Below are 63,919 nucleotides of genomic sequence, written 5' to 3' on the forward strand. Positions count from 1 at the left end.
AAAGGAAGGAAGGAAGGAAGGAAGGAAGGAAGGAAGGAAGGAAGGAAGGAAGGGAAGGAGGGAGGGAGGGAGAGAGGGAGGGAGGGAAGGAAAGAGAGAGGAAGGAAACAAGCATTTATTAAGTACCTACTATGTGCCAGGCACTGTCCTAAGTGCTTTACAAATATTACTTCATTTGATCTTCACAACCACCTTGGGAGATAGGTGCTATTATTATCCCCTTTTTACAGATGAGGAAACTGAAACAAACAGAGGTCCAGGGCCACATGGCTAAGTATCTGAAGCTGGATTTTATCTCTGGTCTTCCCGATTCCAGGCCCTGTGCTCTATCTACCTCATGACCTAGCTCCCTAGGGCATGTATCTGGAATGTGTAAAGACTCCTCAGACATGTCAAAGCCAATGACCCCAACGTACTCCTATTGATTCATGTGGCGACAAACAATACTAACAAAAAGAACCTACGTCTTATGAATCCTATGGAAGAAATTGAAGACTCTAGTCTAGAAAAACAAATGGTGTTTCCATTAGAGCTGCTTATTGAAGTAAGGCCTTCAGAAGAGAGGCTAATTAGAGAAGTGAACAACTAATTAAGAAGATGGTTCCCAAGAATAGGATTTGGATTTCTGGGCTCTGGCTTAAAATATAGCAATGATGATTCTTGTCCAGGAAGAACATACTTAATGAGGTTAAGAAATATATTTTCCTATCATCTTGTGATGCTGATTATGAGCCACAGGGCATTCATTGACTAAGATTTTTTTAAGTCATTTATAAAATATGGGGAAAAGGGCAGAAATGGAGGATAAATACAAAAGAGTAGCAAAGTCTTATTAAAAAATCAGAAATGCTAAGGTCTAGAATAAGTTAAGGCTAACAATGAATGCTAAGCACAACAAAAAGGGGCTTTTTTTAAGCTTCTCTGGAGACAAAAGGTCAAATAAGGGATAGTTCTACTATGAAGAATGGATGGGAAAATAATAATGAATGAGTTAGAGAAGGAAGAACCTCAAAAGTCTTATTTTGACTCAGTTTTCCTACTAAGGGAAATGGTCTTGGGACTGGAGAGAATAATAAATATGCTGAACAGAGAGCTGAACCCCAAGTTAAGTGAGGAGATGGAAAGAAAATACTTATCTACCCTCACCAGATAAATTCATATCACTAGGCCCAGATTTGCCTTACCGTATATACCAAAAGAACAGGAAAGATTACAGAGAATTAGTGAAGTATCACAGAACAGGGGATCAACAAATGTCCCAATTTCCAAAGGAAAAAAGTGTCGTATTAAAACTAGTGAGTATGATTCAATTCCTGGCAAAATTCTAAGATGTTTTATTAAAAGGGAGAGTTTATAAGTATTTAGAAAAGTTTATCACTAATAGCTTACATGTTTCCACCAAGAAAAGGTCAAATCAGACTAGCTTTTTCTGATGGGGTTTTTAGACAAGATCTTTATATGCTCGTGATATTCTCTCACTTACTATCAGAGAGTAAGGATACTGAGTTATTAAAACTATGTAATAGTAGTGGCTAACATTTATATAGTGCTTACTATGTGCCAGGCACTGTGCTAAGCACTTTAAAATTATTATTTCATTTTATGCTCATAGAAGTCCTAGGAGGTAGGTGATATTATTAGCCCCATTTTACAGATGAAGAAACTGAGGTAAATAGCTGTTAAGTGACTTGCCTAAGGTCACATAGCTAGTAAGTGTGTGAAGCAGGATTTGAACTCAGGCTTTCATAACTCCATGCCCAGGGCTCTATCCATTGTTCCACCTAGGTAAAAAACTGGTAGCTCCCATGAAAATGGAAAGTCTTCCATTATGGGCCAAGTACCATCCCAGACATTTCAAAGAGGATTATCACCAGATTGCCTGCAAAAGGATGACATTTTTAGCCACTAGAATCTTTGAAGACCATTTTCTGAACCATAGAGTAGTTGCAATATGAATTTACGAAAGCATCACTCACTACAAAGAAATGATGGATCCCTAAAGTATTAAAATACTATTGGGGTATATCTGTATGGGAACCACCAATATAAAAAACTTCCTCCACTAATTTAGATCCATGAATTAATGGTATTTACAGCCTTAGAGAAGTCTGACCTTGGAGTCAGGAAAGTCTAGATTTAAAATAGTCTGACACATACTAAAGGTCTGATGCTGAGCAAGCCATTTAATGCTTCAATGCCCCAGGTAACTCTCTAAGACTAAAAGTACATAAGTGTGTTAAAATGTGCCTATGTAATCTCTCATTTATGTAGCATTCAGAGGTTTATAAAGTGTTTTCCATACAAACCTGTAAAGAGAAGTAGTGTAAATATTATTATACACATTTTATAAACGAGGAAATGCAGGCTTATACAGGTAGAGTGATTCACTCAAAGTCATACCACTAATAAGGGGTTAAGTCAGAACCTAAGTTCTAGGTCCCTTGTTCAGTCATTTCAGTTGTCAGACTCTTTGTGACCCCATTTGGGTTTTTCTTAGCAAAGATACTAGAGCAGTTTGCTATTTCCTTCTCCAGCATAAATAACTAGGTCCTAGGTCCACTGACTCCAAATCCATTAATCAATCCACTTCGTTTAGTAGACTCTCCTCCCCTTTCAATACCTAGGAAAATCCAATCCATCCTTCAAGGCAGAGATCAAATTTCACTGACTCTATGAAAGTATTCCTAATCACCCCAGAGGAAAGTTATCTTTCTTTCCTCTGAACTCTTTTAACATCCACTGCCTAAATCATTCAAACATCAAGGATTTTTTTTTATTTCAGTGCTATGAGAATTCCCTTAAATAGACACTCTTTATAATTTAGTCATGAAGAGTTGCCAAATCATAGAACTAAGAGACTTAAGAGTTGGAAAGGACCTTTGAGACAGACCATCAAATGATACTCTAATGATACTCCTTCATGTTGTCAATAAGGATTAGAAAGGTGAACTGGATTGACTTACCCACACCACTAGTAAGTACCAGAGGTTAGATTTCAACCTAAGTAAGTCTTCCTTCCTCCAAATCCAGCAGTTATCCTAATAGCTTAATAACAGCTTTGTTATAAGTTTTCATTCTTTCCAATAATGTCCCTTTTAAAAAAAAACAGATACTTTATGCAACACTGTATGATACAAAGTATATTAATCTTAAAGAATTTGATGGTATAATCATTCATTCAAACAAACGTTTAATTTCCTGGGGTGAGGGGAGAGTGAGCAGTACACCCCAGAAACAGAGCTAGACAGAAAAGGAGGTAAACCCTTCATCCAGGGAGTTTTATAGCCTAGTAAGCAAGAACCTTTGAAGGTAAAAATCATGTCCTTCTTGCATTCTCAGCACCCAGCAGTGCCTTGCAGAAGTCTTCCAGAAATATACGTGCAGAACTGCTGGCACATTTGGACTGAGATATTAGCACAGAAAACATCTCAATAGCCACAGCACAGCCAAACAGACCAGCATGGGCCTCTCCACCACTTTACAACACGCGGCTTCAACTTCAAGAGTGATTTGGGGGCTTTTCTGTTTTTAACCTCTCCTTGGTATGTGCCTAGCTGTGTCGGGGAAGTTTTAAGAAACGGACCGAAGTCTGCCTTTTGTAACTGCTGCATTGGGGGAGGGAGGGATTACGGAGGAAGGAACCCTTGAGCTCGGGGCCAGAGCCCCTTCTTTAGAATTACTGCCCTTCTCCCCGGGCCTCAATTTCACCTCGGTCAGTTTCCTTATCGGTAAATGAGAAAAGAGGCGTCAATGAGATCAAAGGGCCCTGCCAGCTCTAGGGGTAGGAAGCCCAAGAAGAAGACAGGCAGAGGAGCGGGGCCGCGCACGTTAAACGCGGGGGGAGGGGGACTGGAGTCGCGTCCCGAAGGCCTAACTACGTGCGCGCCCCCGCGCCTGAGTCCAGAGGCGAGTTAGCCCAGGTCCTCATGCACGCTTCCCTTCCTGGCCCGCGCACCTTCTCTGTCAGCAGACGGGACTGGCGACGCCGTTCCTCGGCGCTCAGCGCGCGTAGCCGCTGCTTCATCTCGGCCCGTAAGGTGCGCTTGGCTCCGCTTATAGCCGCCGCAGCCGCCATGTTCAAGTGCGGAGCAGGCCCGCCCGGATGACCCCTCCAACCCAACTGGGGAGAGGGAGACCTGAGCCTGACCGCGGAAGCGACCTCCTCCTGAGCAGGCCCCGCCCTTCCCTCTGCGCCTCCGGAAGCCGAGGGGCAACTTGGTGGAAGGTGTCATTCACCAGAGTCCCTGGTTTAGACCAGCTCAGGTGGAAGGATGAACGGGGTCCACTAGGGCTGTAGGATTTGGAGCTGGCAGGGACTTTAGCAGCCCGCTAGTCCAAGAGGTTAAGGGACTTGCCCAAGGTCTCGCAGGCCTGGGATTCTGGTATAGTGGCCTTATTACAGCACTAGTTTCTTTAAACTGTAGAAGTCATGGATCCAGTATGAATTGGATCCCAATACAGGGTAGGGTGTGCGCCTCGAGTACCGAATGAATAGCCCAGGTTAAGTGTTATTTGGAAACTAACCAGCCCAGCCTTCCGAATGTCCGCCTTGCCTTCCTTCCCCCTCATTTTAGAGATGAGGAGAATAATAGCTAATTTGGGCAAGATCAGAATATTTCTAGGTGGTTCCATACAGTGCAATGCCTGGTAATTGGGAAAGCCTTGTACTGAGTGTTCCTGAATGTCGAAATAAGCACTACCTCTGTGTGATCTTAGACTAGTCATTTTATTTCTTTTTCTCCTGTAAAATAGAGGAACCAGCTACCTTCCACTGCCTCACAGGGTTTGCTTGTCATTAGGAACAACTATAATAGCATCTGTTTATGTTGAATTGTAAAAGCACCTACCTCATTATATTTGGCCTTTTAGCTTCTACAAAGTGCTTTTCCCATAACAATCCTATGACATAGTATAACCTATGAGGTGGGTAGTGTAACCTTATTTTATAGGCGAGAAGACTAAATCAACAAGCCTTTTTTAAATGCCTTCTTTGTGCCAGACTCCACTCTGCATGCTAGACATAGACAAAAGTAAAATAGCCAATGAGGACAAACACCCTGTACCCAGTTAGGTATATGTAAAATACATATAACTGGGGAGGGGGGAAAGGAGTCTGTAACAACTGAGACAATTAAGAAATGCCTTTTAGTAAGTGGTACTTGAGCTGAGCCTTGGAAAGAGCTAGGGTTGGAAAAGCCTATGCAAAAATCACCAAGATAGGAGAGATGGCATGTCAAGTACTGAAAAAGAGTAGGCCAGTGTGACTTGAATGTAGACTCTGTAAGAGGAAGTAATTGGAAAATATGTTGGAACCAAACTTTGATGAGATTTAAATGCCAAAGGAGTTTCTATTTTGTCCTAAAGGCAATAGAAAATCACTGAAGCTTCTTGGGTCATATGACAAGATCTATGCTGTAGGAATTTCAGTTTGACAGGTGGGTAGACTTGAGGGAGGACCAATCAGAAAGTTATTTCATTAATCGAGATGAAAAGCATCTTCTACTACAGTAGAAGTGGCATGAGGAGAAATGTCAGAAAGGAAAAATTGATTGGCAGCTGGGGAGAGGAAAGAGTTAAGGATTATTCCAAGGTTGCACATCTGTTTGGAAGTATGGTAATACCCTTGACGGAAAGAAGAAATTTGGAAATATTGGCTGTTTGGGGGGGCGGAAAGGGAGGATGTATTCCATTTTGCCCATGTTGAAGTTGAAATGGCTGAGATATCCAGATGGACTTATCTGGCAGACTTTTTATGCTATGGGACTTGATATGGTGACAATAAGAGAGATGAGGTCTGGATAGGTAAATTTGATGAACATCTACATAGAGATAATAATTGAACCCAAAGAAATGAGGGGCCAAGACAGCCCTGGCGTCCACCACACAAAAACGCAAAAGAAGTTAGGAAACACATGGTGGAACAATCAGTAACAGAACTGGGACTAAACTCTAGCTTCTTCTGACCTCAGGAATGAACTTGAATAATTCAATGGGCTTTTATAAGTGTGAGGCCTTGTAGCTATAAAGACTTAGGCTTTTGTTCCCTTGTAACAAAGATTTTTTTTAAAATATTTAGCAAAATGAAACAATACATCAGCCATATATGACAGATTATGAAATATTTCACATCCCTAGAGACACACACACCCCTACCTCTTCAAAGAAATGAGATACATTTTCTCATCTTTTCTTTGGGGCCCAACTTGAACATTATAATTATACATATTTCACATCCCAAGACACACACACACCCCTACCTCTTCAAAGAAATGAGGTATGTTTTCTCATCTTTTCTCTGGGGCCCAACTTGAACATTATAATTATACAACATTCAGTTTTGTTTTATTGTTCTTTCCATGTACTTTGTTACAATGATTGTGCATGCTGATTTCCTGGTTCTACTTATTTCACTCCCCATAATTTTGTTTAATTTTTCCTGGTCCTTATGTATGGATTAGTGACCTGAATTTGACACCACTGCTTTAGACAAACTCTTTTAAGACTATTAGTTGCAGTTAAGGTAACAATCTGCATTGGCAGAAAGATCTTTCCTCATATGAGAATTCCATATGTCCATGAAATCATAGGTTCATCCCTACCCCCATACTCATGTAACAAAATGTGTTTAGCAATTCCCACATTGGTGCCAATAACTCTATTTGTACCCTTGAACTTATCTCCTTTGAAAGGTTGCCCTTTCATTCATTTCCCCTCATCTTTGATCTCTGTATCTGCTGACTCTTTTTCCAAAGCCTACAAAATATTTGTAGGTCTTCCCCATTCTTGCATATAATGTAGTCTCTTAATCCATAAAAAAAATCTTCACTTGACTCTGCTGGCCTGTATTTGTAGGTACTTCTTTTATAATCAACCTCTTAGAAAGAACCTTTACCTCCCACTCCTCAGCCCTGGCAAACTGGCTTCAGACCCCTTATTGAAACTGCTCTTTCACTGGTTACCAACCTCTTAACTTCTAGACTTTTCTCAGTTCCCATTGTACTTCTCTGTAGTGTTTGATGCGGTTGACCACCCCTTCCTCTTGGATATTCTGTGCTTCTTCAGCTTCCATGTCCCTGATCTCTCCTAGTTGGATTGCTATTTTGCCTCTCACTTTCTCAGTCTCCTTAGGTTGCCTGCAGGGCAAGGCACTGACCACTAACTCTCTTTAAAGATTGTCCTGCTGGGCTAAGACTGGCTTACTTCAATTCCACTATGCTATCAGGCATGATGGTTATCTAGGGTGACCATATTGCTATAACTTATTTTCAGGGGCCTAAAGACAACTTGCTATGGGGGGATACACACGTATACTATTCACAATTGTAGATCCTGAATCCCTACCAGTGTGCTTACTATTTAAACAAATTAGCCAAGATGATGGCACCATTAACTGCTAATAATAATCACAAAACATTTACTAATAGAAGACGAAACAGTAATTATAACATGATAATCTACCTGTAAACTTGGGTCACATCCCACCATTTAAAAGTGTCTTTGGGAGATAGTGGGCACAAACTTAGAGAAAGCAGAAAACCATGGCACCTAGCCACTCTGGATGATAACCTGCTTTCATGTCTTTAGTCTTGAGAACACCCTGAACTTTGTTAGGTAACCTGTTAGGTAATGGAAACATTTCACTACTGGCCCTATTTACTCTCCTCTTAGATAAAGTTGTTTCACTACTTTCTGACCACTGAAGCAGTAGTAAGCTTTTTTAGGTAGTACCAGAGAACGAGAGTATTTTCCTATTTAACTCTTCAAACATCAGAGGATTTTGCTTTCTCCAGCTCCAAGTATCAGCTCTTTCCTTCATTCAGTTCAGCTCCCAGCTTCAACTGCAGGACCTTTACCTTTCTAGTTAGCTTGACTCAGAGCAACAGCTTCTGGTGTCTTAGCTTTTATTTTAAAATTTCTGGCATGTTTGTCTTTCCTTTCTCAAATTGGTGCCTACTCATGTGTTATGACCCCCTTCTGTATTAGGTTGAAAAATTGAAAATCTAAATTTCCATCATATATATATGTACTACAGTCCAATATGCAATTAACTCCTGGTCCCCAAATTTGACTCAGAATTTCCCAGCAATAAATTTCCAAGTCCTAAAAACAGTTATATGTAAATTAGCTGCTGGGGAAATAGTGACTGTGGGGATCTGCTTTCATGAACTATGTCTCCAAGCACTGAGGGGCTATTTTCCCAGGTGCTCTCCAAAGTTTTTATTTCTCCACAAGCTGCTTCTCTCTCTTTCTCACGCAAATGTCCTTTATCTGCTCCCTTCAGTAAATAAAATGTCTACATAAGAAAGGGGCAGTGCCTCTTAGATTATCCCTCTCCCACCCTCCAAGTGTGGTTGTCTGTCAAAACTCTGTACTGGGGTTTCTTCTCTTTCCACATCATTCCTGTAGTATTTTCATTAGCTCTGTAGATTCAAATATCATTTCTATGTACACAGCTCCAAAATTCACACGTATATATACACACATCTGCATATATGTATGTGTACACATGTCTGTGGATGTATGTGTGTATGTGTATATATGTACTCTAGAATGGAATACATTCCATTCTTAGCTCTGCCTCTTGAAATTTTTGCCACTCTATAAGATTCAGCTTAGGTGCCCACTTCCTATGTGAAACTTTCTTCGAGCCCTCCAAGTGATAATATTTCCTCCCTTCCCAAATTACTTTTATTATCTTATCTGTGTTTGTACATGTTTTATATCTCCCAGTCTAACATAAGTTCTTGACAGTAGCAACATTGATTCTTGTCTTTGTATTCCTAGCAACCACCACAGTGCCATTCCTACATAGTAGGAATGTAGTAAATGTTGGTCAAATTGAATTGGTATGGAGGGTAAGACCAGAAGCAGAGAAATTAGAAGACTATTTCAGTAGTTCAGCCCTGATATAATTAAGCAAAGGGGAAGTGGTAGGATAGATTCAGATGCTTTATGATGGAAAAATTAGGCCTTGGTAGCCTGCTGATGAGAGGGAAAGGGGGAAATGGGATTGTTGAGGATCATCAAAAGGTTTCAAGAGGTCATAGTTCTCAGGGCGGCTAGGTAGTACAGTGAGTAAAGCTCCGGCCTCAGTGTCTTGGAGGACCAGAGTTTGGTTCCGGCCTCAGACACTTAACACCCACACCCACACACACACACACACACACACACACACACACACACAAAAACTAGCTGTGTAACCTTGGGCAAGTTACTTAACCCCAATTGCCCTACAAAAGGCAAAAAAAAAAAGATGTCAGTTCTAGCGGCACAATGGAGAATGATTTGGAATCTGTTGTATGAGAAACAGTTAAAATAATTAGTTATATTTAGCCTAAAGAAGAAGACAAAGGAGACGTGATCTAACATCTTGTTTCATTTTTGCATGTATCTCCAGTACCTAGCAATGTCTTAGTCATTGTAGACATTTAGTAAGAATTTTTACAATTTAATTCAAATGTAATATCTGTATGCAGATAATCATAACAAAATACAGACATTTTAAGATTTGCAAAGCACTTTGCACATATCTTATTTGATTTCTATAAAAAACTCTGTGAGGTACCTACTGTAGGTATAATTATGCCCATTTTACAAATGGGAAAACAAAAGTTCAGAGGTTGAGACCAGTTCATGGTAATACAGCTAATGAGTGCTGGAGGCAGACTTGGTTGGACCTAACTCTTCTCAACTCCTTAGTTTAGCACTCAGTATACTTCACAATTTGAAAATAATCTCTGTTGTTCCAGATGGCAAAAGTTGGAGTGAAAGTTGAAGTTTCAAAGAAGAATCAGTATAAGGAAAAACTTTTCTAACACTTAAAACTATCCAACAGTGAACAAGCTGCTTCACAAAATAATGAATTCCTAGCACAGGACATGCACAAACAGAGGCTAAGTGATTATGTAAGAAATGTTGTAGAAGGGACTGTTTCATTGGCTGGATATTGTAGACAACTTCTAACTCCGCTACTCTAGGATTCTCTTCAAAAAAGAGTGAGAAGTTAACCTCCAAGTCCCAATGAAGTGGAATCTATGGAATTAACTTACATTTAAAGAGTTATTGTAGAGCCTGTTTTATCAGGACTGGCCTCACTAAATTCAAGGAAACTCATCATCAGATTGACCACCAGGAGGTGGTATTTTTGGCGACAGAAACTTATAAAACTGTCTACCAAAATGAGAAGGGTTTGCATCCCACACTAAAATTATTGGCCTTTTGAAGTATTTATGTGCAAGTCCCCTTCTTAATTCAACTTAAAAATTTATTAAACACCTACTAAGTTTAAGGTATGGTCCTCAGTGAAACAGGAGAAAAAACAAAACAGTCCAGTACCTCAAGAAGTTTTAGTTCTACAGGGAGGACAGGCCCACAGTCAAGTAAATACAAAATATATGCAAAATACTACAAAGTCATTTTAAGAGGAGGAGCAGCTAGGTGGAGCAATGAATGGAGTGCCGGTCTTGGAGTCAAGAAGACTCATCCTCCTGAGTTCAAATTTGGCCTCAGACACTTACTATCTGTGTGATCCTGGCCAAGTCACTTAAATCCTGTTTGCCTCAGTTTCCTCATCTGTAAAATGATCTGGGGTAGAAATTGGCAAACCACTCCAGTATCTTTGCCAAGAAAACCCCAAGTAGGGTCACAAACAGTGGGACATGACTGAAACAGTTTTAAGAGGAAGAAAATGTTAACAGCTGAGAGAATCAGGAACAGTTTCTTATAAGAAGTAATATCTTGGTATGTCTTGAAGAAAATTAGAGACTCTAAGAGAAGGTTTGAAGAGGGAGTGAATTCTTTTAAACAAACTTCACCTCCCCAGCTGCTCTGAGCTGAGTCCTCATTTAAATCTATAGTAGGATTTCTGTTTGCTTCAACCTAAAGACACAAATCAGGGTTAGTCTGATGATTATTTTAACATCACCCTAAGCTTCTAACCAAAATGAGAACTTGAGGCTAGGGCCATTTGCTTGTTCATACAGAGAGGCAAATAGCAAGTGTTCAATAAAATCCAGTGACTAAGTATATTCAAGTATCATAGTAAATCAAGTATATAGTAAGTGTCCTATCAAATTAATTCAATGTGTCAACCATTTAAGTGCCAATTTAAATTGTATTTAATTGCACTTAAATCAAAGCCTTGTGCTAGATACATGATGAGTACATCAAGTAAGTATAAAGTGTTATGTTAGATCTGAGAGATCATAATTTTTTAATAACTGGGAGGATTAGGAAATGTTTCATGGTGGGGTTGGCATTTTAAGGGGTAGGTAGCAGTTTAACAAAGGAAACAAGAAAACATCATGAGCAAAGACAAGGAAGGCAGGAAAGAAGAAAGGAAACAAGTATTAAGCACCTACTATGTGTCAGGCACTATGCTAAGTGCTTTACAAATATCTCATTTGATCTTTATGACAACCTTGGGAGGTGGATGCTATTATTATTTTCATTTTACAGTTGAGGAAACTGAGGCTGACAGAGCTTAAATGAGTTGCCCAGCTTCCTTCAGCTAGTAAGTATCTGATGCCAAATCTGAACCCAGGGCTTCCTGACTTCAGGTCCAGCATTATGCCACTCTGCCACCTAGCTGCCACTAAAGAGGCAGAAAAGCATACTGGGAGCGGGGGTGGGGGGGTAGTTGGGAAGTCTAGTTTGACTAGATGTTAGAATAAATACATGGAAAGGAGTGGCAGGAGCAAAGACTAGAAAGACAGAATGGTACCACACCATGTAGGGTATTGAATTCTAGAGAAGAACTAAACTTTATTTGGTAATCCTGAGAGAGTCATTGTAAATATTTATAAATAACGTAACCAGCTCTATCTTCAAGGAAGATTGTAGCACAGTATAGTACAGTAGTATACAAAAGCAACATATCAATTAATGTCCATTGATAATGAGGTGTTCCTGTCAATTGAACATATTATTGAAGTGATAAGACAACTTGAATTTTGCTATGCTCCCCTACTAACTCAGAGCTTAAAGCTACTCTAAGCAAAATAGGTTGAGTCCAAATTTATAGATATACATTCACAGTTTGTTAATAAAAATGTTGATTGTTTTTTAATTGTCATAGATTCCTCAAAGGACTGGTCATGTCCACAAAATTGCCTTAAAGAAGTAAATCTTGATTAGAGTTCTTGTGTTAGCCAGTGCTTTAGGATAGGCAGGTGTCACAATACAGGCTAATTCTTTTCAGTCGAAAAGGATTACTTCAGAAAGGAAAATATACCCCAGATCTTTGTTGAAATATCTGTGAAGTTTGGCCATACCATATTAGGTTCAAAGTTCTTTACGAAGCCATTTTCCTGTTAAAAAAAAAAAAAGAATTCTTTTTTTTAAAACATTTCCAAAACGAGTGAGGACTAGGTTAATAATGATGTAAAGCATTAAAACTGTCATAAACCTATAAATACTAAATAGCTGATGCAATTTCTTTTGCAAATACTAGAGGGCAGAAATTCTTAACCTTAGGTCCATGGACCCAAAAGGTCTGCCTTGCCGTTACCTGCTTCTCTCCACCAAGAGCAGCAACCCTCCAAATCTGACGTCCAGGGACCCTGTCCCCTAACCCTGATGGAGTTACTCTGTGCAGCATTAGGACTTACCAGGAAAGAGAGCTGCCCAGATAGGAGAAGGAATGAGTCAATTTTCACTTCAAACTCTCTATGTCTACCCAGATATCCAAGCTGTAATTAATCTCATCTAGCTATCAAACCGGACACCAGGGCCTAGCCCATTTACATAACTTGCTATCTGCCCTGCTGTTTCATTACCACCACCTCTTCCCCCGCCTTTTACCCTCTTATCCATGTTAACAATCAAATCAATATTACCATTGATACTGGAAAGGGTAATGTTCTATGCCCTATAGCTGCACTCACTATGTCTGGTTAACCAGGGGTTCTTAATCTTTTTCATTTCCTGGACCTCTCTGGCAGTCTAATGAAGACTCTGAACCCCTTCTAAAAGTAATATTTTTAAAAGCATAAAATGAAATACACAGAATTACAAAGGAAACCAATTATATTGAAATATAGTTTGGGGTTCTTGTTTTTATTTCAATTTAACAGACCTCAGGTTAAGTTTTAGAAAGCAAGCATTGTTTTACTATTTTCTCTATACTCGTAACACCTAAAACAAATGCTTGTTGGTTGATTAATTATAAGGACTGTAGATCAACATGCTAATTTTATATATGAGGAAGGAGAGATTTGATGACTTGCCTAAAGTCACCCAGTAGGGAAACAGGGACAGGAACACAGGCCTTCCGTGTCCTAGATCTATACACCTTCCATCTCAGTTTCCTATATCAAGTACAATGGTACATTTCTAAACAATAACCCTAAAGAAATAAAATTCAAGAAAATGAACATGATTGGATATTTTTTTTAGATGATTCACAAGCACTTTAGGATCCTGTAGTATCTCCAAGTTGCATTTATGATCACTTGTTATCTTAATGGTAAAGTGGCAATTTTAATAGAGATTTCAATTTGGCAAAAAGCTAGATAAACCAATTTTTACTATATTTAATAATCCCTTTTCTCTGTTTGCAAAGTAGATGAATAGTGTCATAAGGACCCTGCCATATTCTAAACATAGGATGAGAAAACCTCCCCATTTTCCCATATCTAGCCTATATACCCCAGATCCATGCTATGTGGAGTAATGGAAAGAACAATTCAATTCGACAAACATTTATATGTCCAAGAAATTGTGTTTGGAGTCAGGTGCGACCAGAATTTGAATAACACCTTTAAAACCTATCATTTGGTCCTAGGGGAATCATTCATCCTTTCAGAGTCTCAATTTCATTATCTATAAAATGGAGATAACACCAATACTCCCAATTTCATGGAGTTGTTGTTGAGAATCAAAGATGTTATATAAATGTCAACTATTATTATGATAATGAAATTGTCTCTTTTGCTCTGGGAAGTTATATCATCTCTTTAAAACACAAAAATTTAGCTTATAAAATGATGGTTATTTAAGCCACTATTCTATTATTAATTCCAAGAGTGATTTTTTTTAAATGCTCAAATATATTGTGCATGCATATTATCTCTGGAAGTAATGGTAATTGCCTCAATTTAACTATATTGACCTCAGGCCAATTCAAAATTTGAAATAAAATACTGTAGCTACTGTTCAAAGTAAATAAAACCATAGGTACTTTAAAAATATCTGGGCCTAGAACCCAAAAAAGGTATTCTAAGCTCATAAGTTTAGAATACTTTTTGGGGGGTTAGCTGAGAGGAAATCACTTAAATGGGTCTTTATGAAAATTCTTTTTTTTTTAAATAGTTCTGTGCTGGGACTATGCTATTCTAGAAACATAAGCATTTGCCATCATTTCTTAACAAAACATTTTTAACTTGGTGTGTTAAAATTCAGAAGAACTTAAAATTCAGATTTTTAAGCTTTCAGATTCTATTTTATTCAAAGGTCTGATGAGCAAAGCAAATAAGCCATTCAACCCAAGTTCTTACATTTAGATAATGTCAATATCCAGAAGAAAGCAAACTTTATACATAGTCAGTGCTCTGTGTGTTTCTACTAAGCTAAATGTTTGACGTCAAAGTAGACAGTAATCATTATTTACAGAGAAACATGAAAAGTTATTTTTTTCTTTAGATTTTTTTAATGGCTCATTCATCTGTTCCAGAGTCTGATACAGTATTTACTATGAAGATTCCACCTCTCCCTGTCTATATTTGGCTTTGTAAAGGACTCTCATTTGGGAATAGTGCAGTTCTTCAAACAGTCTACTGGTACTATTCATCTTAGTACTTACAAAGGACAGGAGGGTGCTTTTGAGAAGTAAGAAAAAAAAGGAGTAAAACTAGAATCCTACTAACTCTGTTTCAGAGCTATTGCTATTATTCTATGACTGAGAGAAAAACATAGACAGATGTGACAGGTCAAAGAAAGCCATGTGGAACAAAAATGGAAGACTTACAGGGAAGACTTTAATTCTACTGGTATGGATATTTTTAAAGAAATAAAGAATCTTGGGGTAGCTAGGTGGCACAGTGAATAGAGCATTGGCCCTGGAGTCAGGAGGACCTGAGTTCAAATCCAGCCTCAGACACTTAATACTTACTGGCTGTGTGACCTTGGGCAAGTCACTTACCCCAATTGCCCTGCCTTCCCCCCTCCAAAAAAAAAAAAAAGAATCTCCTTGATATTCATGAAAACATTGTTCTATAGGCTTTTTCTCACTATGTCCAAACAAAGAAGAGTACCAACTACCAGATCCTGTAAAATCTCATTTGGTTTCAGCCCTTCCAAATGACAATGGGAATAGAAGGGGAAATAATAAATAACAGAGGGGAAGGGGAACAAGAGACAAATGTAGCAAAATAAAAAAAATAATAAAGGAAAACTACTCCATTTGATGAAGAGAGACATTCTAGCATTGATCAACATGCCTCCTTCCCTACCTATTTAATTATAAGTAGTCTTTCAAATATATTTATGTTGTTCCTTGTATAACCTCTATAGAACTAAAAAAAAAAAATTAAGCTGTAGTGTCAGTGGGAATTAAGCTCAGAAACTAGAATAACTTTTAGGACCACTAGTAAGTACACTGAAGTATTATATCACTTTAAATTGACCTATTCTCTGACGCAAGGGGCAAATGGGAGAGGGAAAGGGGAAAAACAGGTTAGCAGTGGCACATTTTATATGTTCCTCCACTCAGCTCCCATGTATGAGAATGAAAAGCTTCTCCTATGCATAATTTCAAAGAGCATGAGAATCAAATTGACTAATCATTTTCAAAAAGCTCCAAAGAATTATTATAGAAGTAGGTTACTAACTAATGAAGTCTAACTCAGGGGTGGGGAACCTGCAGCCTCAAGGCCACATGTGACCCTCTAGGTCCTGAAGGGTGGCCCTTTGACTGACTCTGAACTTCACAGAACAAATAGAGGATTTGTTACCATTGTTACCTAATAGAGGATCTGTTCTGTGAAGTTTGGATTCAGTCAAAAGGCCACCCTTGAGGACCTAAAGGGCCACATGTGGCCTTGAAGCCGAAGGTTCCCCATACCTGGTCTGGCTTATTGTATGAAGCAACTTAAAGCACAGGACCAAAGGACAGTGAGTTGCCTAGTGGGGCTCATTTGTCCTCTAAGACTCTAGCCTTCACCTACTTATCGTAGGCATAGAGCTATAGATTTAGAGCTAAAAGGGATGAATGTGCCTGTAGTCCAACCTCTTCATATGAGTAAAATGAGGCCAAGAGAGTGGTAATGAATTGCCCTAAATGAAACTTGTAGTAAATAGGGGAAGTATCAGGTCCTCTGGTCCAAATTCTATATTCTCTCCACTGCACTTCAACGTCTCAAATCATCTAGATAAAGGAATAAGTAGCACTTTATTTAGAAAATTTCACTCCAAAATTCTTGCCACATGGGAATCTATGGATAAATTCTCTTAGAAGAGAATCTCCAGATTAGTTTCTGAGTGGTCCTACCAACTGATGGAATATCTGTTATTAAAACCTAAAAGAAAAGAGAGAATGAAAGCTTTCATTTGGCTTCCAAATATAGTTACCTTTAATAATTTAGGGTATAGGTATAATAGAAATCTCCAAATGGCATTTAAAAGCAGTTTTAAATATAATCACATATATTACACATTTCTACATAATGGAAGAGCAGTTAGGTGACCTGGTGGATAGAGTGATGGGCCTAGAGTCAGGAAGACCTGAATTCAAATCTGGCCTCCTTACTAGCTGCGTGAGCCTGGGCAAATCATTTAACCCTGTCTGCCTCAGTTTCCTCACCTGTAAAATGAAAACCCCAAATGGAGTGACAAAGAGTCGGACATGACTGAAAATGACTGAACAACAAACAGTGGAATCTATGACCTTCCAAAAAAGAAGATGAGGTGAACTCTCCATTATGGTTAAAAAAATTCCAATTCTTATCAACTGTGAGAATAAGAGTCAGTTGCCTTTATCATTTATTGTGTCTAGTACACAGGAAAAAGCTTCCTATAGATTTTTATTGCACGTATATATAGATGTAGATATCTGAGACAGGCAGAGACTGTTATCATTTTGCAGAATTTTCTTGATTATACATAAATATAATAGTAATTGACTGCAGGTATGTTATACCTATAGCTCATCTAATGACCTCTTAAAGGTTGCTTCTGATTATGAGAAAGAATTTCTTATCAATCAAGGTAAATAATTCCATAAGGCAGCAATTTAAGTGGCTTGTGAATGTTTCAAATGCAAAATTGTGATAAATTAATTTTTAAAATTAATGATTGATTTAAATAAATAAAAATAGAGGCACTATGTATGAGGAGAGAATGTTAATAATCTTATGACTACATGTGACCTCATGATCTAAGAGACTACATGTATTAACTAACTCACACTAAGGCAAAAGAACTTCTAACTAAGCCAAAGGACCTCTTTGTTATGGGTTGACTAATTATTAAACTCTGGGCCAATCAATTTCTCTGTTCTTTGCACTAAATCAGGAGATAATATGGTTTCCCTTTGCCACTTCACAGAGATATTTTAGAGAGAAATTAGGTGTTGTATGAGGTACAATTTTAAGTATAATTGAAGGTATCTCAATTAACAAAAAAAGATAATAGTAGCCCTCTTACTAAAGAAGGAAAAAAATGTAGTTAGTTTAGATTATTAATTGGTGTGAAAATCATATCAATTCTTGTTCAGTATAGTAGCCAACGCAGTGCCTGGCACATCCAGGTCTTTTAAGAAATATTAACAAATGACGTCATGAATCACAGTTTTACCAAGGTCTCAGAAGTTCATAAAAAAAGGTTTCACTGACAGGTTTACACATCATGCTCATTTTGCAACAGACAGGGTAATGCATACATTTTTACTAACAGATTATTACTAGAAAGTAGAGTTTAATTTGTAAATTATGGAAACTGACTGAAAAAATATTCCTAAGCTATGGATTTGCAGAAATGTATAATGATCTCAAATAAATATTAGAAATGTCTAAAATAATTGCTAATTGAGATACCTCCAACATGTTCTGAACTATATTACCTACCCTACTTTAATAATGTCCTGCCATGAGGTAGGTATGTTCCCTACATGTTAATCAGGTCTTGATCTGTAAGATACAAGGACCAACATGTTCCACCATACATACACACTTTCTAAAGGAAGCCAAGCAACATACATTGTGTCATCTTTTTCCTAAGACCCCCTTCTCCTGAACTGATTTCTGGTTATTTGATCCTCTGGCTTCCTGCTGTATCTCTTCAAGTTAGCCCATCTGCATAGGCTACATTGCTCTTCAAATTCCAACCAAGTTTGTATATGAGTATGTGCTTCTGTCTGCTTTCTTCCTAAGCATTTATGGTACCCTCTCTCTGTCTCTTCACTGGATTCCTGAGCTACCCCCAACATCCCTTGGTATTCACTCTTTGCCTTTCCTACCCCTTGCACTATGTAATAAGAATCAGTGACAATTTTTTTTTTAGGTCACTGAAGCATCAGTCTTGTCTTTTAATATTATTAAAAATAAAATATATTCTGTTGGCTGATGCAATCCCCTTCCAGCATTATAATAATGTGATTCTTTGAAATTGTACCAGAAAGGGGCAGCCAGGTAGCAGAGAGAGTAAGAGCACCAGCTCCAGTGTCAGGATGACCTGGGGATGGAATCCAGGCTCAGACACTTAGCACCACACCCAGAAATAACTGGCCATGTAACCTTGAGCAAGTTACTTAACCCCGATTGCTTAAAAAAAAAACTGTACCAGAAAGTTTTAGTCAAGATCTAGACTTGTAAAATAGGCCATCCAGGAAAGACTGTGCTAAACAGATAGTCATTAGGTAGATTAAAGTATTAGTAAGGAAATTGTCATTTTCTATTTTGTCAATAAAGAGTTTTGAGAAACATTTCTATAAAACATACCCATCCTCCATTTTGTCTTATCCACTCTGCTATGTTGTTCATTATAAACTCAGCAATAAAATAAGAAATTTCTTCTTGATTACCCATAGTCAGTGGAGCTCTATGTCTCAGAAGCTTCTTGACAAGAATTCCCCCAAAAGCAAATATGGTGACAATACGTCCCCAGTTAATGATACCATCCTCAAATTCCTTTTCCATAACACTATTGAAAATTCTTCTGGCAGAATCTACAGAAACAATGTCCAAAGTGCTCAAGAATGTTTCCATATCCTTTTCAACTTCTTCTTGGACAGAGAAAGCAACCTTTTGTAGTATTTGAGATGTCTTATTTAGACAAGATCCCAGTTGCGGCATCTGTTGAATATGCTTCAAGTAGTCCTCAGCTAACATGTGAACATAATGGAATTCATAATCAGCCATATCAAACAAGAGAGCCAAGTTTGGGGTTTTAACACCTTGAAGCTGCTGATACAATTTGAAGAAAGGGCTCACTGCTCAGGAAATATTAAAACATCAAGATGTGGGGGCAGGTGGAATTTTTGCTTGCATCACAGAGGGCTTTTAAATGTGTAGGCTGTAAATGAAAGTTCAAAATGCAGAAGAAAATTTTGCTCATAGAAAGGTCATACTTCCTTTTATTGTAAATGACTGATTACTCTCTAAAAGTCATAAGCCATGGGGGGCAAGGGGAATGCCTACAAAGGACATGATAATATTCATTTTCATTTGGAAACAGGCCCAGAAAACGGGTACTGATCACAGATCATGCCAAGAAATTTAAGTAATCTCTCTGTCCTCTAGTAGTTTGTAACTTGGTATTTTGAGTAATCTCTCTGTCCTCTAGTACTTTGTAACTTGGTATTTTGACACTCAAAACAGGCTGCTGTTTCAGAGAATGTAACACAAAGGAAAGGGAAAGATGTCTTCTTTTGTCTTCAATGCCAAGACACTCTAGAACTCCCTCTGCTCAGGGAAAAACAAACAAAATTCTCAATTTGCATTTCTCATTCATTCAGATCTTGATTAATTCAAAAGTAAATTAGGATCATAGATTTTGTGCTGTGGAAGGGAACCTTTAAGGTCATCTATGCCAGTTCCCTAATTCCAGTTTATAATTAGCCAAGTTCAGAAGCAACTCTCATAAACAGGTATGGGAGACATGAATTAAATTAATGATTAAACTGAAACAGGACACTTACTAGTATCACATTTTATAGAAGGAGATGGCAGCAGAGTCTTATCTCGACTACTAATGACCTGAGGGGGCAAGTCATTTAGCCCCCTAAGCCTCAGGTCATAATCTTTAAAAAGGGAACAACAACATAGCTCTACTTATTTGACAGGGATGTTGTGTAAATATGCTGCAGCATTCCATGTAAATGAGTTTCTATTACTGGTATGTACAGAGTGGGGCAGGGGTTTGGTAGGGAACTATCAACCCTTAGAGCTTAATTAGTAAGCTTATTTGTCCAGTTATTGGGTGAGTCTGGAATTCCAGTAGGATTGTCCTGGCAGATAGACTATGAAGCTTCTGTCCTTTCATCTCCTATTCCCTCCTCTCCTCTCTTCTCTTCCCCTCCCCTTCCTTCTACTCTCCTCTCTTCCTTCCTCTCCCTCTATCTACATAGGGTATCATACCCTTACCTACATGTGTTCTGCCCAAAGGAATGTACATTTTGATCTTTGAAACCTTCCAAGATATCTTGGGCTTAACCAGCTTCTTAAGGATCCACTCTTAAACCCAAATCACTCTGACTTTCACAGATTGGCCAACAATAAATCCCAGCCTAAGCCCAATTGGTCATTGTTTGGACCCTGATGGCTCTGAGTGAACCTAAATAGCAATTTCTGTTTTGGCCAGAAATCCTAGGGCCTTCCCCTCAAGACTGATGATTTTTTTTTTTTTTGACTAGGTAAAAGGGGCCATTCTTTACCTCATTTCTTACCTAGCCTTAATCACTGAATGGGCATTGCCTCAGTCAAACTGAGACCTGGGAAAGATCTTAGCTTTAAAAGGCCAAGGTCTCCCACTACCTCCAGGACCATCTCCAGTGGCCCTGATCTATATCTTGTCACCGGACCCAGATAGCTCCAAAATCAAATTCACTAACAAGTCATGGTATCTATCACCTTCCTGATATCAGGGTCCTCTTGGAGAATGAAGGGCAAACAATGGGATTGTTCTTGCAGTGGCAGAGATCCATTTTGGGATATTTGGGATGCCCTTTAGAAGAAGAACCTAGAGGAAATATTCCTGGATCATTAAGAATATTGTTTATGTCCCCAGGATCCCTAGAGAAATTTTAGTGTATTCTATGTAGAAAGGAAAACTTAGACATATTTGTCTGGACCCCAAATGGATGGCCTTATTGCTAAGGGAATCATGGAAGGGTTTTTTACCAAAGACAATAAGTTTTTCACCTGAGGATATGGGGGGGTAACTTCCAGTCAACCAGGTCAGAAATTTGGTTTTGTCTATGTGTTGTGGGGAGCTCTTCTGTGTCCAGGTTTCCTCCCAACCCAGAAAGCCAATTTTCTTTGTTTTTTTTCCTTTTCTTTATTGTCCTTGGGTTGAGGAAAGTCATTTTAATCACTAAGGTACTCGTTGAGTACTAAGCAAGCAGTAATCTTGGGTAAATTTTCTAAAATGTTTTGTTGAATCTGCATAACTTTTTTATTTGGGGACAATTGCGATTTTTGCCTGTACACGTGGAGCAGCATTAGACCATTTCAATCTACTTGGTGTGAGACTCTTTCCTGTATGGGTCTGGGAAGAGAATTAAAGGACATGTTTATGTCTCCTTGGGATCCTAGAGGACTGGTCTAGATTGGAGATATGGACATGTTCAAAATACACCCTCAAGCAACACTGAAAAAAAAAAAAGGGAAGAATTTAACAGGCACTGGGGGAACTAGTCAAGTGGTCCAGCCACAAGTATGTGCTTGACTACATCAGCATATGTAGCTGGTGCATTTCTCCACATAAAAGAAGCCCAAGAGACTGCTTCTAAAAGAGCTGTAATGATGTAAAAAAGGAAGAGCCTTGGAGAGATTTTAGAGTGTGCATGGACATTCTATAACTGGTTCCAGGGAAATATTTGTATTTTTGTTCTTGCCATATTTTTGATACATATTCCTTTGTAAAAACTAATGGAACTTGGAAGTCACTCACTGGTGGCTAACAGTGGGGGGAGCCCACATGTGAAATGGAGGGGAAGCCTCCAGCTGATAACCTTAGAGTAGAAAAACCCTAGAACCTTTAGAGTTCTTCCACATTAAAGTCCAGTCCATATAAGGTCTGAAGAGGATAGAGTATAGCAGAAGTATCACCTTCCTATTCCTAGATGCTATTCCTCTCTTGACATAGCCCAAGATTGCATTAGCTTTTTTGACTACTGCCTTATACTGCTGAATCACATGGAGCTTGAAATCCACTACAACCCACAGGTCTTTTTTTAGAATAACTATTGTCTATTCATACCTCCCCCAGCTTACACTTGTGACAAGGATTTTTTGGTATTGGAAGTGCAAGTGTCCCTGTTGAATCTCATCCAATTAGATTCAGCCCAATGCTTTAGTCTGTGATTCTTGCCATCCAGCTCATTCCCTATCACTCCCAGGTTTGTTACATCTGCAGATTTAATGAACATAATGACTCATCAATGACTTTATCCAAATCATTATATAAATGTTGAATAGCATAGGGCCAAGCACAGATCTCTCAGCTTCTCAACTGGAAACCTGCCACGTTGACCCATAGTAATTCTTTGAGTACGACCATACAAGCAGGTCTGAATCCATCAAACTTCACTATCGTTGAATCCATCTCTCTCCATATTCTCCACAAGAATAGTGTATTTCAATAATAGATAAAAATTTCAAGGCTAGAGATAATTGAAATTTAGTTATTCCTCTCCAGGGAACCTAAAATAGCTATGAGAGATGAGTTCATGTCCTGCCCCAATAACTGAGATATTATTGTTTTTAGGATCAGTAAAAAAAAAAAGGCATTATGAATTATCTGATAAAACTAGTCAGTCAGTCAATAAACATTTTTTGGAGGCAGTTGGGGTTAAGTGACTTACACAAAGCTACTAAGTGTTTGAGCCCAAATAAACATTTATTAAGCACCTACTGTGTACCAGGCACTGTGCCAAGAACTAAGATTATGAAGAAAGGCAAAAGATAGTCCCCACTCTCAAAGAGCTCACAGTCTAATGAGAGAGGCAACATGTGCCATGAAAAAAGAATAATCTATATTCAAACAAGGAATTTACAGGATAAATTGGAGATAATAGGGGGAAGGCACTAGGCTATCTCTATAGAGGCACTAGGAAAGTTTTCCTGTAAAAAATGGAATTTTAGCTGGGACTTTAAGGAAGCTAGGAGGTGGATATGAGGGAAAAGAGTATTCTTAGCACAGAGGATAGTCAATGAAATTGCTCAGTCTGGAAATAGATTATCTTGTTTTAGGAACATTAAGGAGGCCAATTCCACTGCATTGCAAAATAATCCAGTGAAAGGTATAAGAAGACTGAAAAGATGAAAAGGTAGGGGAAGATGCAGGTTATAAATGGCTTTGAATGCCAAATAGAGGATTTAGTATTTGATTCTAGAAAGATAGAAAGCCACTAGAGTTTAATGAGTAAGCGAGTGACATGATCAAATTGAGGAAGATCTTTGACAGTTGAGTGGAGGGTGGACTGAAGTGGGGAGACATTTGTGGAAGAGAGGCCAACCAGGAAGGTATTGCAATAGTCTGGATGTGAAGTGATGAGAGCCTGCAATAGGGTAGTAGTAATGTTAAAGAAGATAAAGGAGGTGCATAGGGGAATGTTACTAAGGTAAAATTGACAGGACTTGATGACAGATTGGATATGGGGAGTGAGAGAGTGAGGAGTTGAGGAGGACACCTGAGTTATGAGCCTGGATGACTGGGAGGATGGTAGTGCCCTCAACAGTAACAGGGAAGGATTCTGGGGAAAAGATAATGAGTTCAGTTTTGGACATGCTAAGTTTAAGATGTCTGTGAGACATCCCATTAGAGATGTCCAATAGTCAGCTGGAGATGCAAGACTAGTCAGCAGATTTGTGATTCATCAGCAGAAAGATGATGCTTGAATGTAGGGAAGCTGAAGATCACCAAATAAAACAGTATAGAAGGAGAAAGTAGTTAGCAGGAATAACCTGACAGTGTCAAAGACTTCCAAGAGGTAGAGAAGAATGACGATTGAGAAAAGACTATTAGATTTGAAAATTAAGAATCATTAGTAACTTTAGAGGATGAAGTTTCAGGTGAATGATGAGACAAGAAGCCAGGCTGTAGAGTTAAGAAGACAGCAAAAGGGAAGTAAGTGAAGGCACCTTTAATAGATGGCCTTTTCAAAGCATCAAGCCAGGATGCGTGAGGAGGGAATTTCATAGTCTCTTAGGCAATTTCCTTCTATTCTTTTTTTCAGTTCACATGTGAAATTAATTTGATTATCTGTATAGTGTCTTTCTTCCCATGCCACCAACTACTAAGCTTTTGATGCCCTTTCAGGTATAATATATTCACACTAATAAGCATAAACTGATTTTTTTCCTTGAAAGACTATCATGTATAGGACATTACATATTACATACATATACATTACATACATACATTACACACCCATGTTATCATATAGGTATCAAGTAGGATACAGTGATGGCTAGGATGGAAAGAGGACAGCAGTCAGTATCAGTGCTCATAGTAAGAGTTCCCATTTTAGACGGAAGAGGTATGAGGGTCAGCTCTAGTTATGGAGAATACAGGCATCACTTGCCCTTAGCCCCCAGAATGATCTTGCCTGAACTCAGTTTGTGTTTCCCATGAGAGCTCATTTAATTTAGGAATAGATATAAAAATTATTACTCTGCTTATAAGTTCTCCTGTTTATATAAACCTGATCTTGCCTAGAGGTATGATATTATTCATTTGCCTATTGTGTGGGACTTCCTTGTGGTATGAGTGGGTGGAACTGAGGTGGCAGAAGAAAAAGAAACCCTTGTTGTTGGCAAACTGCAACAGGCACTACAGAAACATCCTCCCATGCTCATAATATTTTCTTCTAGTCTTATTCCCAGCATTTTCAACTTTTCACCCTCATCCCCCCAACATCCACATAACCTCCTAAAACAGAGCTCTAATCCTAAAGACCTATGGGATCAAGGTTAATTGAAGAAGTTTCTTGTATGTCTGATAATATAAAAATGATATGCTCATGTGGGCCAGTAGCATAAACAAAACACATATATGATACATAATTTCTAAAATATTAATGATGGGGTACGGGCCCAAGCTGAGATCTTTATCCCTTACCCCAAAAAGAATTTGGGTCCCATTTGTCTATGGGTCCTGGAAAATCCCACCTTGAACTCTCGAATTTCCCAATTGGATCTGGCATTTGCCTGAGGTTATAATCCGCTCAAATGGCCTTTCATTATCGATTAGGGCCATTCTCTGTTACCCTTAACCAAGCCCAAGCCTTCACTCTCTGTCATTCAAACTTTACTTCAGAGAGAACACAACTCCTACGAGCTGGCCACATTGTTCGAATGCAGAACATATACTTGACAAAAAGACTATTTTATGGGCAGGCGTTCACGTGGTAGTCAGAAGAAGTGATATAAGGACACTCTCAAGGTCTCTCTCAAGGGCTTTGGAATCATGTGACATGGGAGACACTGGCACAGGACCACTCAGCATGGCGTGCCCACATCAGAGAAGGTGCTGTGCTCTATGAGCAAAGCAGAGTTGAAACAGTTCAAAGGAATCACAGGATGTTCAAATTTAGAGAATACATCCCAAATGTTCACATGGATTATCTGTACCTGCCCTGGGGTAGAGCATTCTGAGCTCATATTGGTCTGATCAGCCACAGTCGGACACACTGAAACTTGACTTTAGCACAGTGATGTCATTTTGGTCCTCTTCGAGAAGGAAAGACAACAACCTTAGTCTAGTCGGTTACCTCCAGATTGCCTCTGGCTACTTCCCACCCTTGGTCCTATCAAAACCCCATTCTCCAGGCCTGCTACCCCAGATTACTGGCCACTCCCATCAAGATCCTCCCAAACCCCTCCTCCAATCACCCCAGACTACTTGGTTAACCCTAGATCCCTCCCTGAGTCTTTCTGTATAGAAAGTCTATCTCAGCCTCCATGAAGTGCTCAGATGCATTCTGTACTGATTATATTAGCGTTAAGAATGCCGAGATTCCTTAAGAATCTGGCCAATATGAAGATTTTTAATAAACCTTGTTTTTCTTTTTTTTTATTTTTATTTTAATTTTTTGGTTTTTTTGGAGGGAGGAGGGCAGGGCAATTGGGGTTAAGTGACTTGCCCAAGGTCACATGGCTAGTTTTTGTGTTAAGTGTCTGAGGTCAAATTTGAACTGGGGTCCTCCTGACTTCAGGGCCAGTGCTCTGCTCACTGTGCCCCCTAGCCACCCCAAAACCATGTTTTTCTTTGCCTGAAAGAAGGCATGGGTCGAATTCATTCTGATTAGACCTGTGTGTTGCTATTTGGGGGTCCCAGCACCCCTAAACCTCAACATTACCACATGTAAAATGGAGGGAGGAAAACATAAAAAAGCAAAACAATTATTAAGGCACAGGAAACTTTGATATAATGAAAAGCTCATTCAACTTTTAGTCAGAGGATGTGGGTTTGTATCCTAGATTTGTTATTTTCAACTTTGTTACTGTATGACATTGGTAATAATTAAACCTGATAAAAATAATTTCTCTTTTTGGAGTCTCAATTTACTCATATCTTTTTTCAGTGAAGGCGTTTAGACCAAAATATCTACCAGAATCCTTTCATCTCCAAATCCCATAATTTTATATTAATTGCTTAATGTTAACCTAATTTTGAAAAAAACGTTTCACTTGCATGAAACATAGAATGAACATTACACAGTATTTTTTTCCTCTTAAAAAATTGACAAACTGAATTTGTGAATTTTTGTTAAAACATTCCCAGTTTACCTTCAGAATTTATTTATCTACATTCAAGATGCAGTTTCAAAGCAGATGGTAGTTCTACTTCATTCCCCAATATTGTCAGCATTCATAATAATATCCAGGAAAAGAACAACTTTGGACTTTCTCCCTCCATTACATTCCATCTGTTTCATCCTTTCCCCACAGGAAAAATATCTTGAGGAAAGCAAGAAAATCCCATAACAAGGGACTGTCCAGTAATCTAAATGAGTATAAATGGTTAAAATAAAAGAAAGTTCTATTAGAATTGTAGTCATAGAAGCTGGTGGGGAGGAGAAATAAGTGAGATAAAGGATGGTTCTCCAAGTGGGGAAAAAGGAAGGTATCCTGGGAAATTAAGATGATATGAATGTAAGAGCTGTCCTATACCTCCTTGGACTTCAGCAAAGCAAAAGGTTGGGAGAGACAAAAGATAAAGGCATTGCAAGGCAAAAAGGAAGTGTTTTCATAAATGAAGAACTCCACATCTTAGCAAGGGTCTAAAACCTGAATAGTTTATATGCAGTTAAACAGTGAAAGTAACCCTTACGATATATATAGGCTGCCTCCATACCTTTGTCTTCAGCCCCTTATCTTGAAGGGCAAAAGGAAAAAGAACTGTTTCCAAAAGGTGACACTGTCCCACAGAGGCCAGCCCCGGGTGGGGAACAGATGTCAAAACAGAATAGGAGGGGTTACACTTCTCTACTTCCCTCAGCTCCACAATGGGGTAGGGGCTCTGACTTGCAACAAGGTTTGATCTCAGACCCTGAGTCACTCAGGGCTCAAACATACAGCATACCAGACAAAAAGGATGATGAATACTAATAGGAAACTACTCTACCACATGTGGGGTAAGATAGTGTGGTAGTCCAGACCACTGAAATCAGAGTATTTTCTGAATTGCCTAATAAGGAATGAGGAATGAAGACAAGAACCCAGGAAGCAACTCTAATGCTGCCACAGGAAACAAGTGGCTAGGGGAGGGTCAGCTTAGCATATTTGTGTCCTAGGGGTTGGGGCTATGCCATTTAGACTGGGTTTCACTGGCTTATGATCTATATAAGACCCAACAGGAATCTGGAAAGTATAATTAGGGTAATCATCAGAAGTAAAAGTGAAGCACTTCACAGAGGCAAGCTAACTGAACCAGGATAGAGTACTGAATAGGAGAGTCTAGACCTCTCCTGCCTCCTACCTGGAGCTCACAAACCTCAGATCCAACACTCTGAGGGAATCAAAGAAGATAGGCTTCTGCCCATCCTAGGCTAAGGGACATTGTCCTTGATGAAAAGAATATTGTAATACCCCAGCTGCAAAGACTATTGTACACAAAGACCATCTGGCCAAGCCAGAGTCTGGAGATTGGTAAAGACTGTCACTGCCCACTGAAGAACAGGGCCAGAAAACACAGCAGATCACATTATCCTCCCAAGATACTGTATCTTGTGAAGAGACTAGCAGTCAACCTGGTAACAGCTGAATCCAGCCAGGAGCCAGCAGAGGAGCTGGACCACCTCACCCACTGAGTGAGCTCTCTAGACAAGATTTCAGGCTTTGAGAGGAGCCAGCAGAAGAGTGACTTGATCATCACTGATAGTGATACCTTACCCCACAGTGAACTTCATGAGGACTTTCTGGAAAAAAAGAAAGGTCATTAAAGCCCCATGGTTCCAGATCTGTGAGTTGCCTTGGCTGTGTGTTCCCTATGTCTAGGCCTCACTACCATAGTTCATGTTCATTCTTCCTCCCAGAGACTCTGTGTATTTGTGGGAGAGTACACTCCAAGTTTTGGGGGGAAAATGCTTTGTACCTACTATTCTTGCTATTAGATTTCAGTAAAAGCCTTTCCTTAAAAAAAAAAAAAGTCTACTAACTTATTGTAAAATGGAAACACTTTCTTTTCCACCTACAATGAAGCTCTATTAAAGAGAAAATACTGAAGAAGCAAAAAATGTCTAGAATCTTATGACTCTAAGTAATGGGGTTATTGGTTAAAAAAAATTTAATTTTAATCATCTGCTCAGGATCATATTCACTGTATTCATTCCATAGTAATCATGTTACCAGAACAAGTTTCAGTTCCTTAAGTTCCCACAGTTTCATACTGCCCAGCGTAGAGTCATGTCAAGGGTGGGATTGAAATGAATATTGGAAATGCCGATGAGTAATTAAATGAACTTCTGGATATTATGAAACTATGTAGAGATATGAATTAGGAAGGAACTGAAAAGAAGAAACATTTGCCTGGTTGATGAAACTGCTGGGAAATGTACAAGAGGTTTAGAATTCAAATAGCTAGGGTTTTTATATAGGGGGGTCACAAAGTTGAAAAAAGAAAAGGAAGGGGGAGAAGAAAGAAAATGTTGGGAAAAGAAAAAAGATGGAAGGTAATAAGAGAAAGGGCAGCAGAACATATTCCAGTATTGACAACTTTGGGCTTGTGTGGAGATAGAATGCCAGACAAAACAAGAAGTTAACATAAGTCCTGCCTAATGTAAGTCATGTGGTGACCCTAGATTGGGGGGAACTGCATTGATTGCAGCATAGAAAAAAATAGAGGGGCAGCTAGGTGGCACAGTGAATAGAGTACCAGCCCTGGAGTCAGGAGGATCTGAGTTCAAACTCGGCCTCAGACATTTAACACTTACTAGACGTGTGACCTTGGGCAAGTCACTTAACCCCAATTGCCCTGCCTTCCCCCCCTCTAAAAAAAAAAAGAAAAGAAAAAATAGAGAACAATTCATCCTTCTTTCCTAACAATTTAGGTACATTATCTAGCCACAGACTAAACCTTACTGATCCCTCAGTTCTTCCACCTATTTTATAAAGAACTCCAGCCATGCTTCACCTCATTCTCAGCTGGACTCTCTAGATTCCATCTCCTCTTCATCTGCCACATTACCACTGTCACCACCACCCACTTTGACAGTATAAACTCCATGAGGGGAAAGGCTGTCTTGCTTGATTGTATTTGTATCTCATACTTAGCACAGTGCTGATATCTTGTAAGCACTTAATATGTGCTTTATTACATCTCAACCTATCTACCTATCTTCCTACCCACATGTTAAATGGTGATGTTACAAATTATTGGAGATATTAGGGATAATGACCAATGATTGTTATTTAAATTGTTTTACAAATAGCTTTTATTTGTACTTAATAGTACCAGCCCTATGGCCAGAGATGCAGCAGATATCCTTTTTTAAGCACGAAAAAATAAAAATCAAACTTTCCTTTCCTTTTGTCAAAATGTCATTTGAGGGAAAGTACCTGAAGAAACAGCTATTCAAATAACTAAAAGTAATTACTGACCAAAGTAGCTCTGGATTTTCCATCTTCCTAAATGACAATGTAAAACATTAACACACAATTTATGAAAGCAGAAGTTTCATAATGAGAAGTGAAAATGTCCTTTCTCACCATTCACTGATAATGGAGAACCCAGAATACCACAGTCCAAGGGACAAGCATTTGCTTAGAAGAAAGTTTGGTAGAATGTTTTTAAAAAGCATTTATGTGAAGGTCTAAAATCCAACAAGATTACTGTAAGAATGGGGCGACCTTTCTGGGTCTCAATTTCTCCAACTGTTAAATGAGGAATTTGAAATGGATGCTCTCTAAGGTTTCTTCTCAGTCTGTGATCCCATGACTAACTAAACCTTTGACATTTCCTCATACATACCAGGTTCAGGCCTCAGCACAGCCATCATATTCCAGATGTATACTCCCTCATCCAGCACTTTCATACTTAGCTCCCTAACACAGAGTTCGAAATTGCTACACTTCTCAGTTTCATCATCCTGGAACTGTGGGTACCACCGAATTTCTGTTATGAGACCCCTTTTTTTCTATCTCCATACTCCCTTTATTGGTGACTTCATCGGTTCTAATGGTTTTAATTATCTCTATGAAGATGATTCACATACATATGTGGGATGATATAGATTTATAGATACACACATACATACACACACACACATATATATACTCCCCCCGCCCCCACACACATCCCCACCCCAACCCCCTTGGCAATCTGTTGCCAAAGTCTATCAATTTTACCTTTATAACATCTCTAATATATATCCCTTTTTCTCCTCTGACACTACTACCACCCTCATCACTTCACAACTGAATTATTGCAATGGCATCCTGATTGTGCTGCCTGCCACAGGCCCCTCCCCACTCCAGCCTTCCATTCACAGGTCTCACCATGTCATCCCCTACTCAATAAACTCCAGGGCTTTCCTATAACATCCAGGATCAAATGGTAAATCTTTGGCTTGACTTTCAAAGCCCTTTATAACCTGGTCTTCCCTATATTTTCAGTCTTCTTGCACCTTATTCCTACACACACAAACACACACTCACTTTCATTCTTTCTCTCCCTCCTCCTCCCCTCCCCTCCCCTCCCCTTCCCTCTCCCTCTGAAACAATGCCCCTGGTTTCTTTGCTGTTTTTTTAACTAGACGCTCCGTTTCCAGATTCTGGGCATTTTAACTGATGTCCCCCTATCTGGAATGCTCTTCCTTTTCATTTCTGCCTCCTAGCTTCACCTTTTACAGGAAGTCTTTCCCAATCTCTCTGTTGATTATTTCCAGTTTGTCCCATATATAGCTTGCTTGTATATAGTTGTTTAATTTTATTATGCCCAATAGACTGACCTCCTTGTGAGCAGGGGCTGTATTTTACATTTCTTTGTATCCCTAGAGTTTAACAGAAATTTAATGTGTGCTGCTTGACCTCCTGACTAACTTACTATCTTTCTTTTTCCCTGTAACTTGAGGCAAATTCAGCTGGGAAGAAAGGTTGGGAAAGGCTGGACTGCTACTCAGTTGCAGGAAGTAGAGACTCCAGGGTGCCACTGCTAGAGAAACTGCCTGGGAAGGAAACAGAAAGAGTCTGGGCTAAAGAAAGTTCACATGGAGTACAAGAAAACCTTAGGATCCCACCCTTAGCTTGCATGTTTCGACCTTCCCACTGATATCTGGGAAAAATCACAGTGGTGGGGAAAGGTTACCAAGGTAATGAGGAAATATTGGGGATACTCCAGGACTAGACAAGCGGTCAGAGGTAGTTGTGGTGTACAGGGTCCACTATAGGTAGGAAATGTGTTCCTCTAGATGTAGCAAAGCTCCCATTTCCCTACCGTCCTTACAACTCTGCCAGTCAATACAAGTTAGTGAGGTTGCTCCAAAGTAAAGCCTGGTCCAATAAAGTGGGGTATAGCATGACCTCAATGGTATGTGACCAATGAGATGATAGGTTACATCCCATCATCCTTTCAATAGCTAATAGTGGAGCTTGTCTCCAATATAACCATACCTACCCTTCACTCATTATCACTCAACACTCCCCACACGATACCCAACATTGTACATGTTCCCAACCCATCCACATTCTATGACAAGCATCACGTTTCAGGACATAATCTCAATTTGGCTGCTTTCAGGAGCAGCCAACAAAAACAAGAAAATTCCACCCACCAACACTGATCTCTGGTCTCCTAGGTTGCCTCAAGGTTTCCATAAACCTGCCCCTGGGCAGGCTTTGAGTTCTGAGGTAATGACCAGTACATAAGATCTTCCCCCCATTTTTTTATTTTTTGATTTTGTTACATATGAGAGTCTCACAGGAAAAGCCAGCATGAATGAGTGGAGATATTCCTTACAAAGCTACTCATGTCATCTTTTCCCCAGAATCCTCCACATTTCTGAACTTCCTTCTTTCTACAAAAGGCACCATCATCCTTGAAGTTACTCATGTTTACAACCCTGGTGTCAATCTCAACTTCTCACTTTCACTCACCCACACATCCAAAAGCAAGGCTTGTCACTTCTATCTCACTAACATCTCTCTAATCTGTCCCCTCCGCTTCTCTTTATTTATGTGACCACTTGAGATTAGTTCAGGCCCTCACCGCTTTTTTTTCCCGTTATTAATTCCTTTATGAGTTAGACAAAATTCAAGTTAGTCATTATAGAAAACTTTCACAAATTGAGATAATTCCTAGATAATGTTTTTCAACTTGTGATTAGAAGCCATTATGAAACGCTGAAAAATCTTAGGCTTAGTAAATGTTTTGGAAGAGACGTGATCTCTGAAAGTTGTCACCCTCCAAAACAAAAGAAATGAATTTCACCTCAGGTCTAATGCATATAAGCTGCCAAAACATCCCTCCTTCTGTGCATGTATAGATTATAAAGATACATGAATTCTATATGGTCAACGTGGAGCTCAGTCACTAAAAGAAGATTCCCTATCTGAACTCTCTTTGGCATCTGATTCACCTTCCCCATCAGGCACTGGGGCATCTGACCTCTCAAGAAGATCTGGGTCTAGTCCTTCAGATATCTTTTTTTTTTCCTGGAGGGCAATTGGGGTTAAGTGACTTGCCCAAGGTCACACAGCTAGTTTTTGTGTTAAGTATCTGAGGCCGGATTTGAACTCAGGTCCTCCTAACTCCAGGGCCAGTGCTCTATTCACTGCGCTACCTAGCCACCCCTCTTCAGATATCATTTTGTTTCTTATTGCCATCACAGGAACACCCACTTGAACCATTTTGAGATATCTGGCATATCTTGGATCCTTGGCTATAGTTATGTTTTGTGGCTGCTTCACATTTCTGTGGTTCAGTGTCTTGTATACTCTTCTGCTCAGATTGAGGAGACAGATTGAGGTTGACCTGTGGGGGCTTCAGGACCATTTGTAACACCATTAACATTTGCAGTGGATATTTCAAATTTAACATCTTCTAGACAGGGAATAGATGATAGCTTTGCATCCAAAATATTAAGAGTTGTTTCTTTGTTGGATCCAAAGAGAAAGAGCTGACAGTTTCTCTTCACAAACTGTAGAAAACTGGTTGAGAAACTGTACAGTATGTACCACAAACTGGTTGCAACAGTCCTTTTCTGTTGAATTGCTGGTACCTTGGTCAGGTCTATGCTCGACCCCATCAGAGGCAGCCAGTCCTCACCTGCGGCCCTAGCAAGCGGGCCCCACGCTCCCTGTTTTCCCAGCCCAAACTCCAGAGCGGCTCCCGACTGGCCCCCCAAGGCCCTCCCCCCTCCCCCCTTCCCCCCACAAGTGGACGTGCTCTCACCACTTCTTGTCTAAACTATTGCAGTTACCTCCCAGAGACTGTCTCAAGTCTCTCCTCACTCCAAACTGTCATCTGCACACCTACTAAAGTTATCCTCCTGAAGTTCAGGTCTGAGCATATCACTTGCCTACTCAATAAACTGCAGTCATTCTCTGTGGCCTTTAAGATCAAATATAAAACCTCTATTGGGCATTTAAAGCCTTTCATAACCCAACCTATCCTTCCAACCTTATTACACATTCCTCCCCTTCCTACACTCTCTAGTCTAGCCAAACTAGCCTTCTGTTAGCACTCATAAAATAGCCAAAACTGAAAAGAAATTAAGGCATGATGTCCCCCATTAAGCAGAATCACATAAAGAAAATGGAATGGATTTATATTCAAAACTCTCTGCTAAACTGAAAACAGAGACTATTAATTTTGGTTTGTTTTGCATCATTTATTATGAATACATACAGAGAAGTATTTGTCCTGCTATAAAAACATTATGTTTACTTACTGTTGTGACCTGATATTTAAAGACTTAAATTCAAATTTCACCTCAAACACTTACTAGCTCTGTGCCCTTGGCCAAATTACTTAACCACTGTCTGTCTCAGTTTCCTCAGCTATAAAATGGGGATAATAATAGCAACCATTTTCTAAGATTGTTTTGAAGATAAAATGAGATGTTTGTAAAGCACTTTGAAAACCTTAAAGTACCATATAAATGTTAACTGTTATTATTGTTACTATATTTAGAATCTCTCAATTTAAAAGTCACTTTATAAAGGAATTTATCTGATTAACTAGCTCCATTGATCTAATTATTTAAATTAATTAATTAAAAAGAAACTTATTACTAGTGTTCCCTGTTCCCAGAATATATACATTTTTTCAAAAATAATAAAGCACATTCAATCAAATTGCTCCCACAAAAATATTAGAATATCTATTAAAGCAAAAAAACTTTAGCTTATTAATAAAGTTTAAATTATTTTAAAACATTATTTCACCTTTATCTCACCAGTAAGTCACTCAGTAAGTCATTAGACCCCATTAGATTATGAGTTTCTTGAAAGCAGGGACTATCTTTAGACTTTCTTTTCATCCCCAGAACTTAATGAAGTACCTGGAACATAGTAGGTACTTAATAAATGTTTATAATCTATTGATTGATTGTTTTATAATGTACAGGACAATATTAATATAGTATGTGTACATGTGAGAATATGCCCAAACTGGAAGGGTGTGCTAAAAATTGCTTTGTAGGCTGAGTAAGTGCATCAGGGACAAGCATGCAGGCCAAACCATGAGTACCACAAGCACCTTGCTTTCAAAAACTGACCAGCCCCAGAGCTATTTCCTGACTCCACCAGTTCCAAGACGAGAAACAAATAGAGGCCTTAAGAAAAACCCATTTTCTCCAGACACAAACAAGATGTTTACTGCTACAATGAGTGGTGGCCATTCTTTTCTAAGATTCATTACTATAATTTCCAAAAAGGAGAACTTCTAGTAGGGAGAATGAAATCATAGAAAGTTTGTAAATAGTTTAATTTTTTTTGTTCAATTCTCCTTTTCCATTTGTTTGTTGGTACAAAGGAGTGCATGTTCTCTTTGGGCAGAAAAAAAAGGAACATTCTTCCCTCTAACCCCCCCCCCCCCACCATCTTCTATCTTTCAGCTGGAGACCTACACAAGGCTATGGAAAGTGTCAAAGCAAATGGTAGGAGGCTTGCTCTACTCCTGATTAAAAAAAAAGTTATCTGGTTTCTATGCACCTAGCACAGTATGACAGTGGAATAGCCATCTACAAAGCCATTCCATACCTACATAGGGCAAGAAAATATTAGTTCTCCCTAAATCTATAAGCACACACATTTCTTTCTATAGATTTGCCTGACTAGCAAAAGTGATCTATGTGTTGTAGAATGGGAATATCACACTGAAAATATTTTATTTATCCCACCAATTTGAATTTACCCCCATTTATTTTCCAGTTCTGTGTGCACATATACTTGTGACCATAAACGCACACACCTTAGTCATCTTCAACTACATTCATTTAGCAAAGTCAATACCATTGTTTTTGTTTTTTCTAGATGGGAAAAACTTTGAATATTTTTTTTTCCTTTTGGAGGGCAGTTGGGGTTAAGTAACTTGCCCAAGGTTACATGGCTAGTTTTTTTTTTTTTTTTGGTATGGGTATGGTAAGTGTCTGAGGCTGGAACCAAACTCAGGTCCTCCTGACTCTTTACTCACTGCACCACTTAGCTGCCCCAACTTTTGAATATTATAAGATAAGAAAGCATCAAAACAGGGAGAGGTTGGGGATTCTATAGATGCTTGGGCTGCTTAGAAGCAGGGTTTCTGAAGAGTCTAGAAGAATGGGATCAAGGACACAGGTATAGGGGTTAGCTGTAGATAAAAAAGGGATTTCTTCCCCTAATACCGTGTTTCCCCGATAATAAGACCTATCCCGAAAATAAGCCCTCCCCTTACTGTGTAAGATTCCTCTAAAATAAGCCCTCCCCCGAAAATAAGCCCTATTGAGATTGCTGCTGTAGTGAAGGTGATCCCCTGAGCTACACACTACATTACGGTACCCTCTGTATGCACCGTCCCCGTCCCCCCCCCCCCCATGAAACACACGCCGTGCTCCGAGCTGCATCCAATCAGAGCTGCAGCAGTGAGCGTGTCATCCTGTTCTTTATTGAATTCATTATTGAATAAAGGTACATTTTTTGTTCACATTTACCTGTTTATTAAAATTGCTGTCAATGTTCATTAAAATAAGCCCTCCCCTGAAAATAAGCCCTCTGGTGTTTTTCTGTCCAAAAATATAATAAGACAGTGTCTTATTATCGGGGAAACACGGTATTAGAGGAAAGGAGGCCAGTTCAATCATGACAATCACCCCACACTCCTCCCCCTCTTCTAGCTACTTTAGATTCAAGGTATACTTTGGCTCAACATCATCTCAAAACAATACCTTGTGAGCCCTTTAGTAGTGTTCTTTACCAGATCAGTCATAAGATACATTATTCCCAAAGATATTTAATTAGGCAGCAAAACAAAATAAATGATAAGGAAGATCTCTCCTCCCACACTCACATAAGGTATTTTCTCCCACAGGTTACTGCACTAATGATAGGAGAGGATAAAGGTATGGGGAAACATATATGGCCAAGGAGCACATTTGGAAGAGGGAAGACATATAAGGAAAACATGTGGTCAAGGAATTCACACGCCTAGGGCAATGTCCCTGCAGGAATACTTCTCTACCTGTGATACTGCTAAGGCTATATGCCAGTCTGATGATATCACCAAGCTAAGGAGTATGGGATGCTTGTATTTATTGTTAGGCTATTTTCCCTACTGCAGTGCTCAATCTGTGTGAGTCTTCTGACATTTTCTGTAGACATACACTAGTCTTTTACTTCAGTATGCAGCTTCTTCTTCATAGGAGAAGGTATCTATCAGTTCTTTTAAATCAGAGCTGTTTTTAGCTCTTTTGTGATTCCCACCAGTCATCCAGAGAAGCACTTGTGCATCAAGTCTGTCTTTGTAACTTCTTTGTTATTGCCTAAATTGCCTAAAACTCAAATCGCTATTTGAGTCGAAGTGATAAAATTCTTTTTAACTTGTTTCAACCTCCAACATATCCCTTGAAATTGATGAAAATCTTCATATTACAATGCTTCATATTGCAATAGTTAAAGGGCTTATGTGAGACTGGCAACTTTTGTCTTACTTTTCTGTCAGCCACAAAATCACTGCCCTTTCTATAAATGTAAATACAGATATGTTAAGATGAAAAGGAAGGTGTGTGAAGGAGCTAGTAGTAAGTACCTTAAATCTTCTCATAGAGTCAGTGGAGACACCAGTAGTTTAAAATGGGAATGGGGTTGAATTGGGAGCATGAAGATAGAAGGTTCACCATTGTGGGAAGTACATTGGAAAAATCGGCAACATTCAGAATCTGGTTGAAATTAAATATTACGATTTTTCTATTGATCCGATAGGGCACAGTTCTTAAGTTTCCTGTAGCATAAAAATGGAGAAGTCAGGCCTTCAGATTTATCTTGCACCAGGAATACGGTGTGATAAGATGACAGAGTCCAGGGTGATGATGAGGGCAACAATAACATACTTACCATTAATTGAGAGCAGAAAAGCAGTCTAAGATAGCCAGGAAGGTCTAATGAAGGAGAACAATTTGCATATTAGAAGGTTCTAAGTACTGGGAAGAATAGCTTGGTGGTTAAGATGATAACATAAAAAGTCCTAGCCAGACCAGCTCCCTTGATAATACAGAAAGAACTGAAAAAGGGCACCAGAAAACAAACAAACAAACCCATTATTAATGAATGCCAAAGGAAAATAATAGTAACCTCCTCCATGTAGTCCAGGACTATACAGTCAAAAAATCTATGGGAACTCTAAATAGGGACATGTAAGAGGGAGTAAGAATCAATCTGATCTCTAGAAAATGGACTATAAGCCAATGAGATCTCAGATCTGACCTGTCAGAGCTGCAGGAGGGGCTAGAGCCTGCCCCTGGAAAGTCACTGTGAAGGAAGATGGGGATTTGGGCATTACTCCTTGGGACCTTCCAGGGGCACCTTAAGCCAGAGCTCCTATCAGAACCATAACAGGAGATAAGTCCAGCTCCAGGTGGATGGTTGCCCAGGCAGCCTGAACCAGGAATCTTCTAGGAGTTCTGAGACCAGTACAATCTCTAAACATCTGTTTTGGGCTTATGAGGTATACATCAGGGGACAGAACACCCAGATAGTGATCTTGCAGGGTGAAGGGAAATAGGATGGGATCAAGGTCAGTATGTATTTTGGTCATCAGAAGACAGAGGCAGAAGCCAAGGATTGAAGCAGATGGTGAAGCCTGCTCTAAGCCATCCCATTCAGAACTGTGGCAGGGCAGTAACAGCAGCATCCAGATTGCTGGACAGAATAAGGCAGGGCCTGCCTACCCCATCCAAGAGTATAAGAGGCAGGAGGCAAGAGACAAAGGAAGAGGGTGGGGGAAAGGGAATGGAGGGAACTTTGGCCTTGGAATAAAGCCCCAATGGAGAGGGCCTGGTTATATGAGCAAACAGAAGAAAACTTTCAACTACAGTGCTCCTTCTTCATCTCCATTTACTGTCTTCCTTCATGTCCCAACTAAAATCCCGCCTTCTATAGGAAGCTATGATTTAGGAAAAGACCCTTCTACTAATGAGGGAAGTCAACAATGCAGCTGAAAACCAGCAGATGGCAACAGAGAGCAGGTCATTGCCCAAGACAGCAACAACCTGCACATCAACCTAGACACCCCCCACCACCCCTGATCCTCAGCATAGAACTAAAGCTCAGTGGAGAGCACCGTTTACAACTCAGTAACTTCAAAAGAGATGACAAAAGGCTTTGTAGATGACTGAGAAACAGCATCAGGAGTCAAAGCCTGCCTTAGGAGAATGAATTGTCCTCAATGTGCATGTTCACTGGCCTCTTATGTTCTCTGGCCTTGTGTGTATTTTACATATGTGCCCTGTTCCCTGGCCACACATGTTCCATACGTGCCTAGAAGCAAACAGGGGGACATAACAGAGCACTGAGCTTGGAGCTGGGAAGATCTGAGTTCAAATTCTGCCTCAGACAGATATATCTCTTTCATCTAACCCTTTAGTTCAGGTTCCCAATGCCTCTTCTCTAGATTTTTGCAGTGGTCTCCTAATTGTTCTCTCTGCTTCAAGAGTGCTTCCATTCAAGTCCATCACACCTCCTGCTACCTTTGTTGCCCTTTTTTTAGGTGAGATCTGATCATGTCACTCCCAAACTCAAAGAAATCCAGGGGGCCCTTATCATCTCTAAAATTAAGTATAAACTCTTCCACTTAGCTGTCAAATCCCTTCCAGCCTATCTTTCCAGGCTCATTGGGTAGTACTTCTACCCTGAATAATCTGTGACCAGCCAAACTGGCCTTCTCTCTGTCTTCCCACACTCCCATCTCTGGGCACTGCCTGCCCTCCATTCCTAGACTGGACTCCTCCCCTCCACCTCATAGAATCCCTCTCTTCAAGTACTGCTTTCTATTTGAAGCCTTTCCTGGTCCCCTCAGCTGCCAGCATTTATTCTCTTTGTTTTATACAATTGTTTATTTACATAACACAAAGATATGGGGATCATCATGGAGGCCTCAGCGAAACTTCTGCTCTGCCTCACCCTTACCCCCTCCTAAACTTATTTAGGAATGACAGTATTATTACAGTAATTAGCAGGAACTGCTCACCATTTATGCCTAATTGCCATGCATCACATCACACAAACAAATGCACATTTCTTTAAATGTGTCATATTGATATTATCATTCTTCCTTTTTTTCTTTTTACAACAATAAGCTCTGTTCAGGCATGTTTATTCATTATAGTTGGTTACTCATAGCTTGGCCACCTACTCACAATTTAGAAAAAAAAAGTTAGTAATATTTTTGCATATCCCGTCATCAATCAACCTTAATAGTTATTTGACTCATTCTACTTCTCCTTAGAATGGTTGAAATCTAGGAGGGACATCAGAGTCAGTCCAGAGTTAGAGACAGCCTTTGCAGGGCAGACTCAGGTAGCCTGGACAGGCCCTAGTTCTAATCTGGAATTGCCCTAAGCAGTCTGTGGTCAAGTTCATCTATTAAAAGGAATGGACCAAAAAAAAAAAAAATATATATATATACAAGCAGGAAGCAGAATTCTATTTGATGTGGTCTGGTTTCTATTTACATTCAAGTGCTTCTTCTTGCATGCATCAGTGCTATTTTATCATCATAATCTGTTCACAGTAGGTAGTACCATCCTAGACACAGGTAGGAGAACTTGAGGCCAATGGGTAGAAGAATATCCCCTACTCAATATCCAAAGTTTAGAGAATTCACCCTTATATTTTGAGTTTAGTAGGAAGAAGAAAAGTCTGAGGAACAATGTCCCTTTAGCATATCCCTAGAGTTCCAACTCAGTATCTAATCTAAAAGCTATCATAGCCCACAAGAAACATTCAGAAGTTATCTGTGCTTCATCTGAAGTGGTTGAGTGGTAGAGGGAGAGCCCCTCCATCATTTATTCCCAAGGGGTGGTTATTGTAATGCCAAGCAAAGGCAACTTCCCAAGGTTCAAAAATACCAGCATAGGTGCTCTCCATTTTATTCAGTAACAAATTAAAAACAGACAGAATCAAAATATAGCATAATTCAAAATACAGCATTTACCAAGTGTGATTTAATCAAGTACTACCCCACCCCTGAACATTACATTCATTTAATCAATCACAAAGTCCCTCTTCTAAATACTACTCCACCCCTAGGCTGTATATTCATTTAGTCCATCACAAAGCCCCTGTTCTCAAATGGAGATTAGTTTCCAATCATAAGTAAAGTACATTCATTTGTTCAATCACAGAGCATAAAAAGGTCAAAAGTTCCCCACCCCTGGATCACAATTGAATCTACCCCAGAGTTACAACAAGCTTAAGCACAGCATTTAATACCCAAATGTAGGTCTTTTCTTCATCTTGAAACATGGCAAGTTCTCAGCAATCTTTGTTCCTGGAGAGACAAAGCTTAGCAAGGCCACAAGATACATTGCCAGTGTCTTCATTAATTCATTCTCTGTCTGCAGAACAGTCCTAGGACCCCTGAAAACATTAGCAAAACCCCCTTCCAGGATTTCTGTAAACATACAACAAGAAAATCCTTCTTCAGGGCTTCTGAACCAACAGCAAGTTTCCGGGTCCTCTGCAACAACAGGACTGTCCTTCACCAGTGGACAGAATTCACTCTCTGTCTGCAGAACAGTCTCAGGAGCTCTGAACCAACAGCAAGGTTCTAGATCCTCTGCAACAACAGAACTGTCTTTCACCAGTGGACAAATCTGGCAAAACAACATCAAAACAGACAGACAAAGTACAGCATAATAGCCATGTCTCCTCAGTCCTTGGCAGCTCTGGGTAGCAGCTCTCAAAAGTCCTGGGCAATTCAAAGTGGCCCTCAGCAATCCTCTCAGTCTCTCTCTGCCTCCAAGATGCTTCTTCCTAAAAGTTCTTCTGCCTCTCTCTTTTCTTGTGTCTCTCTAAATTTACTTCATCAGCTCCTCCCAGTTCAGCACTCTCTTTTCACATCAACAAGTCCATCCCACAAGTGGGATTCACAAGCTCTGGGTTTTAACACAATCAAACCAAAAACCAAGCCAATACAGGGGGATCTTTAAATTACATTACTATTACAGTTATACAAGAAACACACAGTGTAGATGGAAGTTAACCTTCAAGGGGAAAATGCTAGCACCTGGGTAAACCAGTAATGGCCTCCTATATGAAGTGACAAGTAAACTAAGAACTTCAAAAAAGCCAGGGTATCTTTTAAAAAATATCTATTCTGATATTAGCAAACACCACAAAAAGAAAACACTTCCATAAACAAAGTGGGAAAGAAAAAGAACTATATGTGAAACTGAAAAATCTCTATTATAAACCATTTGCTTTTTGGGGAGGATATAGTAAATTTAACATATTGCTTTCAAAGCTGTCCCATTTATTTGAGTGTCCTTCTGTATTTTCTTTTATTCTATTTTGCGCATTTAAAAATCATGCTTTAGGGACGGCTAGGTGGCACAGTGAATAGAGCACCAGCCGTGGAGTCAAGAGGACCTGAGTTCAAATTCTGTCTCAGACACTTAACACTTACTAGCCCTGTGACTTTGGGCAAGTCACTTAACCCCAATTGCCCTGCCTTCCCCCCTCCAAAAAAAAAAGGCAAAAAATAAAAATAAAAATAATGCTCTAATGAACCTCTTTTCTTTCTTCTTTTTCTTGGCAACATTATTTCAGTTCCCCTCTCTTCCAAAGTCCCCTCCACCAAATAAAAAATAAAAACAAAATCCTTGTAACAAATAATCATGGTTAAGCTAACCAATCCCACACATTTACTAGGCCCAAAAATGTATACCTCCTTTTGTACCTTGAGTACCATCACCCTTCTTTCTAGACATGAATTATATTATCATCATCATCACTAGCATTTAGATAACATTTAAGGTTTACAAAGCATTTTATATATGTATACTAATTCAACATCAGTTCTCTGGAGTACTAGTTGGTCATTGTGTAGATTAGTTCTTAAGTCTTTCAAAGTTGATTTTTTTTTTTCAGTGTTGTTATATAAAGCTATTCTCTTGGTTATATTCGCTTTATACTAGCTCAAACAGGTCTTCCCAAGTTTCTCTGAAACCATCCCCTTTTGACGTTTCTTATAGCAGGATAATTTGTTCAGCCACCCCCCAAGTGGTTGATAACTTTTATTTCCAGTTCTCCGTTACATCAAAAAAGAGCTAAGTTTTTTGTATATTTTTTCCCACTTTCCTTGATCTCTATGTGGCATGAGCCTAGAAATGATAGAATGGGGTCAAAAAGTATGATCAATTTAATGACATTTTTAGCATAGTCCCAAACAGCTTTCCATAATGACTAGACCAAGTCTCAGCTCCACCAATATTGGTCCAGTACACCAATATGTCTATCTTCATGCAATCCCTCCCAGAATTGTCATTTTCCTTTTAAATCATCCTGAAGTCAGGGATTCTAATAGGTGGAGGAATTCAGAAACTCATGATCATTTCTATGAACATGTACAGAGTGAAATAAGCAGAACCAAAAAACCAATATCCACAATGACTACCACAATGTAAATGAGAAAATCATTAGAAAAGAAGTTAAATTCTGAGCAATTGAAAGACCAATGATGGTCTAGAAGAATAAGTGGTAACATATATCTCTGTGCTCTCAAAGAAAATGAGGATATTAGGTGGAAGCATGTTGTTAACATTTTCAGACCCTCTCATTGCCCGCAAATATTTTTACTTGATTGTTTTTCTTTGTTACATGAAAGGATTTGATTTAAGGTAGGAGTAGGGTATTTTCAGAAATTACTGAAATATAATAATAGAAGACATCAATAAAACTTTTTTTAAAAGCCTCAATACCCCTGAATTCTCAGAGGCAGCAAAATGTAATTATGGTTCTGTGTATGTTGAAGTAACATTGCTAGTAACCATATCACTGAATTGTAGCTGCATATAAACAATGATTTTATTTATAACTGATACAGTGGGTAGGAGAGGTCACTTTTTTTGTTTTTATAGTATTCACATCTTTTGAATGTGTTTCATAAGGGACATAATCTTATCTGTTGCTGAAGTAAAACCAATAATGACATACGTGAATTTGAAAAGGTCAAATGGATGAACTCTCTCTCTTTTCCCTGGTGGTTGAGAAAAGCTAAAAATACTGTGGGCATCCAGGTGGAAGGAAGAGGTGGCAACAGCTTACCTAATCTAAACAAGTTCACAAATAGTTTAATTTCATCATGCAACAACCAATTTCAGAAGCAACTCATCTTTGAACTCTTGAAGGTTTCCTTCAGTTCAGGCTTACCCCTTTTATTTACTGATCATCTCATCTTGGTATCAATCTAAGTTTTAAATAGGCTCCAATTCTCAGATGTGAAGATGCTTGATCATCACTTGGTTACTGCCTCCCATATCTATCTATATCTATATATTTCCCATATATCTTCCAGACCTCCTAGTAAAGATAGCTAGCAAACTTAATTCTTTCTTGGTTTCATTATTAACCTCTTCTGTCTGATCAAATCTGGTCAATTCCCTGTTTTATGTACAGTTCAAGGATATCACAAGCCAATAGATAGTCTTCCTATGTGTCTTTGCTGACCTATGAATGCAAACATTGGGCACATTTTCTAATCCTGAATCATCTGACCCATAGAGAAGTGTGCAAATTCACACAACCAATCCATAGAGGGAGTGTTCCCAGATAGTAGAAAAGAATTTCCTAGTTCATATAAACAACCACACTAAAAAAAAAAATCTGATTGAGTTCCTGAACTACAGTAACCCCTCTAAGTAAAACTGATAAAGTTAGATCAGATCACCAGCATAAGAGGCATCTCTGGCATTCCTTCTTAAAGACTAATACTAATGCCCTCCCATAGGGGTATTAGCTGAGGAATATACACTATAGTTACATGATCTCCAACACTATTCTTCTTTTGCTATTTCTTCTCTTTCTGTTTCTGTGCATCAATAGCTAATGTGTTGATTGTGATGGTTATGATGAAGTGATATGCAGCTTTCATCAGGCACAAATAAGGGTGTTTTCTTCCTGTTGGGTATTTGCATCCTGAAGCCTCAGGATGTTGTGAAGTTTGCTTTGCCAATGGTAGGTAAAAGGGACAACAGTTTGAAATGAAGGCTTTTTCAAGATAAAAGGTATCTGTACATGTTTGAAGGCAAAAGGTAAAGAGTTAATGGGTGGGAGAGATAAATTTTGATAGACTGAAAGCTCAATTCCTCATTTCCATTAATTCTTTGTCTCACGACTGCTTAAATCACTAAAAGATTAAACAATTATGACAATTAATTAGACATCCCATTGGGTTCTTACTACTCCAAGATTATACATAGAGTGAGTTTCCTAGTCATATCTAAAAAAATCTGTATAGTTTCATGGAATTTACATCTAGATGCAAATTATACAATATATCTGCCAGCAAAGGTAGAACAAAAGTATTTTACAATTCAATTTACCAAACTTTTCATTCACTAAAATCTAATCTGCTATTACAATCTTATACATAAGCTCTGGAAAGTCCTGTCAAGCTGGAAAAATATTCAATGTCAGTAAAGCAATGAATTATGTGTCTGTTGTCCTAGGATTAGCCTCATTGCATGTAGAGAATCTCATCTTCAAAAGACACATGGGATGTTGGGGATGGAATTTCTGACCTGGTATTGGTTGGACTAGATGACATCTATATTCTCCTCCAACTCTGTAGTTCTACAACACTATAAAACTCTTTTTTATAGAAATCTTCCAAGTAAGAGGGCAGGCCCCAGAGTCAGGAGGACCTGGGATCTATTCCGGCCTCAGATACTTAACACCCATACAAAAAAACTGGCCATGTAACCTTGGGCAAGTTATTTAACCCCAATTGCTTTAAAATAAATAAATATATAAAAAGCAATCTTCCATTGGTATGACTGATATACTTTTTTTTGGAGGGTGGAAGGCAGGGCAATTGGGGTTAAGTGACTTGCCCAAGGTCACACGGCTAGTAAGTGTTAAGTGTCTGAAGTCACATTTGAACTCAGGACTTCCTGACTCCAGCACTGGTGCTCTATTCACTGTGCCATCTAGCTGCCTCATACTGACATACTTTTATATGTTCCAAATAAATTAACATAATGGATAAAAATTGCAATTAAAATAATGCTTAAAACATTTAGTTTTGTTAATTTTAGAAATTATTTCTGCTTAGATCTTGTTCAGCAATTAAACTATTTTAAATGTTCATTTGACAAGTAGTTTATGGGACAGATATTATGCTTAGAATTTACATCCTTTAAGACTATTTTAAGATTTAGTAATTGGTTCTATAATATCAAGAAAGGTCCTAGCATTCAATTTTTGTCATTGTAACCCTTGGTGCCAGATATTTCACACAAAAAGAATAACTGCATTCTTTTAAAATGGTACATTTTAGAATTCCCCACCATTTTTGCTATTTTGATTCAACTGGCTCTCAAATCTTATCAATAATGTTCTTATTTCATTATTGATTCCCTCCTCAAGAAAAATCAATGTGGTGATTAAAAGGATTTTCATGATCTCCTGATTCTCATGATATGAATGTAACCAGGGTGAGGACATTGAGGCTTTGCCCTAGGGCATCAAATTTCTAAGATATTAATAGCACTTGAAGTCCTTCAGACCTTGGGAGGGGTGGGGAAGGGGAGGAGAAACAGGGTTTATAAACTAATTATCAAGTATTATTGTTGTTGGGCAGCCAGGTAGCACAGTGAGTAAGAGCACCGGCCCCAGAGTCGGGATGACCTGGGATCAAATCCGGACTCTGATACTTAGCACCAAACCCAGAAATAACTGCCCATGTAACCTTGAGCAAGTTACTTAACCCCAACTGCTTTTAAAAAAGTATAGTTGTTGTTGTTGTTGTTGTTGTTGTAACAACAATAACAAGTATAATTACTTAAAATAGGAAGCTACCAAATGGAAGGTTAGGATAATCTCCTCCTCTGCCTAGCTCTCCCAACCTCCCACATCTGTGTTTGTGCTACTGTCCTAGAGTCTCTATCTCTATATTCCCATCATGAAGTGATACCCATCCCCCCATTTTAGCTAAAGTGAGGGCCTGCTTCATCCTTCTGGCCCAGGATGCAGTGTGTGGTACTTGCCCTAAGCTCAAAAAAAGCTAGTTATAGCTCTGATCTTATATGAGTTACAGCTCATATTTTCTTGGGGATTTGGTAGCATCTTGTTTGTAGAAAAACATGCAAAGAAAATTTTCTTTTAAAAAATATATATTCAATTTGCAGCCCATCATCCATTTCTAGATCATTCATTCAGGAGAACAATAAACCATAAAGCAGAACTTTGGATTCTCAGAGTTCTCTTTGACTCTTTTCCCTCCCTCACCTCTAATAGTCAATAAGTCAACAAGTGCTATCATTTCTGCCTCCACGATTTCTCTCCTATCTATTCCCTCCTTGCTGCCACAAGTCTAACCAAGGCCACCATTACCATCGATATGGAATGGGACAGTAATGTCCTAACAGGTCTCACTTCCTCCATTCTCTTCCCCATCTTAATTTATTGTTCCCATTGCTGCCAGGCTTTGATTGGTCAAATCATCCTTTTGCTCAAAAATCCTTCAATGATTCCTTAACACATACCCAATAAAAGTCAAAACTCTTTTGCACTGAATTCAGGGTACCACTCTACTCTACCTTTCCAAATTCATCAGTATGTTCCTCTCTGTGCACTTTAAAATCTAGTCAAACTGAATTCTTCCCTGCCCCTTGCATGAACTTTACTGCATCTGTATCTTTGCCTGGAATGTCATCTCTGCTTATTGAACTCCTTTATATCCTTGAAAGCCTCATTTCAAACACTACCTCCCCTAGAAAACTTTTCTCCCATTGGTAATGGCTTTCTTCCCCTTTCACCAAGCCCTCCTCTTTCTCCCACCCCACCTCGGGTTTGTACTTCTCTGATGAACTTTTCATGTATTATTTTTTCTAGTTATGTGTATGTATCATCTCCCTAATAGACTATAAACACCATGAAGGTAGAAATTATGTCCTTTTTAAACTGTCCCTCTCCAGAACTTAAAGAATGTTTTAAATAACTATCTGTTGAATTTCTATTTTCATTTGAATCATAGAGGCCTATGTGTTACAAATGGATTTGTTTGTAAGCCAGTAATTTTTGCATCTGTAGGTAACCTCAGTTTGGCCTGGTTTTTCTTTTCCTCTGCATTTCTTTGCCATCTACAGGCCCTAAATAAAAGCAAAGAATTGAATAACCAGTCACTTAAACTAATGGCATTTACCTAGGATGGTATGATTTCTCACTATGAAAATATAATTTGGAAAGACAATGATGAACTTTAATAGGAAAAGAGACAAAGCAGGCTGAGTTCTGGGGAGTTTTTGTTTGCTGTGGAATGAGGACAGGGATGTCAGTTTCTCCCTTTGATTGGACAACTACTACCAGCAGCCTAAGTATTCATCAGGGCTTCACCTAGAAGGACACTGAAGTACCTGGGAAACAGCCCAAGTGCCAGTTGTTTCAGGAGCAGGATGGTGAGATGACTCTGTCCTCCCCTTGGTCTTTGAAAGGAGGATACTGGAGAGTGCTTTCCTAAAAATGTAATTTAAGTTGTATGTGTGAGAACCAGGAACATAAGACAGAGTAAGGGGAGTTGGAACTATAAACTTTGCAAGGAACAGCTAGGCTCAGTGACTTGGGAGTTGGAATGTTGTAGCTTTCATTTTTCTTTTTTTTTCCCCCCAAGAAATGTACTCAAACCTACATAAGAGCAAGGAATCTTTTTGTATCATAAGAAGTTGTTAAAAAGATCACTGGTAATCTCAATGGGATGATCCAAATAAATTATGGATTATTGTTAGTAATATCTCCACTCTTAGATAAAAGGCAGCCACAGCAAAACTGGTAAGAGTTGACCTTGGAGCCAGGTTCTGGCTGATTGAAGTCTTGTCTCTCACACATATCGACTACATGACCCTGAGCAAGTTACTTAAACTCCCAGCACTTTCAGCAATCTTCTAAGACTACAAAATTACAGAGAAGGTAATGAACTACATTGTTACAGGAAGTTTCCCCACCTGGGAGTTCTGTATATGGATGAAGCATCTTGAAACACTTGCTGGGGCAGTTTGAGTCTATACTGCCACCTGGTTGTTTAGCCATTTAGAGCATTCTGAGTTATATCTAGCCATACATCTTAATGCAATTAATAGATGAAACCTTGGTCCTGCCTCTGTCAAAGTAAAAGCACTATATTTCATGTAATTAATCATCTCTTATATTGCTGTGGCAATCTCAAAGCTCCTTCTTTCAGCTTTTTTTCCTCTAATTTTGGCACAAAACAGTTATTTTGATGCCATTTTAAACCCAGCACAAAAACCTAGTTCTATGAAGAAAAAAAGATTAATGCTCTTTTTCTCTCCATTTGCCTACTTTTTAAATGACCGAGTACAACAGTTTCACCTAAACACCATCCACTCTGATTTATTGCCTCCTTCCATCAGCTCCCACAGAGGTTCTTGGATAGAAATGCTATTTATCATATAACAATCAGAAATCAGCATTTTGATTGCCCACCACCTCCATGTTGTTGCCACCACTGGGGGGGAAGAAAGGTCCAAGCAAAGAGAAAGTGAGGAGAGACCCGAGAAAGTGATCTTAAAGTCAAATTGTGTTCTGCATTCCACTTTGAGAATGTAGTTATAGTCAAGTAGTGGTGATCTGATAAGCTTTGCATCAATATTAACAAAGGACAATAGCATACTAAAAGGCTCTAAATGATACTCTACAGTCAAGAGTTACTGAGTAAGGGAAAGAATTCGGAAACCAAAGAAACAATTAAAGGATAAAAGATTCTTTGTTTTGAGGTTTAGAAACCAGTCTTCCATTGGACTATGTCTTTGAGCATTAAATGTAATATTTTGGTCCATGATCTTACGTAAAACCTATAAAGGGCATTTTTTTTTAAAGCTTACATTGCCTTCATACTTCAATGAAATCTAGAAATCATGAGATTCTGATAATTCATCGGTCCCATTTGGTACTCCCGGGAATAAAGCATATGCAATTATTTCTTTGCTCTGAACCTTTTGAAGTCTGCTTTGCCTCACTTCACTGGAGGGAGCAGTATTTTAATTATACGTCATTTTCTGGTTTCTTTTCTCTTATTCCCTCCTCCTTTCTTTGCAATTATTTGTTGTCTACATCTGTTTAGACACTATTTCTATATTTATGCTGAAGAAGCCAGATACCACTGCTGGTACTACTACCAACAGCAACAACAACAAAAAAGGATCTCAAAAATCTGCATGTTTTTCTTAAGGAAAGATAACATGTGATTAAAATGAAAATGTTCACATTCTGTTTTCTATTCTCTGTTCAAATAAGCTTTCTGCAAAACATGTTTACTATGTGAATCTTCTGCCTAACCTTTGTTAGGACTGGTAAATTACTCAAGATTACTCAAAAATAGATTTAGAAATAGTTACAGAAATTGCTTCATATGCTTTTGGAATTCAGCATTTTGTACACATCAGAATTTTAAAATCAGATTCCAGCAACGTATTGAAAGTTACAATTACTAAAGCACAATGGTATACTGACATTCATATGTTATATATACATACACACACACACGTATATATAGTTTGCAGATGATTGTACACTCAGTGAAGCCTCTGAAGCTGAGATGCAACAAAATATGGATCAATTATCTGTTGCCTGTGCTAATTTTGGCCTAACAATTAACACCAAGAAAACACAGGTGCTTCATCAGCCACCACCACACCATCCATACGTGGAACCATCAGTTACAGCAAATGGAGAAGTTTTGAATACTGTGAATAAGTTCACTTACCTTGGTAGTGTACTTTCCAGGGATGTACACATTGACAATGAGGTTGACTCAACTCATTGCCAGAGCTAGCTCAGTGTGTGGGAGACTCTGAAGGAAAGTGTGGGAGAGGAGAGGTATTAGACTGACTACCAAACTGAAGGTCTACTGAGCCTTTGTGCTGACCTCATTGTTGTATGCCTGTGAAACCTGGACAGTCTACCAGTGCCATGCCAGGAATCTGAATCGCTTCCATTTGAATTGTCTTAGGAAGGTTCTGAAGATCACCTGGAAAGATAAGGTACCAGACACTGAGGATCTTACTCAACTAACCTGCAAAGCATTCACACTCTGCTTCAGAGAGCACAACTCCAACGGGTTGGCCACGATCAAATACAAAATGAATGCTTGCCAAAAAGACTATTTTATGAAGAACTCACACAGGGCAAGTGTTCACATGGTGGTCAGAAGAAGCAATATGAAGACACTCTCAAAGTTTCTCTCGAGAACTTTGGAATTAATTGTGTGACATGGGAAACACTGGCACAGGACCACTCAGTCCTGAGTGCTCACATCAGAGAAGGTGCTGTGCTCTATGAGCAAAGCAGAATTGAAACAACTCAAAGGAAATGCAGGATGTACCAGTCTAGAGAATCCACCCCAAATGTCAACATGGACTATTTGTGCCTGACTTATGGTAGAGCATTCTGAGCTCATATTGGTCTGATCAGCCACAGTAGTGCACATTGAAACTTGACTCGGGGCAGCTAGGTGGTGCAGTGTAGCAGCAAGCACCCCAGAATTCCCAGGGTGGCTGCTAGCACAGGTTCTTGGATCTGCTTTGATAAAGGAAAGCAACTCAAAATGGGTTAACAAGCTTACTTTAATCAGTCAGACATATATCGTTTACCTTGTTGAAAAGGTCAGCACCCCGAACTTCAAAGTATACAGGCAGAATTATCAAGACAGAAACAGATCAAGTAGACAGATTTCCAAACTGTCCAAACATTACATCCATACCCAGTCAACATCTGAGTTTCCACATCTGGGTTTTTCAAAGCTGGGGGGCCTGGACAACAGCTTCCCAGAATACAGATCAAATCACAGAACACTTCTCAAAGTGAGCCCCAAAACAAAGCCTCACATCCGGGCTTATATAGCCTTCTCCTGGCTCAGAGAATGTAACAACCTTATTGACCCACTGGCCAATCAAAAAGTATCTACTGAAAAACAAGCGTCCCACCCCAGGCTTCAGGTGCACTTTAACCTAGGGGCAGGGAAGATCTTCCAAATTTGCATTCCCATTACATGCAGTGAATAGAGCACTGGCCCTGGAGTCAGGAGGACCTGAGTTCAGATGTGGCCTCAGACACCTAACACAAAAACTAGCCATGTGACCTTGGGCAAGTCACTTAATCCCAATTGCCCTATCTTCCCCCTTCCAAAAAGAAAATAAAAAAAAAAGAAACTTGACTCTAGCATGGTGATGCCATTTTGGTTCTTTTTGAGAACAAAGGACAACAACTTATCTACCTATGTGTCTGAGTGAGTGAGAGAGACTGATTGATTGATTTGGAACTCAAACCACATTTTACCAGAGAAATTCTCAACTGGTACTATCATTTCATTTATGTAGATACTCCCTACAATAGTACAGACTGAAATGTATCCACTGTCTGCCTCTCCTTTGTGCCTATTGTCCATTCCCTCCCATCAGGCTCTCGCCCAATATGCTAGGGATCTTCCTTTAGGTCTCCTGACAGCTTGGTGTTATGGTGAACCTGAAATCAACCAATTAACATTTATTAAGCACCTACTAGATACCAGACACTGTGCTAAGTGCTAAGGATACAAATATAAGCAATAAGAAAGTGTCTGCCTTCAAGGAACTTACATTCTAACTGGAAACGACAACACAAAAAGGGAAAGTGAAAAGTGGAGGCAGGGAATGAAGGAACCTACACATTTTAAAGTCCAAAGATCAGGAACAAGGCTGGGAGTGGAATGAAGCCCCCTCTCTTCAGGAATGGAGGCTTCAGGAGAAACTCACCAATGAGAGAAGGGTAAAGGTAGCAGGAAGCTTGCAAAAAGATACTCGGTGGAGAGCAGTGAGCAGGGCAAGTAGGATGTTCCAGGAGAAGGAGGCACCAGGCACTGAGGGAAATTCCAAGATAAGCTGTAAAGATATGATTTTGAAGTCCAACAGGGAAGAAGGAAAAGGAAAAAGCCATCCTCTTCTTCCTCTGCTAGTCCTTGGAGGATTTTTAATCAGGTGAAGTTTGCCATTGACAACCTCTCACCTCTCTTTGTGAAGTCTCCTCTCTTCTCCAAGGAAGCCTCTTTCCAGGTTCCCTGTCCCCTCATGTTATCTTACATCTACCTCCTGCTAGGAAATTCCCTTCCCATTAGCCCCAAGGCTGACCTACTTTCACAATGGTTCTCAATCATCAACTTTCTTCCTCCTCACTCAAATCTCTAACTCCTTCAACACAGCTAATCTTAGGCAGGTGTTGGGATGAAACCCAACTGACTGAACTCATGAGATTAGAGTTGGAGGGAAGGTCATCTAGTTCAGAGATTCCCATTAAGAAGATTCCCAAAACTCTTGGAGGTTCATGAAGATCGTCTAAGGGATTTGCTCTAAAAACTCCTTAATAGCACTTTAATCGATAAGTAACTATAGAATGTTATGAATAGTACATTAAATTATGCTTGGGGCTCACAATACAATTTTTGTTAATGAAATGGGTTCAGAGAACAAAAAGCACTGGAAACTGTTCCCATCCTTTCATTTTATAGATGAAGAAATTGAGTCCTAAAAAGCTGAATTGACTTGACAAGGTCACACCCATAGGTAAGTGGCAGAGCTGTGATTCTAAAGCAAGTCTTTTATCTACAAATCTAGCACTCTGTTCACTGCAGCACACTGCCTCTCTGAAAAAAAAGGTAATCCCAACTTACCTGGTGGTGGTGGTGTTCCTTCATTCTCAAGGAAGACCAATGACATCATGAGGGGGATGTCTTGACTTTCGGTGAATTGGATTTAAGTGAGGCAGTTTCACAAAGTCCTCAGCCTCATTCTATTCTCTAGAGTCATCGAAGGTCTGTGGCAGGATATAAGTCAAAATGACTGGTGGTGGTTCCGTGACTAAATAGTGGTCTAAATAAACTATATAAGTGCTTAAGATATATTATTCCATTTGAGCCCTCCTGTAATCCTGTGAAGTAAATACTACAGATATTATCCCCATTTGATGGCCTTCTGGACCGTAAATGACACAGTGAGTAGAGTGCTGGATCCAGAGTCAAGAAGACATGAGTTCAAATCCTGTCTCAGATATTTACTATTTGTGTGATCCTGGGAAAGTCACTTAACTACTCTGAGCCTCAGTTTCCTCGGCTGTGAAAATGGAGATAATAATAGCACCTGGCTCCCAGGGTGGTTGTTAGGCTGTAATGAGATATTTGTAAAGTCCTTTGCCAACTTTAAGGTAGTATATAAACACTAGATATTATTACTAAAATAAGGAAACTGAGACACAGAGATGTGGTATAATCCCCCTGTCTTGCTGAGATATCCTGGATAGATAGCTGATAACTGAACTTTTCCAGAACTCTGTCCTATTTGCCTTATATGTTAAGTGGCTAAGGAACACTGTGTTTTCAGCAAAAATGTGTGCCTTTCTAGGACCTGACAGAAGCTAAGTCAAAGGGCACATTATGATGACATGGAGACAGTGTTGTCCATCAGCTGCCAGGACCAGCAGACCTACACTCAAGTGCTGGCTTTACTACTTACTACCAATATAATTTTGTTAAAGTAATGTAATAATAATAAACAATAATAACAATATTAGTAGTAATCAGAATGATAGACATTATTATAGCACTTTAAGATTTGCAAAGTACTTTATAAATATTGTCTCATTTTATCCTCAAAATCATCCCAGAAGGTAGATGCTATCCCCATTTTGTAGATGAGGGGAGTAAGGCAACCATAAATTAAATGACTACTCTAGAGTCACACAGCAAGCAGTGTGGAAGGCCAGATTTGAACTCAGGCCTTCCAGACTTTAGATCCAGAACTCTATTCCCTGGGCCTCAGTTTCCTTATCTATAAACTGAGGTGTTTAGACTTTTTATTTTATTTTTTTATAAATTTATATTTATATATTTTATTAGACTTATATTATTGTTCAGCTACCCCATCTGGGGTCTGTGAGGTGCTAAAGGCCTACACCAGGATGGTACCAGTGTCAGAGGAGAGAAGGAGGCATATATGAGGGACATTACAGAGGTAAATATTGGCAGAATTTGGCAGCAGACTGAATATGTGTGATGAGAGAGAGAGGGAAGCTGAGAATTCTACCTAGGTTGCAAGCCTGAGTGACTGGGAGGACAGTAGTACTCTCAACAGTAAAAGGGAAATTTGGAAAAGGGGAGGGTTTGGGGGGAAAGATGAGTTCATTTTTTAAAGTGTTGAGTTTAAGGTGACTATGAGACATCTAGTTTGAGATGTCTTAGGCAGAGGGAGATTTGATAATGAAAGTCAACTGAGAGATTAGGGCTGGATAAGTAGATCTGAGAATTGTTAGCATAGAGGTTGTGTTCTATGGGAGCTGATGAGATCATCAAGTGAAGTGACAGGGAGAAGAGAAGAGGGTCTGGGACAAAGAGGGTTCAGGTCCTAGGGGACCGCTGTGGTGAGCAAAGATCCAGTAAGGAAAACTGAGAAGGAGCTATCAGGTAGGCAGGAGGAGAACCAGGCTAGAATAGTCACGGAAAACTAGAGAGACAAAAATATAAAGAAGAGAGTGAACAACTATGTCAAAGGCTGCAGAGAGGTCAAGGAGAACAAGCATTGAGAAAAGACCTTGGAGGGGTAGCTAAGCAGCTCAGTGGCTAGAGCACTGGCCCTGGAGTCAGGAGGACCTAAGTTCAAATCTGGCCTCACACACACTTATTAGCTATGTGAATCTGGGCAAGTCACTTCCCCATACCCCCAAAAAGAAAAGACCATGGGATCTGGAAATTAAGAGATTATTAGCAACTTTGGAGAGAGAAGTTTTGGTTGAATGATGAGGTCAGAAGCCAGGCTATAGAGGGGTTAAAAAGAGAATGAGAGGAAAGGAAATTCTTTGTTGTCATTTCCACTGATAAAACCACATCTATTTCTGATTTTGAGTCATTTGATAGTGCCAAGGATTTTGGTGTCCAGAACTCTCTCTTCTGGATTTTCAGTAAATGTGTTTGCTTTGAAAGCAGGAATAGTAGCACCTGTAGAAAGAGTTGCCAGGCGGCATCTTCACAGAGATGGCATCTTCCTGGGATGACCATATAGTTTCTAGAATTCACGGGCAGTTCGCTTTACTTGTTCAGCACAGCAATCTGCTTCTATGGTTTCCTTATAGTCTAGTTAATTTGTTATTTAGCTAGTTGGTTTGATTTTTTTCTTCCAGTAAGTTAAGTGGTACAGTGGATAAAAACACTGGGACTAGAATCAGAATGGCCTGAGTTCAAATCCGGTTTTAGACACTTACTGGAAGGGACAGTGTGAGTTCCAAGTGCCTCTTGTCTCACAGGAAAGAAGGAACTGCCTTGGGGCCTCTTGGTTCAGAGGTCACTCTGTGCCCATGGGAGATGAGGAGGTGCTGAGGGGCACAGTCCAGTTGCCAGCTGACAAGGACATATCTCACAAGACCGCTCACTTGATGAGCTGCAGCTGACATGGCTGGTTTGGCACCCCCTCCCACCCCACATTGGTTCACCTTCCCCAGGCATGAGGAATTCATGCCTGAATCATGCTCTATATAAGGAGCCAGCCTTCTTCCTCCCAGAACACTGCCTGTGCCCCCCCCTTCTTAAAATAAACTATAAATTGTTTCTCTCTCTCGCCTCTGGTCTCATCAATCCCTCCTGAGATTGGATAAGGCTGGCCCTTAGGTTAGGAAAGGTAGCAGCTGCTTACAACTTACCAGTTGGGTGACCCTGGTCAACTTCTTTAATTCAACCTTAGTATCCTCAACTGTAAAACGGGAATAGTAATAAACACCCATTTCATAGGGTTGTTATGAGGATCAAATGAGTTAGTATTTGTAAAGCAGGTAACATAGTTCCTGGTAGATAGTAGGCCCCTAATAGATGCTTGTTCCCTTCTTCCCTTCCCTTTCCCTGCCCCTCCCCTCCCCCTTCTGAAGCATGTGGCTCTTCTTCCCAGTCTCAAGCCCCATAAATGAAAAGAGAGCAAGTCTGGAATCAGAGGATGTGGGTTTGAATCCTAATTCCACCAGGTCTGCTTGTGTCACTTCGGGCAAGTCATTTAACCACCCAGGGGCTCTGTTCCTTCATCAACAAGAAAGTTGGAATTAACAACCTCTGAGGTCCCTTCCAGTCCTAAGCCTATAATCCTATGATATACAGCAATTGCTGGGTATCCCACATTGAAAGATCTTTAAGTAAGAAGATTCCACTATCTTGTTAACTCAGTGTCTAATGATAATGCATAACTTCAGGATGATAGCCTAGAATAACTAATTTAATGGGAGGAGAGAACTGCTTCCATTTGTTTTTCTTACCATGTCTAGAATTAAAGAACAGAAAAAATTTACAACTATAGTTACATCACTGTGGAGTAACTACCACTCTAGTGTTTCAGCTATGTTAGGGCTAGAAATCAGAGAAGGATGAAAATGCACTTCTGCATTTGGTGGATTGATTTAGCATTTACTGCATATCCACAGCATGAGTTTACAAGGCACAGGCAAATTGAGCATTGAATCAAAACAACTGGTACATTCATTTGCTCGGGCACCATATTAATGGCCTTCCCTTCTAGAGAACCAGCATTTCTAGGTCCCCACCAAGTAGGCAAAATCCAGTTCAATTTAGACATATTCATGAATAAAACCTCAGCTAAGCTTCACTGTCATGTATCAAGCCTTAGGATAACTGAGAAATAAGTGATCCATACCTGGCTCTATCTGACTTGTCCCATGCCAGGGTATGACCAGTGGCCAGAAGCTGAGACACAGAGACAAAGCACATTTCAAATTTGGTCAAAGGATAAACAAAGGTAAGCCAGAGGTCAAGTTGTTCCTAGGAGGAGGAGCAAAAACAAGCAGATCAATTGGCCAGTGGAGAGACAGGAGTACCAGAATTTGTTTGTAGAACCTTAGGATAATAGGATTTAGACCTGGAGAAAGAACTTTAGAGATCATCAAGTTCAATTCCCTCATGTGAGGACACTGAGATCCAGAAAAGTTAAGTGGCTTGCCTAAAGTCATTTGGATTGGGATCCAGGTTCTCCGATTCCAAATTCAGTGTTCTTTCTACCACACTGATCCTGTCTTGGGCCTAAAGAGTCAGGCATTATATAAACATAGAAAGATAACAACCTTGATTGTCTTTTTCTTTTTTCAAATTATTGTTTATTTTTTTTTACAATTATTAAACATTGTTTTTCCTTTCCACTTTTCCCCCTCCTTCCACCTTCACTGGAAAAAAAAAAGAAACACAAACTCTTGTAACAATATAGTCAATCAAATCAAATACCGATGTTGACCATAGCCAAAACTGTACGTCTAATTCTGCATGAGCTAACAGTCCATCACCTCTCTTTCATGCAGTGGCTAGCATTCATCACCTGTACTCTGGAATTGTGGTTATTGTGTTTTTCATAGTTCTTAAGTCTTCCAGAATGTTTATATTGTATTATAAATTACTCTTCTGGTTCTGCTGACTTCACCTGGCATGAATTCATACAAATCTTCTTAGGTTTCTCTTGAAACCATCTTCATTTCTCAATTCTATGCTCAATGGCATTCCATCACATTCATATACACAACATTTTTAGCTGTCCCCCAATTAATAGACACCACCTTAGTTTCCAGAATATTTTTTTTACTACAAAAAGAATTGCTATAAATATTTTGGAACAAATAGGACCTTCTCCCATTTCTTTGTCTCTTTGGTGTATAGGCCTAATATCCCTGGGTTAAAGGGCACGCACAGTTTAGCAACTTTTTGAACATAGTTCCAAACTGCTTTCCAGAATGGCTGTACCAATTTACAGTTCTGCCAAAAGCATATCAAGTACCTGCTTTCCTGAAGTGTCTACAACATTTGTAATTTTCCTATTTTTGTCAGCTTTACCAATCTGATAGGTATGAGGAAGAACCTCAGAGTTACTTAAATTTTCATTTTTCTAATTATTAGTGATCTGGAGTATTTTTTTTTTGGCTACAGATTGCTTGGATTTCTTCCCTTAAGAACTGCTTGTTCATATCCTTTGACAATTTATCAATTGAGGAATAACATTTATTCTTGTTAATTTGAACCAGTTCCTTACAAAAATTGCAAATGAAACCTTTATGAGAGAAACTTGCAGCAAAGAATTTTTTCCCCTCAGTTAACTCTTTTCCTTAAAACTTAAATTCAATGGATTGGATTTGTTCTTACAAAAACTTTTTAATTATATGTAATCAGTATTATCAATTTCATCTCAATGATCCTCTGTGTCCTTTGCTTAGTCATGAACTCTTTATCCTTAAATCTGAAAGGTAATTTCTTCTTTGCTCCTCTGCTTTATTTATGTTATTATCTTTTATATCTGGTTCATGGTTTCTCTGGAGTTTATTTCAGCATAGGGTGTAAAGTATTAGTTTACACCTAACTTCTGCTAGACTACTGTCCAGTATTCCCAAAAGTTTTTTTTTTTTTTTTGTCAAATAATGAGTCATTACCCCAGCAGCTAAGGTCCCTGGGCTTATTGAACACTAGGTTGCTAGGTTTGTTTGATTCTGTATGTTGCATGCCTAATCTGTCCCATTGGTCTACCTTTTTATTTTTTATCTACTATCAAATTATTTTGATCATTACTGTTTTGTAGTATAGTTTGAGATCTGGTACTTTTAGGCCCCTTTCCTACCCTCTTTTTTTCATTATTCCACTTGCTGTTCTTAACATTTTGTTCTTCCATTTCAATTTTTTAAACATTTTTTCTAGTTTTACAAAGTATCCTTTGGTAGTTTGACACTAAATAAGTAAATTAGTTTAAGCAGTATTATCATTTTTTATGATTTTGGCTTATCTTTCCCCGTGAGCAGTTATTATTTTTCCAACTACCTAGATCTGTCTTTATCTCTATAAACAGTGCTTTGTAGTTGAATTCTTACAATTCCGATGTGTATCTTGATAGGTAGACTCCCAAGTTTTTATATGTTTTGTGGTTATTTTAAATTCACTTTTGCTTTTAATCTCTTTCTGCTTGGTTTTATTCATAATATACAGAAATGCTGATTATTTATGTGGTTTTAATAAGCTTGCTTTTCCACTCAATTACATTTTCATTTACAACAATCTAGTTACTTATTTCAACAACGAAGTATAAACATTAAAGAAATCAGGGTTCTTAACCAGAGGTCCATGAATTTTAAAAATTCTGCTAATTGTATTTCAAGATAATTGGTTTCTAGGGGCGGCCAGGTAGCACAGCGAGTAAGAGCACCAGCTCCAGTGTCGGGATGACCTGGGGATCAAATCCGGGCTCAGATACTTAGCACCACACCCAGAAATAACTAGCTGTGTAACCTTGAGCAAGTTGCTTAACCCCGATTGCTTTAAAAGAAAAAAAGATAATTGGTTTCCTTTGTGAGCCAGTTTAAATTTACTAAGTACCTACTTTGTGCCAGGCAATGTGCTGAGCGATGAGGATATAAGAAAGACAGTCTCTGCCCTCAAAGAGCTTACCTCTAATGAAGGAAGACAATACATAAAAGGAAAGTGAAAAGAAGGGTAGATGGAAATGCAGGGGTATGAGGGAGAAGTTCAAAGGAGCACAGTCCAGTGTGAAGTGAAGAGATGGCTGATGGCCTGGTTGCCATCCTTAATGGATGCTTTTCGAGGAGCTCTTCATTCCACTTACATAATCCTATGGGATTTTATGCATTTAAAAACCATTCCAAGAAGAGGTCCAGAGGTTTCACTAAACTGCCAAAGGTGCTCATGGTACACATGCACACACATACACATTTTTAAAACCCTTGAGTAGATAGTTCTAAAGGTCAAACTACAAAGGGAGAAAAAAACTGAGGCAGAATTCATGAGGGAGAGATAACTGAATAAAAACCACTGCTTAATGTAACATTGGTTTTCTCCTACAAGACAGAGAGTAGAATGTTTCTTTCTATTCATTTGAAGGGACTTTTCTTCACCTATGTGTCTTTATTATTTCAAAGTCATTCCTTTCCCAAGATAGTTCTGAGCTATCAACTGAGGTTAGCACCAAGAATATGGCATTGGCATTTTGTCATCTTTGGAGCTGTGCAAGGCTTTTCTGCACCTCAGCCAGAATGCTATGTATGGCCTTGCCAGGCTTATACTTCTGTGCTTTCATTGATTTGTCACTTCATTTATACAGGTACTCCCACAAGTCATGCAGGTCTTAAACTATTTTGATCCTGTGTGATTATTCATCAACTACCATGAATCCTCCAAAGAGTATCTGCCTAACATGATGAAGGCCTTCCTCAGCCATATTCCACGTTTCATGGGTACCAGTGCATCTATCCACCTGTACTGTTCATCTGGCATCTCTTTCTTTCACTACATAACCAGCCTGCTCATTTTTCTATCATACATTTTCTGAACAAAGACCTTAAAGCTACTTCTTGTTTTCAAATTATCATTGTTAACATGCTGTAGGTAAACCTACCATGTTTTTCTGTCCATTGCCCTTCAGGCTACTCTTCAAGAATCAAGTTATTCCATGAGTCACAGTCATATAATATCAGAGGGATAATATTAGTTTTCAAAAGATTTTTTTTGTATCAGGAAATACATTGGAATCATTGACAATCCTATATATTTTCCCAAGTGAAATCCAATCAACTATCCTCCCTATTTAAAACAGGATATAGTTCCTCATTTATCTCTCTGTCAAAGACATGTGTAGACTGGTGAATTAACTCAACAGGACACACATCCAATTACATATTATAGTTTGAACAATATACAATCATTATTTACTATTTTTCCTTTGTGGATTATTAGGCTGATCTCTTTTGAATATGGTTTTCATTAAAGAGATTCCACAGCTTCCCAATGTTCTGAGACTTGATAGGAATAAACATAAAATCTCTTGGAAACGAGAGCATCTGCAGAACTTAACAAATGATAAGGAATCCCTATTTCATTTGGACTTGGTACAGACAAATCTCTAAGTCCATAAGTTTTTTTTTTTTGCTTTTTGGAGGGTGGAAGGCAGAGCAATTGGGGTTAAGTGATGTCCCCAAAGTCACATGGCTAGTAAGTGTTAAGTGTCTGAGGCCGGATTTAACTCATGTCCTCCTGACTCCAGGGTGGGTGTTCTATTCACTGCACCACCTAGCCACCCCCTAAGACCATAAGTTGCACAGAAGATACCAACCTGTATTGCTAGAGAGTTTCCTTACTTAGAAGTAAAATATCAATATAATCACATGTGCAGTCTCTATGGCTTGCATATCTCTCTATTTTATACTTCTTTTGTTCACCAAGTATCAAATTATTTGTTGGCTTCAGTCTAAAGGCTTTTAACAAGTACTATGTAGAATTTCTCTATATTCCTGTCCTTTCTGACCAATACCAGCAAATAACCTACAGTTTTCTTTATGGTGATATTTTTGGTCCTGTTAACAATAGAACACATGGGCCCAAGTAGCCAATGAAATGATATTTTTTGTTTGGATGCATTATGAAAACAAAAGAGCAAACTCCTCTTTCACTTCTCCAAAAAAGAACCTAAGATCCATAACTGCCATTTATTTGCAAACTCTTTATGTCTTCTAGTTTGATTCATAGGGAGAATGTCTGCCAACATGGTTCATTTCCCTTAGTAGTATATCAAGTTATCTCTCATTGAATAAAGATGTCATTTTAGAGACTGAACATGTGATTATATTGGTATTTTACTTCTAAGTGAGGAAACTCTCTAGCAATGCAGGTTGGCATCTTCTGTGAAACTTATGGTCTTAGAGGGGAGGCTAGATGGTACAGTGAATAGAGCACCCGCCCTGGAGTCAGGAGGACCTGAATTTAAATCCAGCCTTAGACACTTAACACTTACTAGCCATGTGACTTTGGGGACATCACTTAACCCCAATTGCCCTGCCTTCCACCCTTGGAAAAGCAAAACACCAAAAAAACCTCATGGTCTTAGAGATTTGTCTATACTGAGTATTGAGAGGCTTGCCTAAAGTCTCACAGCCAATGTGTTAGATGTGGGATCTGAACTGAGGTCTTCCTGCCAAAGTCAACTTTCTATCCATCATGCCATGCTGTCTCATGTTAAAATACCAACAGTTAAATGAATATGTATAAATGGACTCAAAATAGCGATTTTATGCCTCTCTTTTCTGCCCACCACTCATTTGTGCTACTCACTGCAGAAGCAGGGAAAGTTCCTACAGGAGAACCATTCTGCATTTTTATTGGTTTCTGTGGACAATGAATCCATCCCCTAGTGGTGATGAGTTTCCACATCTTTAACTAGCCAGATTGGTCAAACATGACCGACCACACCTAAAATCTTTCCAGAAATTCAAAAACTAAAATAATCTTAAAATGATAAATGAAACTAAAAGCTGTTGTTCTGAGTCCTCTCCAGCTAGGTAGAACCAGTTGGTCTGATAGATCTAAATAAACAGCTTTGTTATTCCCTCTGGCTTCTCTGTGACTACCTTTTCTGCTTGTCAGAAGGCAAAAACAGAGGAACATCATAATCATACAACGTAACCATTACCAGCAAAATGAACCTTCATGGCTGTATTTTCCTCAAACAGAGTATTTCTTTCCTTCCTTCCTTCCTTCCTTCCTTCCTTCCTTCCTTCCTTCCTTC

At 39.1% G+C, this 63,919-nt stretch overlaps 2 protein-coding genes and 1 pseudogene across 4 annotated transcripts in view; all 3 read right to left on the bottom strand.

Annotated features, from left to right (window-relative positions):
• MTHFS (methenyltetrahydrofolate synthetase) overlaps positions 1-6,400 on the bottom strand; it is a 253,028-nt gene extending 246,628 nt beyond the window's left edge. Inside the window, exon 1 of one of the 3 annotated variants that reach the window (XM_069098673.1) lies at positions 3,956-6,400. In XM_069098673.1, the coding sequence (XP_068954774.1) occupies positions 3,956-4,075 (120 nt within the window). In that variant the 5' untranslated portion in view covers positions 4,076-6,400. The remainder of the gene's footprint in view (positions 1-3,955) is intronic. The other 2 variants (XM_069098672.1, XM_069098674.1) reach the window with 2 other exon arrangements.
• Positions 6,401-11,396: 4,996 nt separating this feature from the next.
• On the bottom strand, positions 11,397-19,405 carry BCL2A1 (BCL2 related protein A1). Its single transcript, XM_069097539.1, has 2 exons — positions 18,933-19,405; positions 11,397-12,308 (listed from the first exon to the last, which is right to left on the bottom strand). Exons 1-2 carry the CDS (start codon positions 19,350-19,352, stop codon positions 12,210-12,212), a joined length of 519 nt encoding a protein of 172 aa, XP_068953640.1. The 5' UTR covers positions 19,353-19,405; the 3' UTR covers positions 11,397-12,209.
• A 13,689-nt stretch (positions 19,406-33,094) lies between these two features.
• Positions 33,095-54,052, bottom strand: LOC138168343 (WASH complex subunit 3-like; annotated as a pseudogene).
• Positions 54,053-63,919: the final 9,867 nt, after the last annotated feature.

Source organism: Petaurus breviceps, unplaced genomic scaffold (assembly GCF_028583685.1).
Source record: "Petaurus breviceps papuanus isolate PSGF00001 unplaced genomic scaffold, PetGlider_PUasm1.0 37, whole genome shotgun sequence".
Classification (NCBI taxonomy): Eukaryota; Metazoa; Chordata; class Mammalia; order Diprotodontia; family Petauridae; genus Petaurus; species Petaurus breviceps.

Coding starts and splice junctions, on each gene's coding strand:
- BCL2A1 (XM_069097539.1), bottom strand. CDS start 19,352: ATGGCTGATTATGAATTCCATTATGTTCACATGTTAGCTGAGGACTAC. Junction 12,309..18,932: donor TAAGACAAAATGGAGGATGG/GTATGTTTTATA, acceptor TTTTTTTAACAG/GAAAATGGCTTCGTAAAGAA.